Source organism: Scomber scombrus, chromosome 3, assembly GCF_963691925.1.
Source record: "Scomber scombrus chromosome 3, fScoSco1.1, whole genome shotgun sequence".
Lineage (NCBI taxonomy): Eukaryota > Metazoa > Chordata > Actinopteri > Scombriformes > Scombridae > Scomber > Scomber scombrus.
Window position 1 is genome coordinate 14,138,483 of NC_084972.1, and position 72,089 is coordinate 14,210,571.

General features: G+C 40.9%; 2 protein-coding genes across 4 annotated transcripts in view; both read right to left on the reverse strand.

Annotated features, from left to right (window-relative positions):
• Positions 1–8,266: 8,266 nt before the first annotated feature.
• On the reverse strand, positions 8,267–37,457 carry mdfi (MyoD family inhibitor). 3 transcript variants are annotated; one of them, XM_062416493.1, is made up of 5 exons: positions 37,023–37,457; positions 35,287–35,486; positions 24,273–24,401; positions 13,485–13,856; positions 8,267–12,237 (listed from the first exon to the last, which is right to left on the reverse strand). In XM_062416493.1, the coding sequence occupies exons 2-5, from the start codon at positions 35,435–35,437 to the stop codon at positions 11,984–11,986; spliced, it is 906 nt and encodes a 301-aa protein (XP_062272477.1). In that variant the 5' UTR covers positions 35,438–35,486; positions 37,023–37,457; the 3' UTR covers positions 8,267–11,983. The 3 variants fall into 3 exon arrangements, with proteins under 3 accessions (XP_062272477.1, XP_062272478.1, XP_062272479.1); XM_062416494.1 differs by lacking the exon at positions 37,023–37,457 and adding an exon at positions 36,867–36,926; XM_062416495.1 differs by lacking the exon at positions 24,273–24,401.
• A 19,221-nt stretch (positions 37,458–56,678) lies between these two features.
• The window catches only part of foxp4 (forkhead box P4), an 88,204-nt gene continuing 72,793 nt past the window's right edge, over positions 56,679–72,089 (reverse strand). Inside the window, exons 9-18 of the mRNA XM_062415566.1 lie at positions 71,522–71,620; positions 68,278–68,365; positions 66,980–67,063; positions 64,161–64,386; positions 63,522–63,598; positions 63,325–63,426; positions 59,727–59,848; positions 59,008–59,074; positions 57,561–57,733; positions 56,679–56,886 (exon numbers count right to left, since the gene is read on the reverse strand). Coding sequence (XP_062271550.1) covers positions 56,739–56,886; positions 57,561–57,733; positions 59,008–59,074; positions 59,727–59,848; positions 63,325–63,426; positions 63,522–63,598; positions 64,161–64,386; positions 66,980–67,063; positions 68,278–68,365; positions 71,522–71,620 — 1,186 coding nt within the window. The 3' untranslated portion in view covers positions 56,679–56,738. The remainder of the gene's footprint in view (positions 56,887–57,560; positions 57,734–59,007; positions 59,075–59,726; positions 59,849–63,324; positions 63,427–63,521; positions 63,599–64,160; positions 64,387–66,979; positions 67,064–68,277; positions 68,366–71,521; positions 71,621–72,089) is intronic.

Here is a 72,089-nt window from a genome sequence, read left to right on the forward strand (position 1 = left end):
ACCTTGTCCAGGTTGTCTATCTATGCCACCTTTGTTGTTCCAGGATGATGGCTGGATCACTGATCTCAATTGTTTTGTGCAGTGTGCTCAGGAGGACCACAATCTTGTTTCTCTTTGAGAGGCAAGAAACTAGAGTGAATTGAAATCATGAATCATGAACCTTGAACTGAATGACAGTGAAATCTTTAATGGAAAATCAATTGCTGATGAGTGTATCCATTGGGTTCTACCGGTTGTGGAATGCTCTTCTTGGCATACCTTCATTCACTTCACTTATCACCATAAAGTTGCTGTGGTTAAGGTATAGTCAGATACATTACATTGTTTTCCTTTTGTTGTAAAGGTCTTTTTTGCAATGATTTAACAAACTTCAAGGGATTCCTTAAGTATAAGAACCAAGATAAGGAAAAACCTTTATATAAATAAGTGAACATTTTAAGGAAAAGGGGTGTTTTGTGTAACCAATTTGATTTTTTTCTGTAAATATCAGTGAACTGTGTTTTATGGAGACCATTACATAAACTACTAAAAATTGCAGCAGTAAAATATATTAAGGGTTAGATATCACATTTCTTTTTTCACATTGAATAAAAAAACATATGAGAGGTTTGTGAGTTCAACAGTGATTGTGGTGTTTTTGATGGAGAGCTGTGATGTGCTGTAGTTTGACTGTGTTTGAAAGCCGTCTTCTCTCCAAGGTGGACATGTTGCAGCAGGTGGGCAGCTACACAAGAGCAACAGGCATTAAAAGGAAATGGGCTTTGAGGTTGTCATGGTAATGAGAGCGTTATGACCCAAATAGTCTCTGGGCTATTACCCCAACCCACGCTGCTGCCCGTCTCCTGACCCGTCCTCCCCTCACTCTGAGGTGTGGGTCTTTCATTGAGGTCAACTGGACCAGACTTTTTTTTTTTTTGCCATTTCACCCACCCACTGTGCTGTTACTGTATCCTTTTTTGCTTTTTAGTCACATACAGACACACACAAACACACAGACAATGGTCCAAGGTGCTCTATCTGACACAGGACAGGATATAAGTGTTTATATGGATGAGGCGCCCCTTCCTGTGCATTCCCGGAGGGCCACCAACCCCTCTAATCCAGTCTCTGTGTGTTTTCAGAATTTCACCGTCCCTCAAAAACACTAACTCTGGATATAATTCTTTCTGAAAGCTCTCTTTCTCTTCAGGCTTTTCTCACACTTGGTTTCCCTCATTCGCTGTCTTTTTTTTTTTTTAATTCTCACTGTGTCACTCCCTCCTTTTCTCTGCTTTTACTGGCTGTGGAAAACAATGGAGTTTTGTTAGTGGATTTTACCTTTTTGGGAACTTTTGCATTCGTTTTTTCTCCAGATGACCCAATAAATGTGTTCACATTGGGTCTTTCAACTGGCAGCACAGGGGTTCCAGTTCTGCAGTAGGTCATTGGTGAAGTAGACAGAACTGTGTGTATCAAAGCCAAACAGAGACTGAGCAGAAACGGGAGAGACTGTTTAGACCTGTGAGATGTTGACTTGTTACCTTTGCATTTTGTGTGTGTATGTGTGTGTGTGTGCGTGCGTGCGTGCGTGAGTGTACTGTAAGGACAAGGCTCTGGTCTGTGCTCCCTGTTTGCTTAAGGTGGCATGAGTCAGCTTGACTCAAAAACAGGAGCCTGTTTTCGTGTGGCCTGCCAACTGCCTGTCTGACATTTAGTTAGATTTCTCTCTCACACATTCATGCACACACACACACACACACACACACACACACACACACACACACACACACACACAAACACACACACAGACACACACCTAGCCACAAGTCAACATCACTTGAACTGCCCCTTGGCTCTCCATCGACCAAATGTTCGCTTTTTAGCTCTGTCATTTTCTGAGCTCATATTTCTACCAAAATTAATAACAAGTAAATAGATTCTGTTTGTGTTCACATTTTTCATATGGAACCAGGATTTTCAAGTACCAAAGTAAAGAGTATGGTCGAAATGAGATCCACTGTAGGTGTGGGATGTAAACATAGGTGGTTGGATGTTGGGCATATGGTGGGCAGTTGTGATGGTTAAAACTTGTGTTGAAGGCACATTTGGTGGCTCAGGCAGGATATGAGTGAGCTGAGAGAGCATGAGAGAGCATGGGCTGATGTTGAGGTCTAGGATAAGGGATGGGAGAATATGAATGGGTTAGTGGGCAAGCCTCCCTGTCTCCTCCTTCTCTCTGCCCCTCTGAGCCACGTTGCTGCAGTTATGAGCAGCCAAAAGGGTTTTGCTGAAAGCCAGAAGTTGCATAATCGTGCCCTTAAACCAGCGGGGTGCCGTGCCTCGCCTCCCCTCTCTGACTCTCTATTCTTTTTAGTTTTATCACCTCAGCTCTTAATCTCTTCCTGTTGGGGAATTTCTTGTACCAACAATTTCTTTTTATCTTTTATTTTGTCCATGGCAATCATACACACATCCCATTCATCTCGTGTCATGATGAAGCATCCTTGTTTCTCTATCAAGTGTTATTCTGAGAGGTTGGCTGATGTTGTTTTGTCAATAGACCAAAACCATCAAAGCACTGATTCTACTTACAGGGATTACCTGCATAGCCAAAGTCAAAGACTTTCACTATTCACAACTATTACAAATACATCACTGGTTTATCAGTCAGTTTCACATACACCTTCCTGCATTCTTCCATAAATACTCACTCACCAAATATGTTTGAATCCACAGCCGAAAATAGTCCCCACTATTTACTTTTGTCTCATATATTAAAACCTTCAGTGCCCAGCTATGAAAAAATGAGGCTATACATTTGTGACCACAGAGAAGTCAGACAATATTGGACAAACACATTGCTGTTTCTGGTGATTCATTGGTATTTGTTTAACCTTTTTAAAAAAAAAGGGGATAACGGCTGTTGAGTCGTAATGTTAAATGGTTGATATGTATGAGACACAACTGTTCTTTGTGATGATAAACAAATCCTTTAATTTGGGAACTGAACGGGTTCATAAATGAAAGCCCATTTCTCACTGAAATGTGTTAAAAAAGGTTTGTCTGAAGCACATAACCTCATGTTAGAAAACCAGCTGAAACAGACCAGTTGAAACTTTGGAAAAAAAATCTAAAATGTTTGTCCAAGATCACGGACGTGTATGTGGGAACAGAAAACACAGTTTTATGAACTTGGAGACAGCATTATTTTGTTTCTTCTTGTATAGCATTATTTTTTACCACACTCTTTTACGCCTTCCAGGATATGAGAATATGATAGTCCTCAGATGAGATGAGATCCTCTTGCTGATGCCATTTGGCTGTGGGCTATCAACAAGTTATTCCCTTGATTGTGAAAATAAGTTGAGCAAATTAGCACTGATTAATTATCCATTGTTAGAATAGATTATAATGTCAGTTGCATGAGTCCTCCTGTTTTTACAAGGCTTTGGGTGAGTCATCTGGTCAAAAATACAGGACTTACAGGAGGCGGCCAAACAGGAGGAATACTACTAGCTAACAGACAGCCAACATTTAGGCAGTGCTTTATTGTCATAGTGCCAGCATTAGGTATCTGGCATCTCCCACCCACACAGATGAAAGCCAACTCTTAAGTGGCAGTGTCTGCTCAGTATGCACCTCCCCTGTCTGACACAGGAGCTCTGAGAGAGAGAGAGAGCATAGAGAGAGCCAACACTGTGATGGAGCTGATGTGTGTGTGCATGTGTGTTTGCTAACATGGCATTCATTATGTATTCAGTTAGGAGCTATATCTCCCCCATCTTTCAATTTCTCTCTTTTTACTGTTCGGCTCTTTCTCCCTTTATGCTGAATTCACAAGCAGCTGGGATGGATAAAGCATTTTAATGATCCCTAACTGATTTCTGAATTTGCTTTAAACTCGCCTTCAAGTTGAGGCAAGGGTAATGTTACGGTTGTGGTTGAAATTTGCACGAGTGGTTGTGGCCAGTGGAATTGGAATAGATTTTTACCCCCAGATACTCCATTTCAGTTGTGTATATCGCTCCTTTCCTGCAGTCTCTTACATTCTATATGCCATGGCCTGGTTTCCCTAAACTCTGCAGTGATAAATACTTTTTTCCCCCAGCTGATGTAGATAGCTGTTACCCATTATAGTCAAAGATGCAGATAATCTCTCCTTTATTGGCTTTTATATTACTGTATGTGAGACACAGGAGCAAATGAACCTTGGACAGTCATAGCCTTAACTTCGGCAGGGAAATGACCAAACTGACCTGAGATCAGCATCTCAGATTGAGTAGGCAATGCCTGCTGCAGTGTAGAGTGACACAGGTATGCATAGCCATTAAAACCAAATGACTTTACTCTGTCTTAGAGTGAGATTGTTCAGGTGATTCATCAGTGATTCATTATCTAACGGATGCTCTGACAGCATAGGCAGCTACTGACTAGATTAATCTATCTGTCATTGTCTTATAAGGAAAATGTATGGTCATTGTTCAACAGAGCAGGGAGGAAGTAAGGGGGCGGGTTAGTATGAGCACTGGACATACAGATTTGTAATGAGAACATCACATATTGGGAGTGAGGGGCTATTGTGCTTCTGTCCTATGAGGAGATATTAAGCACAAATCCTCCCTTTTAGAGCAGCTTTAGCAGCTGCAGAAAGCTTTCCCTTGTCTCGACTCTCTCACACTGACTGACGTCAAAACACATATCAGATGGTATGGGATACTTTTTTAAGGCTCACACATGCAAATGGTAATCTATCCTCCGCCCAGGCTGTGTTCCACCCACTCTCACTGCTCAGGCCTACTGCTTTGCTGCTGCTGCTTCCGTGAGACTGAAGCAGAAACAAATGTCTGAATCCTGCCAATTCTGTGTGTGTTTGTGTGTGTGTTCATAAGTGTGTATTCCATGGGAGCCCACTGGGCTGTGGTTCCCTCAGTAGTCCTGCAGCGGCAGTAACTCGATACAGTACACTCACATTTTTGTTGCTGATCCAAGCTTGTCTGCTTGCCATGATTTTGGTTCAGTTCAAGTTGTTGTAAAACACTGCCGTGCGCTGTTAAAGAGGAGAACATGCAATCAGCGTCTAATGAACGCAATGTGCCATGTTGTGAAAGATGGTTGTTTGCCCTTTAATAAAGTTGATTTGTTGCTGTGGAGTAGTGTTTGATTGAACAATTTCTAGAAGCATTAAATCATATTGTTTCAGAAAAGTATAGTTGAAAATTGTATCGAAACACAAGTTAAACCCAATTCCAAAGACAATACATTGTGATGCCAAAGTAATGATTAACCCTCAGTTTTACCTTCTCTTTTTAGCTCATCCACCTCCCACATCATCTCTCACTCTCATGTACTCATGAGGGAAGAAAAGACGTTTCTTTGTAGGGACTCATTGGCTCAAGTCCTGCAGTGACTCACACAGTTGCCTCAAAAGAGCTCCACTCCCTCTGATTTACAGCCAGCAGTGTTCTTATAGATTTGCTGCAATTTGTGCAGAAATGTTTTTCACTGTTTTTAATTCTGACCTTAAAGACATGATTGACAGAATGTGACAGGATGTGCAATTACAAAATGATAGTGATGGCTTTCTCCAACCTTACCCTTAAAGAGTTAAGTTGATTTTATAGCCATGTTGTTTGACTGGACTTGAAAAACTGTTCTATGATAGCAGATATTCAATGCCTAGCAGGAGTTCTGGACCACAGCTCAGACGTTTTTGAATGTTTTAATGGCCAATTAAGTTATGGCCCACTGTCTAACCAAAGTCTTATTAAAATACCTGTGGTGAAGTCCACACACACATAAACATATGAGCTTAAAAGTTGATGGTAAATGTGATAATGAAGGTGCTGAGGCGTCACATGAATGCAAGTGTGACTTCCAGAAAACAAGCTTGATTGTGTTGCATTGTGTGTCTGGTGTGAATATAGCATGATAAATAATAACTCAAATATTGGCAAAATTGTGAGCAGACAGATGAACCACAGAAACAGGTAAAGTTAATGGTCTCTTTAAGAGAATAGATTGTGTTGTGTGATTTACATGGGATTCAATACAAAATTATCCGTGGAATTGTCCTTAAAATTTGAAGACTTTTTGTGTTCTTTCAACATTGCAGTTTGTTGTGTCTTATAAGCCTATATGCCTATTTGTGCAATTCATTTAATAATTAATGTATAGTGTAATTATGAGTGTATAAGTATATGATGAGTGAGAACTATGTTTTATTCTACTGTAGGTGGAAACATTCAAGTTTGCATGATTGTAATGTTCTTTTCTCTGTGCTTGGCAATGTCAAACTTTTTACACTATCATTTCCCAGACATTGCATGTGTACAACAATCGTCATACAGAATCATCACAAAATATGTCAAGTACCGATGAAAGGAGCAGAGTTGAATGGATTACAAAGGATGCAAAACAGCTGACACTGTAATAGAGGTCCCTCAAGAACACTTACAACAATAACCCCTATGGATGTATCCACACATGAAGGTTATGTGGTTGTCGACGTATACAATAGGCACATCAGAAAAGTATTAGGCATATTGGATGAGTTCTGTGTCTGTTGTGGTATTCCTTTGACCCAGTATTAATAATAAATCGAGTATTTCCTTCTCTAGGTGTCTTTCTGACTTTAGTGGAGGAGGGGAGAGCTGTGTTTGGTGGGAGCCAAGGGCGAGTGGCTTGTCATGTCAGGGGTATTAATTTATGATTTCCATCCCAGCTTCTGACCTCATCACCTCCATTAGAATGCAGCCTTTGTAATTTCATGGTTAATATTCAATAGCCACTTGTCCCCTGCGCCCGCTTTGTGCATGCGAAATTTCTAGAGGGGGTGTGTATCATTTTTGATTTGTTGTGTGTGTGTGTGTGTGCACGTGCACATGTGTGCACGTGTGTGCATGTGTGTGTTTGCATGGGATAGGAAATGAGGGTTGACTGCTGCATGGCTTCCTGCAAAACAGTTGCAGATGTCCAGCGATGTCCTCTGTGTCTCTACGCTCACTGAGGAGCTTGAATTGCCTCTCTGTGTGACCTGAGTCAGAATTGCCTCCCCCGTAAACACACATTTCTGTGCTCTCTTTCTCCACACGCACAAACACACACACACACACGCACACACGCACACCCACACCCACACACACACACACACACACACACACACACACACACACACACACACACAAAAATACAGTAGCTGACCCCTTTACAGGCACTTGTCTCAGGGCCAAGTTATTGGTCTCTTATCAGTGGACTCTACACACAGTCTACTAGAAACAGCGGGTGGCCAACATCTCACAACCAAGAGACAAACACTAAAGATGGGAATTTTTTCATGAGACATAAGTGTTGGCCACTTTCAAGACGCAACACAGAGACATAATGAAAAGAGAGGAAAGATTAAGGCAGAAGAAGAAGAAAATCTCCAACAGCAAAAGTCCCCAGCATTTCTCCACACATTGATGTATTGGCCTGAACACACATTCCTACTGAACGACTTTGGCAAACCTTTAAAAAAAACTTAAACATTAAAGGGCTCTGTTCTGCATGAGCCCAGTTGTTGCTCTGTTTTCTCCCTGTTTTTTTTTTCTCTGTTCCTTTCAGCTCATAGACAGTTAATCTGGTGGGGTTATGGGAAAAACCTTAGATGTTAAACAATGATTGTATATTAATGGAGAAATAATAAAAAACAACATGGAAACAGATGAGCCACAACACTGTTGAACATATGAGACAATAACCTTAAAAATATGACTTTAAGCACTATATCCTCATTCTATTGTGTGTTGTTCAGTTTGTTTTATATGGCAGTACAAGACAGAAAATGACACCATTGGTATGAAGAGTCGCCTTTGTATTTGATATGTTTGCCTTTTGACTGTTGCTGAAATCTCAATAACGACTTGAGGTGAATGGAATTTGCTTGCTATCAATTAAAAAATAAATTAATGTAGGTCAAGGAAAGGAGTGAGACTTTTATACAGTTAAAGTCATTTTAACCGACCTTAAATCAAGTGTGAAACAGTTGTCATGTATGGAGTTAAAGAGAGGACAAGTAAAGAGCAGTCATGAAAACTGAAAATCTCTTAATGCTTGCAATAAAAGTGAGATGACTTTGAAAAGCAAGAGACAATGGAGTGGCAGTCCTTCATTACACATTTCACATTAATTTTTGTATGTTGTGGATTGATTTTTAGCCTGTGCAGGTGGAAATTCCAAATGTTTGAATGCAGTTCAACATTTTTGTAATTCTACACTGTCCAGGCGATGAATTAGAAGTTCTTTGTTGCCATTAGATTCATTACATAGGGATCCTGGATGGACAGTTTGTTATGTATGTAAATACACTAGGGTACAACAGGAGCATCTATCTAAACATAATATAATAAGGCCAAAGTGTAAAGCTTAGCTTTGAAAGCTAGGAGCATTTGTGAAATTAAAGAAGTGAGTGATACATGTAGCCTGGAGTTCACATTGTTTATTCAGTATTAAACAAAGAGATTTTAATGTGACTTCCAGGACAGCAATTGAAATTGACATTAAATGGGGGTAGTGTAAACAAAATGACATTATAGTGGACTACAGTCAAGTAACAATTCAGCTGGGCTAGGATAAATTTAAGATTACTAATATAGGTGGCGAGCCCTTATAAATCAATATCTTAATTCCATCTCCACAAATCCACAAATATCAATGGTTAGACATTTCTGTGAACAAGCTAATCATAACAAAAACGCTGAAAATACTGAGAGTAAACTTTTGTTTTCTTCCAGTACTACTAACATCACTGAATACCAGGGGAAATATTTGGAAATGAGATATCAAATCCACATCTCCAAACCATTTCTAATTCCAGAGAATAATCCAAATGCATTCATCTCCACTTCCAGACAGCGTTTTCCATCTCCAGACCAACCAATCAGTCTTTGCCTCCAGATTGGCCCACTGCCTCCATTCTCCACGCATTGTGAAGCACTTTTCAGTATAGATGTAAAGTATTATTTAATGAAAATTATTCCATTAGCATTAAATTAAACTTAAATGATATGTTCACTGTTCACCCAGATCTTATTAAAATGTTTCACATAATTTATGTTGCATAGCACAACCTCAATGGTAGCTTTAGATTTGCCACTCTGCTGCACTCTCTCACTGCAACAGGGACATTTTTCTTTTCTTTTTTTTTTTTTTTTTTTTTTTACAGTACATCTGCAAAAACCCAGGGGAAGCAACTTTTTTGAAAACAGGAACCTCACAAGATGGTTAAACATAATTACTACTGCTACTCTATTGCTAAAATGAGGGTTGCAAAGCCATATGCTTTCTATCACAGGTACAGTAGGTTTTGTTGACTTAATTTCACTTAGCAGGAAATTGAACAAAATAAAATAAACATAGTTGAAAGAAATGTTGGAGCCATTTCTATTGATAAAACATAAAAAGGCCTGTCTATGAGCTTCCCATTTATCCTGGTTTTGAAGGCCTAAGAGACTGACTCTTTTTGGAATCCAGTGAGAACCTCAGCATCGTGGTGAGTCTTGAAAGCTGAGCTGAGTTTGCGGTTGTGCCATGTGTCATGAAGGAAACAACATGTCAGTTGAGCCTGGGCTAGCAAACAGTGGACCTGTTGTCTTAGCTTTAAAATGAGCCTGTAGGAGACCTAGGGTGCATTAATATTATTGCTTGCCCTAACCAAGTAGCTTGCAAGATACCAATTTGAATTGTCCTTGTTTTAACACTGCTGGCTAACAGGCACAGTAGCCTTGCCATTGTCAACAGTGGAGATGAGTCATGCTAACTTTGTAGCTCTGTAGCAGCAAGCTACAGTAACATTGCATGTTCATGGTGTAAAAACTGTATTCCAGTGGTACAAAGCTGTTTTTATTATTCTCAATATTTGATCGTTGTTGAAACCAGTGTTGTTAAGCAAGAGAGTTTTTTTTCTGTTTCATACTCATATTGGGTTTGTCATGCGCACCAGATATTTATAACTACTTCTTTTTGTGACATAGTAAGTCTGGTGATGAAAAAGAACATATTCTCAGGTGAAGCACTATTGATAGATTCTCAACTTGAAATATCTAGTAACCCCCCCCCCTCAAAAACATTGTATTCACTTCTGTACATAACATTTTATAATCCAGTTCTCCCTTCATAAATCTCTCCATACTGTGAAGAATTGCATTGTTTTCCAGGGCTCTCCAGGATTGGGTTTCAGTTGAATTTGAATATGTCCTAAAATATGAATAATGAAACATGCTCATTCTGAAATTAAGTGACAGTCATAATATCTTCTCAAGTTGCAATCCCCTAAAACTTGCATATTCTGCTTTGGTGTTATCATGTTGGTTACAGTCTTAGTGTATATTCATACTCAACAGTGTTAGAATTCACACTTTAAAATAGGATTTAACCAACCACGGCCACATAAGCATAGCAAAAACCCTTCTATGTACAAGTAACTATAGGTCTAGAAACTGGGGTCCAGTACGAGTAAACTCTTTGGTATTTCAGAGAAAAAAGGATTGCACAAACAGTATTTGATCAAAGAGAAGAGAGATTTGTATCGAGTCATTTTAAAATGCACAACAGATCTAGGTGACATCTAAAGAGGTATTGGGTTGGAGCAGGTATGCGTCTGATCATATGAGAGTGCGGGCCTGTTATCAAAAGCGTACCATTCATACTACAAGCATATGGATCTAACTTAGCATAATGGCGTTGAGATTTTCACTCAAGGAATTAAATTAGATGTTGAGCAATGTCTGCTTTACAGAGAGCCCAGCAAAACCTGATAACACAGAAATGTGATTTTCACATTACAGGAGAAATGCAAATATCTTAACTAAAATCTACAAAACAAGGATTAATAGAGATTTGGTAAAGGCGACTTGAAAATTCAGGCCTTAAGCTAAGCCAAGGCCATTTGTTCACATAGCAAAAACGACAAAGAAAAATGAAATGTATTAAAAAAGGAGATGATGCCTTCCAATCCCCTACCAGTCCTTTACCAGTTCTGACTGTTCAGATGAGGAAGAATTCATTGAATGCAGCCAAAGCCCCTCAAACAAAGAGACTTTTGATTAAGAACTCGCTCTCTTCACATGTGAAGTAGAGAATGTATCCATTGCAGATGCTGTCCTTTACTTACAGTGCTCATTTAATGGGACCCATCTCCAGGCTGATGCATGATGCTCCCATAATTCTTCTCAGCATAAGTCTGTTAAATGAGATGCTTATTAACAAAAGAAATTTGTCTAAAATATTGCCACAAGCCACCATTAATGTTTTCTCTATTTTGTACATATAGCAACAAAGACAGCAGTGGATTCAACGCACACACTTAGGCTGTGTGTGCCACAAATGCCACTGCATGCAATCAAACTGGAAGACTTTAACCTTGCCAAGGACAGGAGGACAGACAGAAGCATTTCTACTGAGATCTGAGCATCCATTTTTCCATTATGCTGCTACTCTTATCAACAGAAACGCTAAAATCCGGTTAAATGGAGCCATTTTCTCATTTGCCTTTAGAGGTCATTTTTCATGCTTGGTGAACTCCAGTCATTCAGACGGCACAAGGGGCTTCATTGTAATAATCCAGCAGCCCAGTCCGCACAGCCTGGCAGGCACTTGTGGACCACAGCTGAAACTCACTCTGCACTACACATCCAGCTGTGTAGCAATGGACCAACAACAAAGACAAGGCTGGAGAAGCTACTTTCCCATGGTTTGATCAATAAGGGAAGGAAGAATTCACCAGTGACTGCTCTCAGCATTAGGTCACATCTTTTGGTTGGCAAACCCTGTAAGAAATATTGGACATATTGTGGAGCCAATTAGGCCAGCCAATATAGTGTGACCCACAGAGCCCAGGCAAAGCTATGACAACAAAGACTGGGAGTAGCACTTTGTAGCTTTGATAAGTAGCTGGTCAAAGTTGTTGCGGGGCTTGTGGGAATATGAATTGGACATTTGCGCTGCCCCCTGTGCGGTGGCTGTGGCCTCAAGAGGAGAAGCAAAGGCTGCAGCACTCCATGCAGATCTCCAGGCAGTCCGCAGACTCACAGCAGGCGTCGATGATGCCACAGTCCATGTCACACGGCAGGTCACAGTCACCGCACTCCTCCGACACACAGCAGCAGCAGAAACATGAGTCATCACCCGCGCAGGAACCACAGGTGGCACAGTCCAGCACGATGTTACACAGAGTTAGGAACTCACAAAAGAGGCAGGCCAGAATACAGTGAACACAGCAGTCTGGAGAGGAACACAGACACAGTTAGTGAGGTGACTGAGTTTCTTTCATCTTCAATGTCCAATTCTTTGCTGAAATAACCAGTTTTTGTTTTAATAACCTTTGGGTGTTTTTTCTTTTTCTCCTTTTTCCAGTATTTTCTTTCTCTATGTGCAACGTAAGTGTCATGCAAATAAAGCAAAGTCAAATTAAAAAATAAAATTGCATCCCCCAGAAACAGCTGTGCACTGTATCAGAGTAAGTCATTTAGAAGATATGTTGGTGTGTACTTTAAGTACACTACTCCAGAAAAAGACGCTTTGTTCCCTATATGACAGTAACCTTGAGATGAAAATTATAAATACCATACTTTTACAGTTTGTCATTATGTTTCAAGTGTGGTGGATGTAGTCTGCTTACTTTCAAAGACATAAAAGTTGACACAACCACTGAATCCACAAAAATAAGTGGTGGAACGAACCAACATTTCAAAGCATGCAACAGAGGTTTTGCATCCAGAGCAATTAAAGGAATGACAAGGTTAATAAATTGAGAAATTATCCAGAGTGAAAAATGTCTCCTTTGCTTCTCATTGGTTAATACATGTGCAGTTGGCATTTGGAGTTTGGTAAGATCTACAAATGCAATTTATGCTAAACATTTTGAGTAGGTAAAAACAAAAGGTCAATGACATTTTTGAAGACTTTTTAAAATTCATTTTTCTGCTGCATATTAAAAACTGTTCAAACTAATTCATGGCAAAAACGTATAAATAATAAGGCAGCCATATCAGAGTTGTGTTATCGCTGATACAAAACCAAACATTTCCTGCTTTTGCCACTTCATATTAATGTCTATGTTTTTAATCTTTAAATAATGGCTTTTATTGTGAAGCATTTACAGGAAATTAAACATGTACCTCACCAAATTAGTATAGCTTCACTAACCTGAGTCCAAGAGAGTAGTAACTGAACCTGGCAGGCATTCTTTTTTTAATGTATGATCATGACCTGAACCCATTGCAGTTAATGTAAGCTGAAGCTTGAGTTTGTTTTATGCAATTGTTGCCTGTATACCCTGATTTATTCATTTTTACAGTATATATTTTCACTAAAAGGAACCATGTCAAGTAGGCTAGCCCAGCTGTCAAGACCGAACCAAATATAATTTCTAAATTTTTCTCCAAACCCAGCCTTCCGTCCGGTCCCATTGGGCTCAGGTCAGGTATCCACCCTTAAGCCCCAGTCCCCCATAAGTTTCTGTATCTCACCATCCTGTGCCTCTGTGGGAATCTGGGAGCTGTTGCTTTTGGAGCTGCTCTTGCTCCTCTTGCTGCTCTGGGAGGTGATGGAGGGGTTAGACTGCAACTTCTTTGTGTGTTTGGGTCCTGCTGACGAGGATGAAGAGGTGGATGAGCCACCTCTCGGGAGAGAGCCCAGCTTAGGATGCTCATTAGGGCCACCGTTCCTGACCCCGTTGGAGTGGAGTGCATGTGTGTGAGGCGTGTGCGTGCGATGCGGACAGTTCATGTGAGGGGAGTGTGTGTGTGAATTGTGCTTGGCTCCATTGCGTAGTTGACTGCTGGGCTGTGTCCGACATGGCTGGGTGTGGTGGATGGGCGTGGATCTGGCTGCTGGTTGAGCTGTGTAGAGACAAAAGTACATTTATTTACAATAGGCTGAAGACAATAAGAATTTGTAATTTAATCAGATTCAAATGAACTCAGTTCAGATCAGCTCAGTTGAGGTTAGGACAGTTCAGATCAATAGTGTTTCTTTCAGACTGTTTTGTTGATGTGTTCAGATCATACAAATACAAAAAAAAAGACAAGATCTCCCTCACCACAATTAAAGTAGGATTTATTGTGCTGAATTTCAGTATTTTGAATAGCTGTTCCTGATTATGATTATCACATGAATATGAGAAATGACTGAGACAGAATTCCAGCATAATCATTCTGACTGAGTCTTGTCATTATCAGTGAATTTATTGATTATTTGATGCAACAAATCCTTTCATCCGACAAAAAGTCCAAAACTCAAAGATATTCAATTGATAATACAAAACAGAGAAAAAGAACAGATCATCACATTTGAGTAGCTGAACCAGTAAATGTTTGACATTTGTGTCTCAATAAATGAAAAATTAGATTATAAAAGATAAATTGACGAGCTTCAATGATTAGTTAAATGGATTAGTTGATCAAAAGAAGATTAATCACCAACTATTTTGGTATTCAATTATTATTTTGATGAATTTTTTTATAAAAAATGCCAAACTTTTTGGACAATATTCTAATTTTCTGGTTTCTTTAGTCCTTTATAACAGTAAACTGAACACCTTTAGGTTGTGGTCTGTTGGTCGGGACAAAACAAGACATTCGAGGACTCATCTTGGGCGGGAAAAGGACATTTTCTTTTTTTTGCATTCCCTTATTAATTGATTATCAAAATTGTGATTGTTTGTCTACTTAATTGAACTGTATCTAGAAGTATTGCTATGTATGCAGCTGTTACTGTTCCTAGTAAAGGGGTCAAATTAATATCCCTGACACAGTATTAAAGCATTATTGTATTACACCTGATCAGTGTTTAGCTCTGAAGCAGGGCTGAGGCACCTCTCAGTGTGTGTGCAGACTTGTGCTGATGCAGCATCACGCAGAGGGAGGCTCTGGGAAACTGAGTCCAATTACACAGCCCACCCCCAGGGCAAGAACTCATGGGAAGAGCTATGTATTTACTGAAATGACCCCTGATCCTACTTGTCTAGACTCTTACACAACAAGAAAGAGACAGCAGAAAAAAAAGATAGGATAAATGGGAACAGTGTTAGGGAGAGGAAAATGGGGTTTTTTCTCTCTTGGAAAACCCATCTCTTCATTACCTGAGATTTTATTATAATCCGGTTTTTATACAATACATACTGTACAGGATCTACCATCACAAACACTTGTGCACATGCACATTATGTTAATCTTGGCTGAATATGCAACTTGGTAGGCCTATATTTTATCTCCAAGTGCTACCGAGCACTAAGTAGAGAGACGGAGGCAGAAAAAGCACACCTTTGTTGCCAAGCCAAACACACAGCCTGAAAAGAAGAATAAAATGGAAGCCTGGTTTTTATATATTATGGTAGTATTTAATACCATCCTATTGAGACCCTAAATATTTTCTTGACCTGAAAGCATATGGTGTCGAGAGGTGTGGTGAGGCTTAACAGGGCAGGGTAGAGTACAACAGACCTACAGAAAATCAAAGCACAAATAGCACCTCTCAGATACACACACAGTTAAACTGACAGTGTGGTCCTAAGCTCCAGCTATGAAACACGACTGGCAATAAAAGCGTCCCTTCGATAACCGCTCTGAGACAGATAACCCAACCAGGCCTGTTTTGATTGGCTGATGGCCCTGGTCACATAACCAATCCAGTGTTATTAAAGATTCTTTCATTCAGCGTTTTCTAACTTTGCTCCAGATGTTTGGCAGGCTGCAGGGCCAGTGTGTGCGCATGAGTGTGTAGGCGTGCATGCATGTGCAGAGGTAGTGAGAAGGAACCATACTTTCTCCTCCAAAGTATGTCAAAAGTCAATACCTGCTGTTCTCTTGTGTTATGTCTCTCTTTCTTCCTCTTTTCCTCCCTCACTTCATATCCTCCCTTTCTGTCCGTCTTTCGTGTTGTTCCCTTTTAGCGTTTTGCACAATACTGTATTTTAACACCCTGAGCTGGCCAGGATGTAGCTCGGTAAGAGAAGAAGGGGATTATAGAGAAGGGAGGAATGGTATGCACAATTTTTCAGTACTCTCTCTAGGTTTGTATTGTCCTCCAGGGACTATGAGTTGTTGAGAAATTCATACTTTGTGTGTGTGTGTGTGTGTGTGTGTGTGTGTGTGTGTGTGTGTGTGTGTGTGTGTGTTTGTGTGAGTGCATGAATATAGGCGGATCTGGCAGGCAGGCAGACAGACAGAAAGAGAACGAGAGTCAGGACTGTCTCCAAACAGAGCTTGAGGTTAGGCCCACTCGCACACACACAAATATACAGTATGCATGCAAGAACACGTGTGGACACACACACTCATGCACATGCACACACACAGACACAGCACAAGGTCCCTTTGTCTGAAATCAAGAAAGTAAATGAGAAAGAAAGAGAACAAAGTTGAATAAATGGGTTGCTGCCTGTGCATATTTGGACCAGGAGGATGCATGGGTGTGACTCATAAACACAATGATTCAGCAGTCGGAGCTGGTTAAAAATAACAGCAAATAAAGAGCCAAATGACTGTGGGATTAACATGATGAGTCTGGGAAACCACAGAGTGTGCGTGTGTCTTGCTAACACGGCAATGTTTTGCACTCAGGGTCATGTGACCTCTAGTACAATGTACATGTCATATCTGTGCAGATGTTTCTGGTAAGAGTGAACGAGTATAAATGAGTCACAAATGCAACAGCACTACCCCTATTCATACACCCTCCACCTCTTCCTCCTGGCGTCTCCCAGCTACCCTGTACTTACCCACCTCCCTCCCAGACCAGAGCACTGTTGTTCATCTCTCTCTACTTATCCTCTGCTGGAATGAGTCACCAGGATGACTGTGAACTCTGTCTGTCTCTGTTCCAGCTGCTTTATCCTACCGTCTCCACTGGTGCAGTTTGTCTGTATATGTAGGTTAATGTGTTGAATGCACTGAACTATAAACAAGAACATAAGAAATTGGGTTTTTCATCAGATATTTAGCTAATTATGAATACTGAATAAGAAATTCTTAGTGCAGCTAGAAGTATGATTTTTTTGTTAGTAAGCAACAATTTTTACCATTCGTATGGTTTGATCAGCACAAAAACAATTCAGTTTCATTGCACAACATTTCAAAATCCCCTCTGACTGTTTTGAATTGGCTCTAAAACATCTAAGTATTCATCCCAATCTCCCAGAAACATCTTACCCACTGAATGCCGTCTGGATTTCTCTTGCAAAGTTGCACTGTTTTTAACTGTGTCAAGCACTTAAACTTTGCAAATGGGAAAATTATATGTTGGTGCTGTGAAATGTTATTTAAAACAGTTTTCAATTAGATTACCACACATTTTTGGCTGCATACAGCTCTCCAGCCAACACTACAATGTTAATGAGGCTTGTTTAGTTGCACCCACTCAGTACATTGAAAAAGTCGTGTGAAAGAGGAGTTCTGTCAGATGTACAAGACTGCTGCTTTTAAATGGGGCGTGATTCATTCCTAAAATTAGGAATGAAATTAGGAGTTGTATGAAACTAAAGGCTTATTCTGGTTACTTGCATAAACCATTTGTTTAATCCACTTTACACACACAAATAGCAGCTTATAGTATCTGTATAGTATGATTCAAATGAAAAGTTTAAATCTCATCTGGTAAAATTTTTATCTCAACTTTTTCAAAGGTTGTACTTATAGAAAATACAACATGATGTGCACACAGTATTACAATAACCATATTTATGTAACAGACAAATGTAAAGGTAGAAATACAGTAGGCAGGTCCCATTTCATTGTGTGTTATTATATTCAATGTGCATGTGTCAATCGCTCTTTAGGTTCAGTTGCTGGAGCATGTTTTGGCCCCTGAGGGTGCACTAGAGAGCTGCACATCTAGCAAAATCTTAGTTCAGTACTTGAAGAAATTCTGGACCTAAACAATCATCATAATTGTTTGCGATTATGACAATTGATGATGAAAATAAAAGGAAGTATCCTTTGAATGGGAGACATAAGTAGCATTCTTGAAGGAAACAATAGTAAAACTCAGCCCTGAATTACAGTATTAGCTATTATGTATGAGGTGCTTCAAGATGGATAGACCCCACCACAAACAGTCTTGATATCATAATAGAATGGAGTTATCTTACTAATATGATTTAGCATGTGCTTCATTTGTTTCTGCTTAAAAACTGAAAAAAAACCCTGTCACAACTCATTAAGAATAAAGACAGTGTCCCATAAACCATGTATATTTAAATAATAATACATTTAATTAACAAATCAAATCGAGAATAATGCAAATTATTCATATCTTTTCAACTGCAGTAACTACACACAACAGCCTAAATTTGATAAAACTATCTGAGTGCTCCAAGGGTTGACTTTATTGCAAGTTGACTGATGTGTTCGTACCTGCACTTGTTTGCGGCACAGCCTTTTCTAAAATGGGAAAAACAGAGATGTGGATAGGCATTACTCTTCTGGATTTTGTTTTGTAATTTGCCAAGTACATTTCTTTGTTTTTTATGTTCGCATAAAAACATGAAATATGTACAACAGCTTGCCCAATACCCATAAGTTCTGGAAAGACTTTCCGGGTTTTTTTTTTGACATTCAAAACTCCTATTCATTTCAACTGACAATTGAATTGAAACTGTGTAAAAATATTTAAAGAATAAGATTAGGCCTCTATTTGCATAAAAAGAGTAAAAGACACCATACATACAATAACAACATGACATTCAACATTATCCCTGGCCTGAGACATTAACCAACCAGACGTGACCCCCACCCATGGCATCACTACCCACACAGCTGGACTTTCCAACTCCCAGCTCTGTGTCACTGTTATCTAATTGACAGTAAATATGAAGGATGTGGTTATTTGTTTATGTGTGAGCAACAAAGAGATAGCTAATTCAGAGAAACTGAGAGAAAAGGATGGAGAGAATTAAGGCAGAAGATCAGAGATGGAAAACAGTTCCTGCACAATGACTGGTCTCTAATTAAAGGCAGTGTCAGAGTCCTGTTTGATTTCCCATCAACAAAAGTACACTCTTCCCCTTTCATGGCAAAATAATAACAAACAGCACAACTTACACACACTTTCCTGTACTCATACACACATTCTTAAAAAAAGGACTTATCCTTTTATATTTACTTTTAAATTGTCATTTTTAGTATTTAAAATTGAGAAAAAATATCAAAGTGGAAATGACATATGTGATAAATGCTGCTGTGGTCATTTCAGTGATAAAATACACATGTCACTGTTTCCTGGTGAGACCAAAAGAGTGCAAGCAGTTTAACATCTGTGAACATATGTATCCCGCTGTGACTGTGACGTCAAAGGCAGCAGAGTATTCATGACATCACTGACAAGGAGCGTGTCTATGTGTGTGTGTTCGGTTCTGGCAGTAATACACACTCACATATGTTAACAGCTCTCTCTGCACATTGTTCTCAGACAGCTTGTCATAGGCCCAGGGCCAGACACATACTACTGCTCTGATGTCATAACTGCGAGACAGAACATACGGGCTGAGGAATTTTCTGTTTTTGCTTCTGTTTCTTCACCCTCTCATTCACAAACATGCGCTTGCTCACAGATGTCACGCAGCCATGACCTCACCACAGGCCTGAGTCACTCCTATTTTATAATGTCTTCACAATCATTATAAAGCCAGAGAAACTGATGATGATTGAATCATCAGCTGCAGATGACATAACGTGCTGATAGTGGCTTAGGTGACTCTCAGAAGATACACAAACCAGCTCACAAAGACAAAAGGTAGAATAGACAGGACAATTAAAGTGACAAACATATAATTACGCAGACAAGCAAGTATAAACTGTCTGTGTTCACTTCAGAAAGTGATAATATTTAAAGCTTAGCACTGTTTGGTTTGTGGTTCAAATCCATTAAACACGTGTGATTGTGCAAGTTATAGAGGGTAAAACCTATGATTGAAAAAGGGAGGCACATGAATGCAATTGGGAAGGCAGTAAGGACTGGTGTGCATGGCAGTACATTTTGTCCAAGCCTACTGTAGTTGCATAACCCTCCCTGCGAAACATATGGAGCTGGTGGGTTTCATAGTTTTTATTGGGATGTAAAATGAAGCACAGAGAGAGAGCGAGACAGAGAGGCTGAAAGAAAATTTAGACTCAAACTACTTTGTCGTCCAGCATGGGCCTGAAAATAGACACACAGCAGACAGGACAGGTCGAGGCACAAACATACCCCATTCACCTACTTATCCATTTCCTGACTGAACTTCTGGTTATTCAGTTACCACAAACTTGCTATTATGGTAGGGCAGGTTTGTGTGTTTATGCATATCATCCATGGCTGGCCCTCGATTCCAGGAAAAATGCTCCTATTTGTTTTACACATGCTCATACTGTATGTCAGCTTATTAAACCTTCTTCTCATCTCTTTATTCCTCCTTTCATTCATGACTCATTCACTGATCCCATCCAAGGAGGGTTGAATTTAGGGCAACTGGACTCTTTGGTTGTAGATACTTGAAGACCTTTCACCTCTCATCCAAGAGGCTTCTTCAATTTTAACTGACTGTTGGAAAGTCATCGTATTTAACCACTAGGGGGTCATTATCAAGGTCATTGATGCCCCTAGTTTGTTAGTGTTTTTGGCTGGTGTAACAACAGTTGTTACCATTGTTAGAGTCACCCGAGGCCAAGTGTAAATGACAGTAATTGGAGTTGTCACATGAGGCCAAATGTGAATGGTTCTTAAGTCTCTACTTTGATGTAGATAGCCTGCTTCACTCCTCCTCCAAACTATCTGTCCTCCCTATCCAAGATATGTATGTGTATGGTTTTTTTTTCCTCAAAGTGTTGAGCCATGTGTTTGTTTAAAGGTTGTTTAGTTTCCCTGATATATAAATATGTGCATTCCTCCCTGCACTGGACTGCATACACTAGGTTGTTTTGCTTGTGTTTGGGTGTGCGGTATTTCAGGTGGACCAGTTTCAGTCTTAATGTGTTGCTGGGTTTGAAAAATACAGGAAAACACAGTGTTTGTCAAAAATCCTCCTGAGTTTCTCAGATACTCCAGACACGTATGAAATAACAATGATGTTGTGTTTATTCTTCTTTTGTTCACCACCCACAGTGTTGGTGCTCTTCCTGGATCTTGTGGCTGTTTCGCAAAGGTCCAGTTAAGGTATTCACAAGTTTTAAGTGCCTGCTTCAGGTTTTTGTGCTCCTTCTCCTGGGCCTGGGAACTTGGTGGTAGATAATCACAGTCTATAAAGGCCAAGCTGTTGTTCCTGACATCCTCTCATGTGAACTTGCTCTGATGTTACAACCTGAGCTGTTCTGAGTCCGTTTCTGTTGTTTTTCCTTATGTTTGATTATGTTGCTATGATGAGATCAACTATTGGTAAATGCTGTGTTGTGATGACAAAGTTTAATCCTTTAGCTTAGACATCATGCTCTGATTGGGTAAGATTGGGTAAATCCATCTGTCGTATGTTTCATCCAGTGTGGAATTATCTTTCATTTTCCTCTTGGTAAACTGTTCTGCTTTCGTAGAGTTGCTGGCTTGTGACTGTAGGTTTTGTAATTCCTGTATATGTCTTTCCTTGCTTTTGGCATGTCGAGATAGTTGTGCAGTGACCTTCTCCAACACTGCACTGGGCAGATGACTGGGCACACTAAGACTGAACTGGTCCACCTGAAAGTTCGCACACCCTTACACACGAAAAGCAACCGAGTATATGCAATTCAGTGCAGTGAGGAATGCACAGACTTGTATATTGGGGAAACCAAGCAACCATTAAACACACACATGGCTCAAAACAGGAGGGCCAAGTCCTCAGGTCAAGACTCAGCAGATTATCCACACCTGAAAGGTAAGGGATGTTCTTTCAGGGACAACAATGTACATATTTTGGATAGGGAGGACAGATGATTTGAAATAGTGAAACAGGCCATCTATGTCAATGTAGAGAAACCATCTCTCAACAGAGGAGAAGGTCTATGACACCACTTATCCCTAACCACAATGCTGTCCTTTCATTTCTTCCCAGGAGACTTAACCATTCACATTTGGTCAACAGACTCTTTTGATTGGTTTGCTTGCTCTACATGAAAGTGTCTTATCTCAGATGGACGTAACTCTTGTCCCTGCAATATCACTGCTTTTTCCTGAAATGTTACTAGGTCTTGAGGTGGGAAATTGGTGGTACAGATCTTCCTGAATCTCGATCCCTGCTCCCATTCACACATGACCCCATGCAGGAAATGTTCCTGAACATTTCAGGAATGGGCTGGATGTGTGAAAGGGGCTTTGGATGAGAGGTAAAACGTCTTCAAGTAACTACAGCCAAGTCCAGTTGCCCTCGATTCAACCCTCTTTGGATAACCATGACCTGGATGACTGAGAATCTTGGACAGATTTAGACCAATGTTTTAAATGTTTACGTGGCATTACAGGTAAGTGGCAAAGCATCAAGGCAACTAGAGATTTATGGGTGTTATTATTGTGCAGCTCGGTCTTCTAAGTGAATAAATGACTAGTTTAAAAATTAGGTTGAGATTCTACTTATTTAAAGCTTGAGCAAAAGTAAGAAAAATATATGTGGTGGGGTAATGACATAGCATACTTGCGTAACCTTTAGCTTTGAAACAGAGAGTTGGAGTGACTGAGACCTCGTCTGCACATCAAGGAGAGTAAAAAGGAGTCTCTCTCTGGCTGAGACGTAATCTTTGGACTCATAACATTAAGGAGGGAAATGGGTAGTGGTGGTTGGTGATATAACTCTTGAAGGAGGACCTCCAGGTGTTGTGGCCATCCACAGCAGGAAATTGAGGTGGAGAAGTGTTGATACACCCAGTGTGGAGTGCAATAATTGGACAGCTGGAGATTTTTGGGAAGTAGTTTAGACTTGGAGAGCTGAGTGTAAATAAAGCACACACAATATGAGACACTTTTCATGCTCCTGTGCCACTGCCAACAGGCTATTATATGTTACAGCAATGTGGACCAATATTGTGTTGGATCAGTCAAAAACTAGTTTCACACATGAAATAAACAGTGACATCAAACAGAAAGCTGAATCTGGAACCTCTAGGTCCTGTTACAGAAGAAAGAAAACTGCTTTCAAAATCACATCTGCATTTGTAATAACTCAAATTACCAAAAGTCCACCGTATGTTGTGTGTTTCACTACATTTGTCTAGATAGGGTTGGTAAGTTTTTACAAAATGATGTAATGATGTTGTTTATTTAATAAAAAAACAAAAAACAAATAAGTGGCCTTCAACAAACACCATTTCCACAAGTCCAAGACCATCTCAGATTAAAAGCTTTAACTATAAATGTTTTGGGTGTTTTTGTTTTAATTTTTCAGGCATTTTTGCCTTTATATTTATTTATAGTCGACAATAGAAAGGAAAGGAGAGGTGAACCAGGGATATTGTGATTACATGGTCGCTAAGACATATTTTTAAACAGCAGGGAGATTTAAGCTAAAATGTTGGAACAATGATATTAGTGACATTAGTGGGGGAGGATAACAAACAAACAAACAAACAGTTAGGATGACATATAATAAGCGCCTTACTGTGCTGGAAAAAATAATGGAAGCTGGAGATTTTATGAAAGCAAACAAGTTCAGTTATTTTGCTTTGTTAAAAATACAAAATCATAATTTCCAGTACAGTGTTAGACACTCATTTACTTAATCTTGGATGCTTAACCCCAGAAGCACATTTTCAGGTAAACTGATCAATGAGATTGCATTGAGTTTCAGAGACTTGTGGAAGTGTAGCTCTCCTGGATGTGCCATCGGGACTTTGGCTCCCTATTGATCAAATCTAAGATTTAATTAGGATTTATTTTGCCATGATGTCCCATGAATCCTAGATAATTACAGGCAACTTACAGATGGAGGCAAAAACCACAGTACCAGTCACACTCACCTAGCGTTGTCATGGTAGTACCCCAACAATCCCAGGTTCAACAAAGCAGACAGACAGAAAATAAAATGTAGAGAAGCAGAATGAACTGGAAGAGGTGTTTCATTTCAAATGTGGAGATTTGGGTGCAGACCTTCTTGTGTTCAGAAATCAGAAACTTAACCTATTTAGCTGACAATGTAGATATTTCTGTCTGTGTGTTTGATTACCTGACCTATTTCTTCAGGGTGTGTAAATGTATTTGTTAAAGGTCAGGACAATGTGACTCATCAGACCACTGATCGGTAATGGAAATAAACTCTCACCAGTTTCTGTTCATTTGTGTCTCTGTGTGTAAACTTTGTATGCAAAACTGTGGTATTTACTCACATGTGATACTCTTGCTGGCCGCCGTTTGCGTAAGGCTGCTTTTGCAATTGTCTCCGTCATCGCCTCGCAACCTTTCTGGGGTGACATTTGACCTCAATATGAGGGGCTCAGTATAGGTGTTGGCCACATCTAAAAAGCAAACACACACAAATACAAACACAAATAAAAAAAAAAAATCATTATCTGTAAGGCAACACAATTGTGTGTTAAGTGCATTCACACATGATTCACATTTCCTGCATGAGTAGCAGCTTTTCATGAGGGTATTATCCGGTATCAGCAGCAAGCCATTTTCCCACTTGTAGTAAACATGTCTATCCCCATGTCATTTCCCATCCACAAGCACTTAATTAATTTAAACAGAGTAGTTTTGCTGACTTCAACAAAGCAGAAGATTTTGTCTGTGTGTGTCTATGTGTTGGTGTGTGCTCTGTACTGAACTTGCATCTGGAAGCAGTTAAATCACACCCCTTGGGACTGTTTAGGGGTCTATGTGCACGCTTGTGAAACCTGAAATCTGTGTGGGTGTATGTGTGCGTGGGTGTCCATTTGTGTTTGAGAGTGGACGTATGTGTGCGTTTATATGTGTGTGTTTTAACTTGAACATATGAGAGGACATACACATCATACACATACAATATAAAAGTCTGGGTGTTTTATGTGTTCACTGGTACAATGCAGTCTTCTAATGAAGCTGTTATTATGCACACTTTCACACAAAAACACACTACACAGAGGCATTCAAAGCAGGGCAGGCTTGGGCCTCTGAGAGGTGCAGACTCATTCCTGGGCAAATGGGAGCCAGCTGGGTTTGATAAACACACACATACACACATGCACACACACACACGTCCTGTGCGTGGACTCAACACTTCCCGGCTATGTTTATTTACTCTGTTCACTCCAGCTAACTTCTCTATCTGTTCTCTCGTTCCTGTCCCCTGCCTCTCACACTCTTCGTCTCCAATTCAAGCTCTCTCTTTGCTCTTACAAATGAAATCCTTCACATATTTGGCATAACTCTATAGATTTATTCCCACTTTAACATATACGGTCCATGCTAAGATGTTTCAGCCGTAGAGTAGAGCTACAACAGCAAACGTTATTTTGCTCAAAGCAAAAGAAATGCAAAGTAAGGCAGATATTTTCTTTCAATGATAAAATGAAAACAAAAATGTGATTCTAAGAATGAGTGGAATAGTTGATAGAATATAAATATCTGGTTCTGATATTGTGTTTTTCCAAATACAACTACTGTGCTGATAGAACAGGCCAAAATCTGCACAGTAGTGGGAGAAAGGTTTTGCATTATTCATTAAAGCATGCGGAGAAGCACAAATGGTACATATCAAGGAACACAAATTCTCTACCACCATTAATCATCAGCTGATAATGATAGGCTAAGCACCAAATAAATATGAAAACACAAATCCATTAACATGACAGTCTTCTGTTTATACTTTTTTAAATAAAACTGACAATTTTGTATTGTGCTTAGGGTAAACCCTATATAATCTTAGATTATCTACAATAGAGAGGGTCAATTTAATTTGCATTTACTGCATTGTCTTCAGTATTATTCATTATTGCCTCTTCCTATAATCAAGACAAAATTATCATATTAAGATATTATGACAATAACCAATCTTTTAAAATTTGAGGGAAAAAAACATTTATTACTAACACATATTTTTTACTTTTACCTCACACAAAAGGCATTTGACTCCGTATGATGAGCATGGGTTTTATTTATAACACACTGATAGATGGACTATAATTATTGTAATATTTTTTTCCATATTACTTAAAATGACTAAATAACTTCACAAAAATAACCATCATGATACACTCAGTCATGTTTGTTGAAGTTAAAGCTAAAAATATTGATACAGTGAATTTGTTATTAAATTCATTCAACAAATCAACAAATTCAATGCTGTTAATGTTGTTGATGTTTTTTTGAAATATTTGTTATGTTCTGTATTGCTGAAACAGTGAAGCCAGATTCCAACCCTGCTGTTTTATGAGCATCCTTACCCTGCCTGAAGGAATACTATCTTTATTTCTTTGAAAATAAAGTAAATCAAAGCTACTGGTCTGAATTACTTTATTATGTAAGGTGTTCCAACCTTGATGAAGAGGTACAGTGTATTGAGTAGAGGATCAGTGTTTACCTAAGCTTCCATGTGTGTGTGAATTTGCAGGCATTTTTTTGTGTAGTGGGATTTCTGTGTGTGTGAAGTTTGAGGAGACGTAAACAGGACCTGAGGGAATGGGAAGTGCTTCCTACTCTTCTGTTCTATTAGACAGTGGCACACAAACACACACACACAAATACAACACATGTAATTCATACTCCAGTGGTACTCTCCTACATCAGCTACCAGCTCTATCCATACACTATGTTTTTGTCTTCTGCATGTGGAAGCCATTTTTAAGGTCTTGTCTTACATGTTGTATCCATTAGTCTCAATCAGCCTGCTTCAGATATGAAAGCCACTTGTGAGAACTGTTGCCCTCAACACTGGCAAATGTCTATTTTGGAGATACATAGTGTATAAAAGGCAATGTATGTCACTTTCATGGAGTGTATATCTCTATCGTCACATCTATCCTTATTTCAATTTCTTGTATTTTACTTTTTTGACTACTTGACACCTCACACTCTGCGTAAGGTTTCAGAGCACATTTCAGGAAAAAGAAAATACGTCTAAATCCAACCATACATGCAGTCATGTATTTGTAATAATCCATTTCAATTTGATGTATAATATTCCTAGTTAATCAGTTATCAACTATCTCATCAACATCAGTCTGTTCCTATAATCCATTGTTCTATGCAGCTGTTATCCATTTCATCAAGATGTCAATGACAGTTCATTAAAAATATATATTTCATATATGTGCTGGTGAGTAGCAATTTACTTTAATGGCTTTAGGCATGTGGCAGGTTTTTGAGAATATTGAGATTTGAATATGATTTCCACAAAGAGCGCTTAACCACCTTAAGCGCTCAATGTCTTTCTTATGTTGTTTTGTTCTCATTCTTTCTAGGCTGCTTTCAGGGGGGCGAGAATGTCATTAGCAAAGCCACACAAAAGCCCTGCGTAAGCAAATTTCGGGAATCAAAAGGAGTAGTTTTCTTCAGTGCAACATACCATGATTCCACAACAATCATTTCAAGAAGAATTTCCACATCTGAGAAATACAGATTTAGCTGAACTAGCAAGACAAGGGTTGTGCAAACTCCTTGGAAGTGTGACAAGTCATAGGGTGCATCTCTGCCCATCTTGGAAAAATTAATGTCAACGATATGCAATAAACACACACACCGGGAATCTGAATATCTGTATAACACGAGCACATGCCTACTAAGTATGAGTTCAATCACATGGTCAGCTGAACCAGTGTATGCATCAACACAGTAGTCTCATTCAGACTCCTGATGCCAGCAGAGCACTATGGGTTAAAAATGTGTAGGTCTTGTGACTCAGTCAAAGCTTTCCCTCTGTAAACGTTCTTAACCACGATTGTTGGAGCTAAACACATCCCAACCAAAACCCCTAGTGCCATCCAAGCAGGCCTTCAACCAATTGTGTGCTGGCATCAGCATCAAACCACCAAACCGCCTGACCTCAGAGCCATTTCTGTGATCTGAGAGAGATGAGCCTCTAATTCAAATCAGACCAGAGCAATCAAGAGCCGCCTCAGAGATCTGGCAGTGTGTTTACCCGTGTGGGTGAGTATGTGTATTTGTTTGTGCATCCTTGACTGTGTATGTGTGTTTTCACGTATGTGTGTGTGTGCATGTGTGTTTGAAGTTTGGTCTATGTACACGTGTCAGTGGCCCTGAAGGGGCGATCCAGAGGAATTTCAGTCTTCTAGTAAACACAACCTTAACTATTAAAGCAAAAACATATGTATCACATAGGGTAATGATTATTATGAACACAACACAACACACAAACACAGTTGAAAAGGAAACTTCAGTGACATATCCTCAATCACCAGAAAGGGAGCGCAGCCTGCTGTTCCTCTGGGTATGATCTCTGAGGGGGAGTCACAGAGAACAGAGTGCTGAGCTGAGTTTACCTGCTGCCTTTCAAACCACCTCCACCTTGTTCCTACAGTTTCTCTAATACTTTGTTAGTAGCACAGACTTCTAATGTGTGTACAAAAGAGGTCTCTGAGGTGTGTACATCCCTTTGGCAAAGACATACAGTACATACGCTTTCACCCGCCACCCACAGACAGGAACAAACAGGCATCCAAAAAGCACCGGATGAGTTAATGAAGTGAAACTCATACACAGACGAAATGTTCACTGCACCTCTCTTTAATATTGTCAAAAGTTTGATTACACAAGTGGGGCTGAAATAATGAACAGTTGATTAATTAAACCTTGATTGACAAAAATTTGGTGATTTACTAGTTTTAGCTTCAGATTTTTTTTAATAATTAGCAGCATTTTGCAAAAAACTTTTAGAGTATTAGTCTTCATTTTAGGTTTTGTACTGGAAAACAAATAATTTGAAGACATTCCTGGGCTTACAAGAAATCCACCATTTTCTGACTAAATGATTAACTGATTAATCAGTAATAATTCCCGTTACACTCCTACTTTAAAGTTCATGATTTTCACATTCACACCCTGCTGACTCATCTCTTACAGCATAAAGATAGAGATAAGAATTGAGAGAATTGGAAAGAAAGCAAAATGAGATGAGGCTGAGAGCAACCAAGCAGAATAATGTTCAGCAGAGTGCAGTTAGTGGAGACGACGCAGTAGTAGCTCTCTGGCCAACAGTAATGACTGGAACTGATTGAAACCACACAGCAACACTGGAGTTCTGACCGGAACGAAGAATAATACAAAGAAAAGAGCACACAACTACAGCAATGGTGTGGTTTTTATTTGTCTCCCGCAGCAAACACACACACCCATACATGCACACACACACACACACACACACACACACACACACACACACACACACACACACACACACACACACACACACACACACACACACACACACACACACACACACACACACACACACACACACACACACACACACACACACACACACACAGTGAAAAGGAAAGGAGAAGCAATTGTTTTTGCTACCATCCAGCCAAAAGCCAAAATACACACACACACACACATACACGCACGCACGCACGCACGCACGCACGCACGCACGCACGCACGCACGCACACACACACTGTGCAGAGGGGCTATAAGAGTGCATCACTGGAATATGTCCAAAATCAGAGATTATAGCTGCTGAGAGAATGAGGCAGTGTAAGCTCATTAAAGACAAAAACTGTCTGCTGTTGAACAGGCTTAAGGGGAATTTAATTGTGTTACTTTGTCTCTGAGATTCCTCTGGTTCCTGGGAAAATACAGCTGCTTTACTAAATGAATGTTATTGTTAGTATGTATTTTCTGCTGACTATAGTCCAGCGGCTCCTTCACGTCTGGAGGCTGTCTGACAAACCTGTTAAAGAATGACCAGAATAACTTTTATGACCTTACCAAGAATATCCTATTCTACCCAAGATGGGCATTGTACTATATTTGAGCAACTGTGTCGAAGGTATAAATATTAGGATTCTTTAGACAGTCTTTGTCTTTGTCTGATGCATGACGGCGAGAACCGAGCTCGTATTAAATCATGCATTAAGCTGAACTCCTGATCTGACTCATCATTGCCACAGTTTTCGCACTATCAGTTATAGTGCTGTATCCAACACAAGGGCTCTGAGAAGTCAAATTGCTTAATATGGACACCATCACACACACACACACACACATGCTGTACTGTACAACATATGAACGTAATGACCAACAGTCTCACAGTCATAAACAGTCAAAGGTAAACAGAAATCACCAGGATTTCACAGTCAGGAAGAGACCACCTGAATGAACAAACACATAGAAACAAACATCTTGACTTGTAATCTCAACCAATGGGAAATGTATACAATGCTGTAATGTATGGTGTCCAACAAGGGCAAATGTGATGCAACTTAAGAAAACACATGCAGATTGACAAAACACAAGCAAATTAAGAAAACTTTATATATTTACAACACATGTACAGCATTGTGCTGTGACCACCACAACACAATACATTACAGACACTACAGCACAGGTGTTTCCATAGGACACTTAAGAGTGATGAACATATCAATAACTCAAAAGCAAAAAGTTGTTAAAACACAAACAAGGCCTCTTTCCTACCATGGTAGGGTACACAAAAAGCTACAACATCATTTTCAGCTGTACTAATAACATTGTTCTCTATGCACAGCTGGCTGTGAGAAGAGTGTGCAAGGACTGTCTAAAAAGTGCAACGCTATAAAGAGACAATATTCAATAACCCCTAACCATTTTTTCCAAACTAAGTATTGTAATATAACCAACAGCGGACCACTGATGTGTCAAATGATTCTGGGGACATTGCACGCTATAAGAATGAAGTTACTGAATATAATTGACAGCCACTGTACTAATGCACACATCAGCAGCCTAATATTGGGTTATCACAAATACAGTATACTAGCATTGAGATTTTCCTAAACTCTGGAATAGTGAGAGTAGGTATTGCAGGCACCCCTGATTTCCAAAGTCCCATTTATTTTCCCCATAGACAATGTTACATAACTCACAGTAAAAACATCAGGTAATGCATTACATTAAGAAACATCCAAACACAGCCTTAAATTATTTTTCATGAGCAGATGAAAGGTCAATAATCTGCAGCAACAATATTTCATTCCCAACTGCTGCAACAAACTGTGAATTGAATTGAACAACAGCTCTGTTTTGTGCCTTTGTTTAACTTCCTTTCTATAGCAAGGGCAGCTAAGGATCTCGGGTACTGTAGCATTTAGAGACGTCTACCTTGCTGAACAAAATGTTAAAGTTATGTCTTTTTGTAATATATTTGGTATCTCAACCACTTTTCAACCTGGAGGAAACAACAAGTGCACACACGAAGGAGTTACCACCATCTCATTCACTTTGGCAGTAAATGTGAAGTAACTGGCCTCTGCCTCAAGTGTCTTAACACAACAGACAGACAACTTGCTTGCTGATCGACTGTCACATCATGATGACACAATCTGTCAAGAGTTTAAGACAGGGGTTGTGAGGATTTAAGAGACTGACTCGAGTAAAGAATTGGTGGAAGTTAGCGAGAGAGAGAGAGAGGGCAGGACACCGGAGCAACGGCAGCAACAGCCTCCTCAAAGTTTGCGAGGTTGTGAAAGGAAGAAAAGAAAAAAAACACGCTCATCAATTCAAATATGCTGTAAAATGCCTGAAATGACTTCAAGTTTATTTCAATCTCTGTGAGAAACCAAATTAGACACAAGCCTCAACAAACCTCAGGGACTAAAAAGGAACAAGGAGGCAAATAGCTGCATTACTAAACATTGGAATGAAGAGAGAGAGAGAGAGATAAAAATAAATGTAGTTTGGAGTGTACCATAAAAAGAGTAATAATTTCACATACGAGAGCATGAACAGGATGGACACACAAATGTTATACAGGCTACAGATGGAGTAGGGATGAACAATTTATGGAAATTTGGAAAAATAAATAAATATGGCGTTATAGGCAACACAACTTAATAAGGACAAACATCTGACATCACACATGCTAAGGTAGCTAACCAAAAGACAAATGACACCGGTGACCAGTTTCAACTGCATGTTTAGAGGCAGACAAGACAAACTGCATCCTATGCCCGAATCCTGGAAGTCCCCATTCAGAGCCTTTTAGGTGCTAAGTTCAAAATAATGATACATCATGATGTGCTGCGAAGTTTTAACCAGGAAATCTTTGTCAGCTGTTTGTCATTTACACTTGATCACTAACAAGGTAACTGCAAGCTACGTGTCTCTGTTTTCAGACATCAAAATGATACAGATTGGTGTTTCTTTTTTTGACCAAAAATTCTTTGAGTGAGGGTAAATAGTGTAATCACAGGCATGCAGAGAGCATATTGACCAGAAACCAGCCACGATTTTCATTGAGACTTGCCAGCTTGCAGAATTAAACTTAATTAGCTACAGCTGAGTGAAATTTCCAGCAACAGTAGGTGTCAAAAGCAATAGTTGCAAAATAAAACATTCCCCTCCTACAGCTACATAGTTATTGTTAAGATCACGTCTCTTGTAATTTGAAAACTGGACTTTCAAATTTACATTTTTGATATAAAAACAAATGAGAGTCACAGAAAGCAAGATAAACAGACACAATCACAGAGAAGTGGGTAAAAAGGAGATGAAGAGAAAAATAGAGTGAAAAAGATGCCAGTGGTGAAGAAAAATGAGAGAGTTTAGCATGTGGAGATAAAAGGTTCTTATACAAACAGACAGCCTCATTGCATCTTCATGCCTGAGTGAGAACAACACTCACAACAGCGAGAGGCACATATCTGTCAGCACACACCACCATTCAGTGGCCTTGTAATGACTGAGCAGGGCTTTATTCACCTACAGAAGAAAAGACTGCTATCCCACTATGGAGTGACAAGAGGGCTAAAAGCTCTCTCTAGGCTTATCTTGTGCATTAAATTAAACCATGGCCTAAAAAGTGCTACAGGAATGAATCAATAACCCTTTGACATGGTCTGAGCCAAACTGAAGAAAAAAAGCCATTATGTGTTGCAGGGCTTGTTGCATCAGATCAAGTTCAATTGCAGTGGTACTGTGTCCATGCTATATGTGATGATCAACACGCAGCAGGCAAACACCAACCATCAAGTATTGTGGCAAAAGCTGCTAAATTGTCCCAGTGGCCAAACATGGTACTGCAATTTAAAAATCTGAAGAAGAAGGCATTTTGCCCACAGAACACCATTATAAAAGAAACTGTACAGCACACTTTAAACTACTTACAAGGTCAATGCTTTGTATTGCATTTGTCATTTTAAACCACAAACATTTAATATGTGTAAAACCCTGCATTTCTGAGCAGCACATCATTGAGGAATTTTAAAAGAGACATAAATTCACGTGTCATGAGCTGCACAATGTAGAGGCAGACCAGGTAGAGAAAAAATTCCTTGGGTGAGAAAATCTCATTAGAATGAAGGAGGGCATCTTGAAAAACGTTATCCATTTCTGATTATATTTTCACGGCTGAGATTTGTCCTCAGTTCGATCTTTTTATGTGCCTTTGTGTTGTGTGTGTGTGTTCTCAGCTGTGTGTTGTCAATGTAGTTGTGTCTGTTGTGTTGCCCTCTCACTCTGCAGGCAGAGGAATGGGTGGTGGAGGGTGGATCTGAGCGCTGAAAGCAGGGCCTTGTTGCCCTCAGTGGTAGACTGACCAATCTCCTCCTCCCCACCCTTGCCCACCAACCTACCCTCAGCCTACACACACACACACACACACACACACACACACACACACACACACACACACACACACACACACACACACACACAAACACACACACACACACACACACACACACACACACACACACACACACACACACACACACACACACACACACATACTAGACCAGTCGGCCAGACAAGCAGTCTAACTTTAGTGGGAGAAGCCACAGTGTACTTTGTGATGGCTTCCTGAGGAGTGAGCACAGGTAAAGTCAGCACAGCCACAAGAACATGTTTGGGCACAAATTTGCTGTTTAATGACTCTAAAACTCTTCACCACATTATTAAAATTATTAAATCAGATGCTGTACTCACACTCATCATGGTAAACCACAATGTAGCAGAGAGCAGAGATGTGCGTGTGTGGATTCTGTGTTTTTTAATTCAACACAGCGATCATAAAAACTGGGTTGAGACTTGCCTTTAAACAGCAAAACAAAAAAGAATACAAACTAAAAAAACTTAATTGACCAACCAAGATTTTGTGGCAGGTTACCATGGCAACAAGCCACTTTAATGTCTGTGCACCTCCCTAACTGTTAACCACACCTACCCTAATTACCCCATAGACCAACACGCCAATCTACAGTCAGTGCTGTTGTTTTCTCAGTGAAGCATATTCAGCTGATCCTCGATGAGTCATTCACGCATACTGTTGCTCTGAGTTGGTCCTCTTGTCCATTCCCCACTGTCAGTCAACTCTTACCATGACCAATCACATAAAGGGGAAGGGTCATGGGATCATTCACTAATTCCCAAGAGTCTCATTGCTGATTCTGAATGTTCCACAACGCTGAATTGGTACTGACCCCTCAGATCATCCAAGATGTCAGCCCACCTCCTCCTCCCCACGGACCAATCCCAGATCAACTCAATACACAACAGTTGTGTCTGTCACCAGTTAGGCCTCTGACCTAATGAATCACTATGACAGCCACCAAAGCACACAATGGTTTTTCTGGGATTAAGTTGGAGTCACTAAAAGGGACTTCTAATTATCACTAAATGTTATCCTAAATGTTTGCACACAACAGTGACACGAGACCATTCCACATCAACCAGTTTCACAATGGTGAGTACATCAGTCTATTCTTGTTTTACGGTAAGAAGGTCTCCTATGGCTTGTAAAGAAAGGAAAATGTGTCGCATACAGCTATAGACTCACACACATAGCGGCCAACTTTCTGCCATAATGAGGTTCACATGCATGAGAGAGAATGGAGAATGGATGTCTTCTTTCTCAGCAGTAATCCACTAGCTCCTCTTTCTCATAATAAATGGCTTAATCACGCTATAACTTCTTTCTGTCTCACTTTTCTTTGAGCCAGCCACACTCATGTGTATACAGACACACACAAACCACTAAACAGCAAAGGAGTTTTAATACAACTTGTGTTAGTTGTTATATTCAAGGCATGTTTGGACCCATCGCATAACTCATAACCCATTGAGTGTTCTTTCTCTAACACATATACAGTACCAGTCAAAAGACTGACAAAAAAAACAACATTTGACTGGTACTGTACACAAACAGATGGAGAGCATTATTTTAATGTTTTGTCACTTTTTTTCTGCTGCAATAACTTTCTTACCCGTACTGGGACATGGCTTTGGGTTCAGGCAGCTGTTTGCGCTCTCTGGGGCAGAGTTTGCATGTGAACTGGGTTGTGGAGTTGGTGGACTGGGGTCCCCATCATCAGGTGGCTCTGGGCATATGGCAGGGGCATTCCTCTCCTCATCCATTGGCGTAGGCCTGGCTCTTATGGGAGGAGGTGGGGGCCAAGGAGTGAGCCTGAGAGAGGAAATAGCCCAAAATATTACTACAGAAATTACCACATGGGTCAGATGAAAGTCTTCTCATTGTCTGTGCTGAGAGGTGTTGTCAGGCACAGCTTGAAGCAGCATGAATCCTTTCCCAGCTATTCTAAAACTACTGATGAAATGGGCAGACTTGTTTGCATGAAACAGTGGTAACCCAACAGAAATGCCTTATCATTGCTAACTTTTAATCCGTTGTTTTTAATATCTTGTCTATTCATATACAACATTTTTAAGTACCAAGGTGCTATCGTTGGCTCACATCAACACTAAAACATGGGGAAAAAAGAGCAACACAAGAAGATGGGAACAAAGTTCTATAACAAAACAAACTGTATTAACAAATGTTATGTAAATGTATTTTATAAAATTATTAAAACACACATACAAACTGGAGTAGTAAAACAAAAGCTAACTAAACATTGTTCACATTCACAGAACTTTAATTCATAATTCCAATCAATAGATCCCAAGTATCCAGTATACAATACATGTCATACTGAGCCTACAAGGACATGTGCATAAAGTGCATTAAAACTGAAATCTTCAATTTAGTCATGAAACTGATTCATTAAAGATCCTGAACAAGCAGATAAATTATGTCCAAGCACGATTAAAAAAAAAAGTTTTATGAAACTTTTAAACTAGCCTGCTTGATGACCAATTTAAGGCTGCTGTAGAATATTACCCAGGTAGTTGGACGAAAGCATAAGAACAAGAATGTAAAATACTTAAATAATAATAGACTAAAAGTTATTTTTGGACCAAGACTACACCTTTGGTTCTTACCAAATGGTTACAAAGTATGACTTTTAGTTAGTCCATTCTTCAACCTTCTTACATGTGTTTTGTCTGATATTTTAGAGAAGTTAGCTCATTCCACTGCTTCACCTATTAATAAGACACTACAAGCTGAGTATGTGTCACGTGCCAACGTGTGTTTGGCGCGCGCCTACTCTGCCAAAGCAACTGGACAGCTGTTTGCGCGCCCCCGAGATGGAGTCACTGCCCTAAAACTTTCGCCTATAGCCTACCTTCCCAGGTTTTTGTGAAAAAGCTTGATGAAGCAAAGTTTACCGAGTTCGAATAAAAAACTATGTCACCATAAAATAACAGCAAATTGCCTAGTTTATGTTTTTTTTAAACAGTAAAACGTTCTGAGAAGTTTTGGGAAAAGAGGTTGACATCCCACCGCACACTCAAAAACAGTGCCAAACTTCTAGCTTTAATATGTACACCCACGTCTTCATTAACAAACGATTTTCACACTGAATTTGAGATCATATTCATACTAAATGTGACTAACCCTAACCCTAACCCTAACCCTGACTAATAACGGGCGAATTGTGTTTACCTTTATTGCATGTCTGCGCTCTGCTTTCCCAAAACGAGTCCCTGCATGCTCAGACCGAGCTCAACTCAGTGTGGGGATCCTTTATCTGCCTGCATTCACTACTGCACGACAACTAACTTTGAGCTCCAACAGCAGCAAAGGAAAACAACTTCTTACCTTCTCTCTGGCTGGGACACGGTGCAGCCGAGCCTGGACTAATTCATTCTCTGACCGCACCAGGTGGACTTCTCGCCCTCCGAGACCTTTCCCCTCCTCTTTCCCTCCAGTCTTGTCACTTTAACACGACCACGAATTTTCTCCCCAGCTCATGTAGGTGACCTTAACTTCCAATTCAATGCATTTTTCTCCAGCGGAGATAGTTTTTCTCTCCGCCTCCCAACTTTCTCTCTCCGGCTCGCCCCGTCCTCCAGCAGACCAGATGTTGGGAAGCTTGTGTGTCTCTGCAGACAGCTCTCTGAATACTCTTTGTCTGGACTGCAGGTTTCTCACCTCACACGTTCAACTGCAAACAAAATCACCGCATTTCCAAACTTGTTCAAACTCTTATAACTAGCAGTATCCGTCCTGTGCACTCCGTCTCTCTTCTCTCTGTACTCCTACTATACGTGCCTCAGAGTTATGTGCTGCAACTATTGGACAGGAAACTACAGTCAGCAGTGATTGTGCTTCCTCCAGGCTTGAAACTAGTTGGGCTGAACTATACTGTCATATAATTACCCCTTAACCTGAACCAGACACAGCAGCACTAGGCTAGCTTTCATGAGGAATTATGAGCCCAGGGACCATATGTTTTCTCATTAATGATAGACTCTGTGGAGATGGCAATAATGCAGGTAACAACAAGATCACTTAAAAGCATGATCACTATTTAAGATATGGTATCTGTAATTTAATCTAGTATAGCAAATTAACATACCATATTTCCTTCTATATGGAGTCATTGCTGCTGTACAGTATTTGTATCCTTTTAATTAGCCAGATTTTGTTTTTAAATTCATCATTTAATTGATTAGAACCTCAGCTAACTACAATATCTATGTTTGAAGAACCACATGTAGTTATAGTGTATATCATTCAGTAAAATGTTGTTTACATCTGCAAAGCAGTTTCTTTTGTTTGTGATGATGCCAGATGTATTGTGCTCTGGCGTGACAAGGGCCAACCAAACTTTAGTTTTTCTCATGTACTGTAGGGTCAGCTTTGTTAGATTTATAAGGTTGTGATTTGTTGTGGGAATTTTCCTCACTCACTCTGGCGTGTATGGGACCAACTGCAATGGCTTTGGGCACTAATGAGTCATGATTCATCAGCAACACTACTGTATGTGCACTCCCACCTTATAAAATCAGCTCATGTATGTTGACATAAGCTGATTTTTTTTTAACTGACAACAACATGTGTCTTTATGTAGCATAATATTATTCAACTTATACTGTAGTTAATAATAATCACCAACATATCATCAGTAAGTGAGGATTTTTACTGACTAAACAAATAACACTGAAATGTAATTTTGCACTCTGTAATTGGATTGAAAATCCAATTACAGGTAGTAGCCCTCCCTGAGCTACTACCTTATCGTGGTGGAGGGGTTTGAGTGTCCCAATGACCCCAGGAGCTCCGTTGTCGGGGGCTTTATGCCCCTGGTAGGGTCACCCAAGGCAAACAGGTCCGGGGGGAGGGACCAGACAAAGCGTAGCTCACAAACACCCCTTATGATGATTAATTTAAATGGAACCTCGTTTCCCCTGCCCGGACGCGGGTCACCGGGGCCCCCCCCTGGAGCCAGGCCTGGGGAGGGGGCTCGATGGCGAGCGCCTGGTGGCCGGGCCTGCACCCATGGGGCCCGGCCGGGCACAGCCCGAAGAGGCAACGTGGGACCCCCTTCCCGTGGGCTCACCACCCGTAGGAGGGGCCAAAGGGGTCGGGTGCAGTGTGAGCTGGGCAGCAGCCGAAGGCGGGGACCTTGGCGGTCCGATCCTCGGCTGCAGAAGCTAGCTCTAGGGACGTGGAATGTCACCTCTCTGGCGGGGAAGGAGCCTGAGCTGGTGCACGAGGTTGAGAAGTTCCAACTAGACATAGTCGGCCTCACCTCGACGCATAGCAAGGGCTCTGGAACCAGTCTTCTCGAGAGGGGTTGGACTCTCGTCCACTCTGGAGTTGCCATTGGTGAAAGGCGCCGGGCAGGGGTGGCAATACTTATTGCCCCTCGGCTTGGCGCCTGTATGTTGGAGTTTACCCCAGTGGATGAAAGGGTAGCCTCCCTCCGCCTACGGGTGGGGGGACGGATCCTGACTGTTGTTTGTGCCTATGGCCCAAACAGCAGTTCAGAGTATCCACCCTTTCTGGACTCCTTGGAGGGGGTGCTGGAAAGTGCTCCCTCTGGGGATTCCATCATTCTGCTGGGGGACTTCAACGCTCACGTTGGCAGCGACAGTGAGACCTGGAAGGGTGTGATTGGGAGGAACGGCCCCCCCAATCTGAACCCGAGCGGTGTTTTGTTATTGGACTTCTGTGCTCGTCACAGATTGTCCATAACAAACACCATGTTCAAGCATAAGGGTGTCCATATGTGCACTTGGCACCAGGACACCCTAGGCCGCAGTTCGATGATTGACTTTGTAGTCGTGTCGTCGGACTTGCGGCCGCATGTCTTGGACACTCGGGCAAAGAGAGGGGCGGAGCTGTCAACTGATCACCACCTGGTGGTGAGTTGGCTCCGATGGTGGGGGAGGATGCCGGTCAGACCTGGCAGACCTAAACGCATTGTGAGGGTCTGCTGGGAACGTCTGGCAGAGTCTCCTGTCAGAGAGAGCTTCAATTCCCACCTCCGGGAGAACTTTGACCATGTACCGGGGGAGGCGAGGGACATTGAGTCCGAGTGGGCCATGTTCCGCGCCTCCATTGTCAAGGCGGCCGACCGGTCTTGTGGCCGCAAGGTGGTCGGTGCCTGTCGTGGCGGCAATACCCGAACCCGCTGGTGGACACCGGCGGTGAGGGATGCCGTCACGCTGAAGAAGGAGTCCTATAGGGCCTTTTTGGCCTGTGGGACTCCGGAGGCAGCAGGCAGGTACCGGCAGGCCAAGCGGGGGGCGGCTGCGGCGGTCGCTGAGGCAAAAACCCGGACATGGGAGGAGTTCGGTGAGGCCATGGAGAACGACTTCCGGACGGCTTCGAAGAGGTTCTGGACCACCATCCGGCGTCTCAGGAGGGGGAAGCAGTGCACCGTCAATACTGTGTATGGGGGTGACGGTGCCCTGCTGACCTCGACTCGGGACGTCGTGGATCGGTGGAAGGAATACTTCGAAGACCTCCTCAATCCCACCGACACGCCTTCCGGTAAGGAAGCAGGGCCTGGGGACCCGGGTGTGGGCTCTCCTATCTCTGGGGCTGAGGTCGCCGAGGTGGTCAAGAAGCTCCTCGGTGGCAAGGCCCCGGGGGTGGATGAGATCCGCCCGGAGTTCCTCAAGGCCCTGGATGTTGTGGGGCTGTCATGGTTGACACGACTCTGCAACATCGCGTGGACATCGGGGGCAGTGCCTCTGGATTGGCAAACTGGGGTGGTGGTCCCTCTTTTTAAGAAGGGGGACCGGAGGGTGTGTTCCAACTATAGGGGGATCACACTCCTCAGCCTCCCTGGTAAGGTCTATTCGGGGGTACTGGAGAGGAGGGTCCGTCGGATAGTCGAACCTCGGATTCAGGAGGAGCAATGTGGTTTTCGTCCGGGTCGTGGAACTGTGGACCAGCTCTACACCCTCTGCAGGATCCTTGAGGGTGCATGGGAGTTTGCCCAACCAGTCCACATGTGCTTTGTGGACTTGGAAAAGGCATTCGACCGTGTCCCTCGGGGGGTCCTGTGGGGGGTTCTCCGGGAGTACGGGGTATCGGACCCCCTGATACAGGCTGTCCGTTCCCTGTACAACCGGTGTCAGAGCTTGGTCCGCATAGCTGGTAGTAAGTCGGACTCGTTTCCGGTGGGGGTTGGACTCCGCCAGGGCTGCCCTTTGTCACCGATCCTGTTCATAATTTTTATGGACAGGATTTCTAGGCGCAGCCAGGGCGTTGAGGGGTTCCGGTTTGGTGACCTCAGGATTGGGTCACTGCTTTTTGCAGATGATGTGGTCCTGTTGGCTTCATCAGACCGTGACCTCCAACTCTCACTGGATCGGTTCGCCGCCGAGTGTGAAGCGGCCGGGATGAGAATCAGCACCTCCAAATCCGAGTCCATGGTCCTCAGCCGGAAAAGGGTGGAGTGCACCCTTCGGGTCGGGGATGAGATCCTGCCCCAAGTGGAGGAGTTCAAGTACCTCGGGATCTTGTTCACGAGTGAGGGAAGGATGGAGCGGGAGATCGACAGGCGGATCGGTGCGGCGTCTGCAGTAATGCGGGCTCTGCACAGATCCGTCGTGGTGAAGAGAGAGCTGAGCCGAAAGGCGAAGCTCTCGATTTACCAGTCGATCTTCGTTCCTACCCTCACCTATGGTCATGAGCTTTGGGTAGTGACCGAAAGAACGAGATCGCGGGTACAAGCGGCCGAAATGAGCTTCCTCCGTAGGGTGGCTGGGCTCTCCCTTAGAGATAGGGTGAGAAGCTCGGCCATCCGGGAGGAGCTCGGAGTAGACCCGCTGCTCCTCCGCGTTGAGAAGAGCCAGATGAGGTGGCTCGGGCATCTAGTTAGGATGCCTCCCGGATGCCTCCCGGGTGAGGTGTTCAGGGCACGTCCCACCGGTAGGAGACCCCGGGGAAGACCCAGGACACGCTGGAGAGACTATGTCTCTCGGCTGGCCTGGGAACGCCTCGGGATCCCCCGGGAAGAGCTGGACGAAGTGGCTGGGGAGAGGGAAGTCTGGGTTTCCCTGCTTAGGCTGCTGCCCCCGCGACCCGACCCCGGATAAGCGGAAAGAAGATGGATGGATGGATGGAATTGATTCAAAAAAAGTTATTTTTCTTTCTCTTAGATTTCATCAATACATGATGAATGTGTCATAACTGCCATCGGTAGTGGATAATCTGCTTCACAAACACGCAAATTATGTTTAGTTAAAATACAAATTAACTACAGAGCCTAGATAACATATGTTATATGCATTTGCATTTACACTCATTCAATAAGGATTTACAAGAGACAACTGTGGAGTGATTCATAAAGGGAAACCTCTGTAAATCTTTTAGTGGCTGTCAAACCAGTGATTTAGTGCTACTTACATGGTAAATATATTGACCTTTGACAGCCTTCTTCACTCACTAATTTCTCAACTAGTTTTTCCTCTTTTCATCGTGTCTCTCTTGGTTTTTCATTCAATGACACTTAATGATGGCGGTAGGTGCAGCCATCACAGGACAACACAGGTAATACCACAGGTACTACCACAGGTAACCCAGTGATGATAAATGTTTTGAAACAGATAAGGAGACTAAAGGATAGGCTAAATATCAAATGGAAAACACTCTATGTTATGCAGTTTACTTTACTTAGAACACAAGCAGTGTTTCATGACAAGAATCCAACAAAATGATCCTTAAGGCAAGTCTGTCCACCAAAAAAACAACAACAAAACAAAATCTTTAGCAATAACTTGCCAATAAACCACAATTGAGCTCCAGCGTTGTTGAGGGCAACACTGAGAATTGTTTTACTATTCCAAACAACATAGTTTGTTGAAATGTTGATTGTGTTCAGTTTCAGGCTTACATAAGAAATAAAATAAATGACCAAAATATGAAAAAAAAAATCTTGGGTCACACATGATACAGAAAAATACTGCAGGCCTTGTCTGCTCATGCCATGTTGACATCTGGAGGTAGCAGCTGATGATTTTCTGTGATTGATGTTTGAAGGCGTGGCATGGGCGTGGGGTAATTCACAGCAGCAAATCTTCTGAGGCTTTTGAGACAGGCTTCATTTTTACTAACAACTTGATAACCACGTTTTCAATTTGTGTGCACAATCACTCATCTGAACCACTGAGGCTTTGTCACTGAAGCGTTTGTAGGATTCGTGCTCTGTGGGGGCTCAGAATCCGTCTGGGCATGAGGGTCAGAGTTTGTGTGGGCAATGGTAGCATTAGGTCTATCTCCAGCAGGAATCTTTTGTTTGTTTTTCAGTTTGTAAAAGGAATCCAGGCATGCTGTGTTTTACTGAGGACAGTTTATCTGACCAGACTCACTTTATGAACTGAATATTTTTGTTACACATGAATTGAAATTGACTGTAGAAACACTGCCCAGAAAATGAATTCCACCAATGGAGGGTTTTAATCAAAATGACCAAATACATTAACAACCACGAGCAGCATTTCAAGTTTCTTGGAGCTAATTCATATTAACACATAGCAAACAGTTGCTCCCCTTGCTGCTTTACATGCATAACTTAACAATTTGTCATGCACTGCAGGGGATTTTTTTAACAGGATTGGACAAAGCACTCTCAATTTATATTAAATTCAAATTCAGGGTTCATTTCAGTTCATTCACAGGATCACAACACTTTAAAGGTGTTAATGAAGAAATGCTCGTCTTTCACCTCATATCATCTCATCAGCCAGAAATGATACTGTGCAATCATGGTGTAATAAAAAAAGGGAAGTCACATAAATAAACCAAATGCAAACTTCAAAAGAACTCTAAAGATTGTTGACTTTACACTTTGGCTCCATTAAAGTCTTGAATGTTTGTATAAGACTCACCCTCCCACCCATCTATTCCACCATGAACAATGAGAGAGGAGACATTTTCTTGTCATCAGTTTCCTGAAAAGCTTATGCTCTTTATCCTCTTACTTCCATTCATGACTCACATCCAACAGCACCATTCACCGCACCCACCAGGCTCTCTTCAGTTAGGTGTGATAGCTTTCATTTCTATTGCTTACTATTTACATAATTATTTTAATGCTGGTGATTCACAAGTACTCAATGGTAATTCAGTCAAACCTTATTTTATGGTTATTTAATGGTATTTAAACACATCTGTCACAGAGTAGGTGATGAGTGCTATACACAGCTTGTAGATTTGCAGGTTGCCTTTGTTCTGGTTCTGGCTGCTTAGCAAAGAGGTAAACAGGGACATTTGGACCGTCCAAGGTCTAGTGCACCAAGCAGACAAATATGGCAGCGTCCTTCCACATTCCTCACCTCCAACAGTGCTATTAAATCAGCTTCCAATTATTAAACAGAGCTGCTGCTCACGCAACACTTACAGTAAGGATTTTAGTGTGTGCACAGGAACAAAACAGCCGATTATGCATGTCCACAGTCCTCAACAATAACTGTCTCTTAAAGGAAGAGTCAGGCATTGACATTCGGACACTAAATATGAAACTGGAGGCCGCAATTAGTTCACTTAGATTAGCATAAATCTTGGAAACAGCTAGCCGGACTTTCAAAACTCCTGCCTAAAGCTTATTAATCAACATATTCTATCTATGTTTGTTTAACCTGAACAAACTGTTATGTAAACATGACAATTTTGCCATCTTAACAGGAAGTTCTGTAATGTATTATTTTTGGCTAGTAGGCATTTGGACGAAGTTAGTTGTTGTCAGTCTTTATGCTAACCAGTTGCTGGCTTTATGTAGTTTTATATTTACCATACAGACATAAAAGTAATGTCGATTTTCTCATCCAACTCTTGGCAAGAAGCACATAACCGTATTTCACAAAAAACTATTGTTTAAGTGAACATGAATAATTGTCTTGACTTTGAGTCCTTGCAACTTAATATCTTGTACTTTGCAAGTCAGTATCACCCAGCCTTTATACAATGAAGTGACCAAGTACCAAGGCATGAAGACAAGTTCCAATACATACACTACCAAGGGCAAGTTTTCCTCACAAAGGCAGTCATGCCAGGATCAGTATGTTTAAAGCAATTCTCCCTTTCTCACAGACCTGTTCCTTAGGCCTCTGAGGCTTTAGAGCATTTCCACTCCGCTGAGAGGCAGCGGAGAAAGAACAGGTTGCCTCCGCTGCCAATGTTAGCCATCGCCTGAGCACTGAGGTGAGAGCTGCTCCACTGCACGAGCACCTATGACCAGACTCCATGAGATGCCACATCCAGATCGAGGCCGGCATCAGATGAGCAGACAGCAGGCTGGGAGGGGCAGACGTGAAGAAATGTAGAGACTGGAAGAGGGAGAGAGTCCAGACAGAGTGTATGTGAGTACAGTGTGTGTTTGTGTGTTCACAGAGAAGTGAAACTGGAGACACACGCACACGCAGAGAGTACATGCTGAGACTGTCTCAGAGTATTATTCTAAACTTTTGACGTGGATTGTTTCAGTGGTCTGGTGTGAGAGAGAGAGAGAGAGAGAAAGAGAGAGAGAGAGAGAGAGAGAGAGAGAGAGAGAGAGAGAGAGAGAGAGAGAGGAGGTTGAAAATGTGGTTCCAATCACTCACAAAGATGCTTTTGTTCTGTAGCTGGGGCCCTCTCTCTCTCTCTCTCTCTCTCTCTCTCTCTCTCTCTCTCTCTCCCTCTCTCTCTCTCTCTCTCTCTCTCTCTCTCTCTCTCTCTCTCTCTCTCTCTCTCTCTCTCTCTCTCTCTCTCTCTCTATCTCTCTCCCCCTCTCTCTCTTTCTCTCTACCACACATGGAGTGCTGGAGTTTCATCCGCTTTCTCATCAGACTCATTGCTTCTCAGGGGAGGGTTCTTGAGAAGAAAAATATATCTGTGAGACACTAACAATCGGAGGCCTCGTATTTAAAAGCCAAGACAACAATCCAGTATTTGTGTAAGTTGCACATATCTGATGGTTCTTAAATACTGTAATATCCCATGGCCTCAATATCATACATTACTTCAGTGGTGAAATGGAGAAGTAGGGGAGACTAGGGACAGTTGCAATACTTTTTACATTACTCTCAGTTACTCAGAGACTATTTGGACTAGGCCCACCAAACCTTTACATATTAAACTTACACATGTCTGCTAATTACCCATACCATTTAAAGATAGTTACATATAACATATCAATCACAATATTGATTTTAATAGAAAAATTCAGATGTTGCAACTGACCCCAAACATGGGGACAGTTGCAACACGGATCAGGGACGGTTGCAACATATTAAAAACACATTAAATTTAACTAATTAATTATTATTTATTTAGTAATATTTATCATAGGCCTACCTTGTGTCAATGTGCAGATGTTACTGAAGCTATTAAAACTCAATATTTCAGTGTGAGACAAGAAGAATGGAGTAATTTGCTTGGTCTTCTGAGAATACTTCTTTGCTGGTCCAGTACCCTGCAAGCGGTATCTTATTTGATGTCCTGCTAGCAAGTCTCTCTCTTTTTTTGTGGAACCTGAATAATGTGGTATGGCATATGTCGAAGGCCTTGGCTACTGCCCTGACTGATTTGCCCTCATCTCTTACAATATCTGAGGCTCGTTCCAAAATATTGAGGGGAACCCTTTTGTTAGTGACTCGCTTCCTCACTCTTGGCATACTGAAAACAAACAGAATACAATTTCTACTTTTAGATGATTTATTCACTATAGGGCAACACATAAATTGACCTTTCTCCTGTTTTCACAGGAAAATGTATGTGGCTAATTTGTCCCATAGCACAACAGATAGAACAATAATTTCTCATTTTTGCTCAACTAGATATTTGGGGAATTATTTTGTTTATCAATAGCATTAGTCTCTCATTGTCTTATAATTGCCAGTTCTGTTCAGCATGAGCAAAGGCACAATAGAATACATGAATTGTGCCTATTTTGAACTTAAAATCTTCAAAAATACTGTTTTGTGGTCTGTTTTGATATGACTAGCCAACTTAGAATGGTATCAGTCATGACAAAACATCATGTGCTAGCTAGCCACACTGACATTGACACAACCATGTCACTGAAAAGTCAACAAAACAATGATTCAAACTAGGTAAGTTTGGATTCACTCATACAAAAGGTCAGGACAGTATGACACAAATACAGCTCATGAAAAAAGCTACTTTCATACCTCCAAAACAACTTTTCTTGATAAAAGATGCTCAATATGGCTTCTCTTTTTTGGTGGGCAGAGGGTCTGCACTGAGCATGTGCAGTGTGAGTGTCATCAATTTAGCATGCTTCTGATTGGAGAAATAAGACTTGTTGCAACCGTCCCCTGTTGCAACTGTCCCCAGTCTCCCCTACTCATATCTTTTAAAAAAAAAGATAAAAAAGAAGCAATACTACAGAACACTGTAGCAATACTCTATAACAAGTAAAACCCTGCATGTACAATGGTTACAGTAGCATATAACTTTAAATATTAAACCGAATGCCACCTGAACACAAGCCATGACATGATCAACCCAGGGCTGGGTTGCCGGGGTGACAGTGTCTGATGTTGAAAGACCCAAAACACCTGATGACCCCAGGTTACATCACTGATATTGTGTTCAGATGCACCAGAAGATGTATTTTAAGAACTATTGTATGATGATTACTGGCATATTAAGATGAAAGCAACATTTTAATGTCACAGCTAATTAAGATATAGCTCATTTTAATTGCTTCATATGCAGAACTGTTAAATATTTAAATGTATAATAATACATCATATTTTGTAAATAAATCATATGTTTTGTATGTAAATACTCTATCTTGAGAGTAAGTAGTATCTATAGCTGTTAGAAAAATGTAGTGGAATAAAAGACTTAGGACTTATAAGTATAACGTAGCAAACAATGGAAATTCTAAAGTAAAGAACAAGTACCTCAATTTTTTCATTGACAAGTTAGTCACTTTCCACCATTATTAGACTTTGGACTTGGGGAACTATTGTAAAGCTCTTGTGTTACTGTATGTGTTTTCTTCTTTATTTGTGAAATGCCTGTAAATTGACCAGAAAAAACATGACTGCATTTCAGGAAAATGTTGTTTTATCATTTCTATTAATTCAAGTGCTTGTACTTACTACTATTCCTCTTGCAACAGATCAATAATGTAATCATTTATGGTTGATCATATTGAATATATTTCATGTATTTCAAAAAGGTTTAAACACAAGCAGATTTTCACCAATGTTGCAGTTCTTGATATCAAACATGAACAACAAAGTGATTGAATCCAATTATATATTCTGTCAAACCAAAATACTGTTTATTTGCAGTGCATTAATACTACTAGTGTTAAAACAATTAAAAAAACTGAAATGAAAGACAATTTGAATTATCAGTGAATAATTTAAGAAATTTAACAAGTTTAAATGCACAACATTCACACTTTCGGGCTTGTCGGAAGTGGGAATTTGTCTTTTTTTCTCTTTTGGACTTTTGGTCAGTGAAAACAAGCAATTTGCAGATTCAAACATTGGTCTTGGTTATTGGTTATCAGCCCATATCGAATCAGCTTAATTAATTCCTATCTTTCCCATAATTATGCTTCAGTGGAGGCAAACTGTGCCTACTGTATGATGGCCAGACAGTGCATGTTATCAATTCGTATTCTTGATAAAAAGTAAAGAAATCCAGATCCATTTCCTTCATTGGATGCACGAAGTGGGTGTTGAATATTAATATTGTAATAAATGTACAAGATTTAAAAACAATGTGATACTGTTATTTTACCTCCTCAACAGTGTCTTTAAAATAATTTTAAAATGTTTTTTCCTTCTGGGCATTGTTCATATTGCTGTTATCATTTGTTTAATAGGTGGAATGTACAGTGGGCCCACAGTGAATTAGGTCAAACTGTGTGCATCCTGCAGCTCCAGGGTTTACTTGGATGTAGTATAGAACAGAAAATCTCCAGCTTCAATTCTTCTACTAACAGAAGAGATTGATTGAGTGTGTGTGAAAGAGAGAGAGAGAGAGACAGACAGTGAGAGAGACAGTGAGAGAGACAAAAAGAGTCTCAGCTCATTAAACAGAGTAAGCAGATCCATGTGGATGCATGCAGCAGCAGATACACAGTATGTTGTGTTGTTTTTAGTGAGTCAATATACTATTTGGAGGACAGCCCACTCCTTCAGCCACAGACACGGAGGGGAAGAGGAGAGAGGGAGGATGACAGAGTGAGTGAACGGGGCGAAAGACAGAGAGAGATGTCAGCATGGCTCTCAGTACATTTGTTTTGTGACTCACAGGGTCTGCCTGGACCTCAGTGCTCTCCATGCTGCTGGAACTAACGGCCCTCAACACCCATCTACACACTCAATCACACACAGACACACACATACATATTGTTTTGGCTTTGCAAGTTCATTTACATGCACAGGTAAGCAGATATAAGCATGTTTACAAATCTTTCTCCACATACACAGACAGGACTACGAACGTATTGACACACACTCCTATGCATGCTCCTAATGCTTACTCTGTCCAGATGAGAATTAAGAAATATTCAGAGCTTCAGAATCAAGTTTATGCCAAACACTACTGCAGTGTGCCAAGAATAACCTCTTTGTGTGTTGCTCTGCACCCTGGCTCACCTTGTACAAGTATATGTTACTAGGTTTCTGCTTAGTATTCAAGATGTGCGCGCATGTGTGTGTGCATACGTGCACGCATGCATGTATGCTCGTGTGTCTGTAACAGGCTTAGGATGGGGTCTCTCCCAAGACCAAATGTCACTGGGATTTAAGCGTGAATTTCTTCCCAGCTGACTAACAGAAGTTTGCTAAAAGCACAAAATTAAACAAACGTTTCAACTTTCCAACAGACATCCAGCCATTTTCCATTTTTTCTCCCTGTGGCAACACATCCACGATGCACTGCAGCACTGAGGTTTAAAGATAAGCTGTAGGGCATGTGCCAAACCTGTAAAGGGAGTGGAAGACAGATAAAGAAGGAGAAGAAGAAATGGAAACAGGTGGGTGAAAAAAGGAGGCCTACAAAGGTCATAAAACTAGTTGTTTTTCTTTTACCATAAACAGCTAATGTGCATCAACCTTAGTAAATTTCAGCCACTTGTATCAATATTACACTCAGTCCATCACATACAGTCCAGGTAGTTCATTCTGTGCTTTTTTCAGTTCTGCACTCTCTGGCCCACCCTGTTGGTTGGACCATGTCAGTGGACCACAGTGGTGTTTGTTGCTGGGTTTGTGTTTATGAGATGCTGCTTGTGTTGTCTGGTTTGTTTACTCCTCCTTGTGGCCACTCTGTGTATCACAACAGATGCTGACCTCTGTGGGCCTGCATGAGTGAGACAGTCTGAACTTCTACAGTAACTTGAAGAAATAAAACCAGCTGAGCAGCATAAGCTGTCATCTAATGAGGTTTTTATGTCTGCTTGGATTGACTAAACTAATATACAGTGATAGCACTAAAAGAATGATTTGATAAATTATTTAAAGGTTATTGCAGAATGAATTTATCTATATCAATGTTGTAATCTAAAAGAAGTAATGTTTTGGTATGAAGAGCTCAGGACCATAGCTTTTAAAACTGCTATTTGCAAAAGATCAGCGAGTATTCACACAACACTCGTCTTTAAAGGAATAATGATAATAATAATAAACCCTGTGCTGGAACTGGCAGACAATATAGGACAGTGGTTTGGGATGAAATCTTTAAATCTTTATACATACATACAATAAAAAAAAAAAAAAACTTTTTTTTTTTTTTACATGATAAATCCCCATTTTATTGATTTTGATGTGTAATATACTATTTTTGTGTCAGCTGAAAGGCTTAAATATGTTTCAGGTGAACATGATTTTAACATGGGCACTTGATACAGCACATTTTTGTGACTTTTAGTGGAAACTGAGTCAATTTATTGTAGTTTTTGTGGAGTATGACTCAAAATACACAACAATTCTCCAAAAACATTTAGCCAACTTCCGTTTGACTGCAGGAGTAGAGCATTTATACGAAAATAAATCTGATCGACATGGAAAATGTCACAGTTCCTGCATTTATTACTGTGTATTTCTTGTAACTGTGTTTGTGTGAGATATGTTCTCCTAATATTTCATAGCAAATATACAGCGTGTGGACCAGGGTTATTATAGTTAACTAAAACTAAGACTAAAACTAAAACTAGCAGTGAAAAAATAATTTGGTTAACTGAAATAAAAATAACAAAGAGTTTTGTAAAAAACGAAAACTAAATAAAAAGTACAATGAACAATGCAAAACTAACTAAAACTAATGATTATATCATGTAAATATAACAAATATATTTCACAATTATAGCTTCATTTAGAGAGTTAGAGGAGGTTAAACTTGTATACTTGTACTTGACTTTATATTTCAAGATAATTGTAGAAGTTCAGACAAATTCCTTCTCAGGCACTGCACTGTAAAAATGACTAATTGTGAAGTGGTTACTAGTTTCAAGTGGGTTTTTGTGTATGTATGCCTTTTAGAAAGTACTGCAGAAGAAACAAGGACACAGTGTGGGACAGTGTAATAAGTATTTTATTGCATTTTATAATGCCATTGTCAATAATTAGTACAGATTACATGCAACTAGACCTACTGTACAGTTTTTTATTGTCTGCATGGACAGACACAAGAAGATTCAGGTTACAAATACACAGATATATGTGTGTGTTTTTATACAGCATGAAGGAAAGGGCAGTGACTGGCATTACATGGCTACCCGGGGGTGGAGGGTCAGAGGGCTGGGCTCCACTGTCTGTCTAAAGCCACCACCCAGTCCCTGTTCCCGCCTCTTACTCGGGTCACACTTTCAAATATCAAGAAACAGAACAAAAAAAACAAAACAAAACAAAAACAAAGGATAAAGAGAGGTAAACAGGTAAACTGAAACTAAGAAACAATACAGAGAGTCACTGCTGAAAATGTACACACATTCCTAAGGTTTAACCAGAGGAGAGCTGAAGTGGTAGTTCCATCGGATTCTGGCTGTCTACTCAATATAATACCGTCAGGCAATGCTCCACTTTGAGAGTCCCTTCCCCCCTCACATGACACCCCAGAACTGTCCAATCACACTCCAGGATTTGGGTTCCCTTTGCCCATTGAGTCAGTCACCAGCCAATAAGATACAGGCTGGTCTTTCAACACCATTACGTGAATTTACGAATGAGAGATAACAGCTATCAGCAAAGATGATCAGTGAAGTCGATGGAGAGTTTTGGAAGTAGCTTGGTTTTTGTTTGGTTAAGGTTGTGGCATTGGTTTGGTTACAGTTTGGTTACAGTTCAGGAGTTTGGACTAAGCAATGTTTGCTTGCAATGCCTTTGGTAGTCAGAGGATGAGCTGCATCTCTGAGAGCCATTCCACAATTTGGTATTGAGACTACATGACAGGAGGAGTATCAAAAATGCAACAGAGTCAGTCTTTTATCTGTCTCTCTGGGACTGGGAGATGGGGTTTGTGACTGGTCACCATCAGCCAGGTGTGTGACTCAGTGACATCCCCATGGCGCCTGCAGATGATTGACAGCTCTGCGGGTCGGAGTTCAGCACAGGAATGACAGGGGTTAGGGGTCAGAGGGAGGGGTCACAGGGAGCTGGGACACAATATTGGCACCTGAAAGGACCAACAGCAATACCTTTCTAGAGCTCTGCATTTTTTAAAGCAAGAGAGGGGCTACATATTCTTACATTTTTTCTCTTTTTCTTTTCGGAGGTTTTGGTCCTGTCTTTGAGAAAAAAGTCCTTCTGAGGTATCAATACATAATGAAGTAACTTTTTAGTTTGTTTTCCATTTGTTTTTTTTCTTTCCTTAAAAATGCATAAATGCAGTACAGAGACAAAAAAGTATCAAAATAGACCTAGCTAAGATAAATATACAAACAGGTGTTACCTAAACCACTGATCTAACTTTAATTCTTTTAATTTTTTTTTCTCGAGATAATACACTTAAAAAATCAGCGTCCCAGACGTTTTATGAAGAACTGAAAAAATGGAAACAAACAAAAACAAAACTATTAAACCAAGATACCTGCAGCACTTAATATGATAAATACATATACTTCAGCATTAGCAGTACAGTATAGGAATCAGAGCTGAAAGCTTTACAATAGCTAAACAGGTGCAGAAAAAAAGAGCCCAGAAAAAGAAGGGAAAATCAAAGGACAAAAATGGGAAAGAATGCCCTGGAGAGATAAGTCAAGCATTAATATACAAGAATACATCATGTTATGCCAAGCTGGAAAAAGAACAGAAGTGTTACATGGCGACCTGTGAACAATCTACATCTTTATAAAACAGCTTTGTTTACAGGTGTACCTTAAAGCACAAGTCAGAGATCATCTATGTACTGTATGCAGCAGTTCCTCTTGGTTTGGATAGTAGTAGTGATGAGTTTCATTAAGTGTGTGTTAGTCCTCTCAGCGTCTCTGTGAGTGTTTTGGTGAATGGGTGCTGCTCTATGCGGGTCTTTGGATATTTGAATGGTCACAGCCTTTGTTTGCACTAACCCATAGCCCTGCTTCTATGCTTCTGTAATACCCCTGTGTGTGTGTCTGTATGTGCTTCTGTGTCCTGATAGCACTGATATTTTCTGCCCATCATTACCCCTGACAACCAGCTCCCTGTAACATCACACAGCCATCAAGGACCAGTTTCTCATTGGCTGAGAGCAGAGCCCGATCATGAATATGCACACATACAATCAAAGCACACAGTCGAGAGGCTCTTCACATAGCTCAGTGTTGATCAGGTGCAGAAATATGGTCAGTTTTACACAGCTGTTAGAAAACTTTTTTTATATATAGCGAGCACTTCACAACACACTTTGAGACATAGAGAGTGCTTTAGATGTGGTTTAAGGAGAGGTAGTCTTTTTAAATTCCATGGAAAGTGAAACGTCTCTGTGTTTTTGGGCTCAAGCAGATGCGTTAGGGAGTTCAGATCACCAAATAGTTTTTTTTTTTGTCAGTCATACAGTAAGTGAAACAACAATTTTGGCATTCATTATTATTATCGAGGAAGAATGGAGAAAAAAAAACATATTTCAGTCTCCCATTGGCTATGTATTGAACCGTTTTAAAAGGAGGTAGTGTTATTTTTGGTTTTTATCTCGTTTCAAGATGTCTGTCTGCCACTTTGTACTTGGTTAGAAATCAGTCTCTAATGTGACAGGAAACAGTCCTGTTTGAACACAAAGTCATCAGAAAGGTTCTTTCGTTAAACAAGAAAATTGTCTGAAGTGCAAGAGATAGTTTGACAAAAAAGTATGAAAATATGAACCCAACTTTTAATTACATGATGTCCCTTGGTTGTTTTCCTCTTACATTGGTATATTTTCATTAGTTTTACTTGTTCCCTCTTTGTTGTAATATTCATAAGATACATACATTTGGAATAACTCCTCAATGTCCAAAAGATGTGACTTTTGGAACCACATTACAGTACGTTTCCTCTTCCTGCTAAGATACAGATCAAGAGGTCATGTTTGTGTTTAAAGAGCATTTTTCCTAGAAAAGTATCCTGTAAAGCCAGGTGTTTCGACAGAGCCAAATATGTTCTTTCTGTATTTAAAATCTCTTTTTATTGGCATCTCAGGTTGTGTTCAAAATGCCTCATGAGTGCCTTATTTTAGGCCTGCTTATACAGTAGTAGGGCCAGTCCTGGGATTGTGTTTGGAACACAGTTTAGCCTGAGCTTGGGAGAGACAGGGTTTCACCTCTAAGTGCTTTTTTCTTTTCTCTTTTGTTTTTCGGAGGAACTGTGCGAGGTTTGTTATTACTAGTTTTTGGCCTCATACCTAATGTGAGTAATTCGTAACTGCTTTTCATGTAAAAGCTTTGATGTCTCCAAATTCTAGTTTGCTTTACACACTTTGGTTTTCGGAATGATCAGCACTGTAAATTCATGTATAATTTTAAAACAATACTTATATGAATACAATAGTAAGAATTCAAACTCCTGGTTTGTTGTCTTTTGGCCAGTTCTTTAAGAAGAAAAAAGGGAACTTAAACAAGGGCAAAATAAACTACAGGGTTTTTGGTTTTCTACATATTTCTTTGGTTACCTGTAACAAAAATAAAAACGGGAATAAGCAGATAATAGATTAAAGTAAATGTTAAATTTGGTATGGCACTGTAGAGAAAAGTAATGCTTTTTATGCTTACGGAAAAACAAACAAAAAATAAATCTCACGTGCTATTCCTTTAACACAAACTCACACAGTGAATTGCAGATAGCTTCTACACAGTAACTATTACAACCATAGAGCTTTGAATCGAAGCTGAGCAGAGTCGCCACATTTGATGTCCCACAGAAAGAATCCCCCCTTATTTCTTCATCAATTTGGACACAGTTTCAGGCAGAACCTTTGTGGGATGAGGTATTCTCTGACTGCAGTAATAATATATATATATATTTTTTTAAAGCATTACTGTTATTTCTCAACTAAATAAACAACCAAAAACAAGTGAATGTAAGAGAATTAAACAAAAAGAATTCAGCTGTTAAATAATATGTCTGGATAATGGCAACTTTAAGTGCTATTTCCAAATTTCTTGCCTGCTACACTTGGGACTGAAAGGGAGAGGGGCAGGAGTCGGGGTTGGGTATTACAAGTTGGGACAATACTGCGCTTTCTTTTTTTCTTTTTTTTTTTGCCAATACTCATTTGGAATGGTGTGAACAACCAGAGTAAATCAAACAAATTACAATACAAAAATAAAAACAGCATCCTTAGAAAAGGTACGTCGAAACAGAACGCCACCGTGGAAATATTGATCCTCAAAAATAAACAATGATAACAACATCAAATAAAAAAAGGAAATGAAAAAGCTACCACACGTTTTTTTTTTCTTGTTATATTCCATAATCAACAGTTTTCTTTTTTAAGTCACAATATTTCTGTAGACAATTCCTCCCTCATTTCTCTCTGCTTCATCTCTTTTCTTTTCTTTCTCAAAGTGTTCCAAGCTCATCACTCCATCCATAGACAGAAGAGAGGAGAAGGACAGCACCAAATGGTCCTTTTCCTGCAGTCTTTTTGGGGAAGGGGATGGGAAGGGATGGAGGCGGGAAGGAAAACGTCTTCTTTTTATCTCACTTAGAAGCAAAGAGTTTTAAAAGATGTCCGTCACTAAGTGTCTTGCTGGGGGCAGAAGTTTGGGCAGGGACCAGGGTCACGCCTTCGTCCGGTTAGCCTCACTGTGAGCTCACACACAGACGTGTAGACAAGAGCCTGCTCTGCAGAAGTGTTTGGAGCACTGTTGGAGGTATTCTTTGAAAGCACTCTTCCTCCCTTCCTTCATTCCCCATCTTAAAGCCTGACAGTTTCATTTCAATCAAATCAAAGAAAATGAAAAAGCAAGTGATTGACTCAAAGGGGGGAGAAGAAGGAGAGGTATACTGCACAGTCCCAAGTGACTGCTCCAAATCTATATACTGTACACATGATCTTGTGTGTGTGTCTTTTTCTTTGTGACACACACTGCCGTGTGTCTTCTCAACTGACGTAGAGATAAACGGCTTGCCAGGCAGCCCGAGACAACAGTGAGGGGGGTGTATGCAGAGTGGCGGAGCGAGGAGGAGAGAGTGTGTGTCCGAACCTCTGGGGGTCTCTACATAGAGTCTGATGTGACCAGAGTTTAAGAGGATGATGAGTTTGACAAGTGAATGAGCGTGTGCCAGTGTGTGTGCGTGTGTGTGCGTGTTTGTGTGAGTGTGTATGCGTTGAGTGGTGTTTCACCTCTGAGCCAAGTGTTGGAAAAGAAACACGTGGAGGTAAAGCATTGCTCCAGTGCTCTTGTTTTTGCGTCTGAAAGTAACGGAGGTCATCTAACCCTGTTTGGAGTTTCTCAATGTTGTCCTTGGTTGCTTGCATTTTCATAAAAACAAAACAAAAAGCCCCCCCAAAAAAATCAACAAAAACTAAAACAAAAAACATTCTCTTTTTTCTCTTCTCTCTTTTTCATGTAGCTATCGTTTCCTCTTCACACTGACGAGAGGGCTGGGGATTGAGCTCGCTATGTCCCGCCCCTCTGATTAAGGATCCATCCTACTCCAGCTCCTCAGTGGGAAGATCCTCCTCAAGGTCGCGATCGTCGCTCGGCAATGGCAGGCTGTGTGTGACGCCAGCCAGGAGGGATATTGGCCGACCATCCTCCTCCAACTCAGTGGGTTCCTCCTTCACGTGCACGTGGTGGCTGTAGGAGAGAGAAAACAGTTGATAATGAGGCAAATGACTATGACATAATTTATTGTATTAATGACACTGATCCCAAATATCTTCTGGAGACATTTAAAGAGTTAATTAATAAAAAAACACTTAAATTTATATTTCTTCGTATGTGGAGCACTATCTATTGATCCAGGCACTTTTGTTGTTTTGGAAATATGTGTCTGTGAGTGCAGTTAAAGATTACTGCAGACCTCAAACAAAGAACAAAAGAGATACTATAAACACACATTATTGTATAATAGTATTGTATCTATATAACTGTCATTATTTCTGGAAAGTGGCAATGTAAAATTTAGTATTTTCAAAAATAAAGGCAAAACTAACAATCTTTATTATAAGAATACATTACTTTTCTTAATTGGGCTCAATTGAACGTTTTACAGTTTTGAAATATAAGCAGTAGTTGTAACTGTAACTGTTTTAGACAGTTCAGTTTATAATTATATAATAATAAGTAACGCTTTAAGGAAATAACAATAATAAAACATAATGCAATAAGTGTGTTATACTGGCCTATATGAACACTGTAAATGTGTGAAATGAAAAAGTGAAAATGGCATATGTTGAAGCAATTCTGTGTTGTCAGTTTGCACCTTTGTGTGTGTTTATTCATGAGTATGTTTGTGTGTTTCCATGTACCTGTACTGTTGAGGGCTGAGTGTTGGGCTGCAGCTGCCGTTGCTGTTGACCTGCTCCACAGTAGAGCTGACATCATCGTGGCCCACATGCAGCATGTTGAGGCTGGCTGCAGATGGAGGGGTCACCAGGGCAGCGTTGTTCAGCAGGGACAGACTGCTCTCGGCCAGAGCCGCCTACACACACACACAGAGTTGTACAGTCACTTTAAATGTAGTTTATAAATATAATATATCAATTAGAGAAGCTACGTGATTATGGAAAGATTGTGTGTGATATAATAAAAATGTTGTCTTGAAATTAATGTCCACATGAATCAGATTTGTTGAAACATAACTCTACTTGACTTTGATATATTTAAAATGTAATGTTCAAAATGTGTTTGTGAGGTGAATTGATGTATACTGTAAGTGGTAGGTTCACAGCAATAAAGGATGACGGAGAGTTTTTTCTTTATGTTCTGATGAGAGCTCTTCATATGGCGCACATTTGGATTCACTAACTTGCTAGTGTACTTAAAAAACCACTAGGGGGCACTTATATACAGTACAGTACTTCCCTCATCATGGCTTGTACATTTAAGTCCCTGTCAAAAGTCTGTCTGTGTGTGTTCACATGAGAGTCTCAACAGGGATGTTAAGCGAGACTGAGCCGCAACCTCAACTTGAACACACAAACATGCCAAACATCAATGTCTGCATGAGGGAAAACAAGTGAACCAACAGGGGCAGCGTCTGTCACTGCTCCAAACACTCACATCCAGCTGTTTGTAGATGAGACAGGTTGGACGCTGGCTGAGCCAACAGAGACTCACCCTGCCTCCCCTCTTACACAGGAATAAAAACTAAAAAAAAACTAAAGATGGGGGAATTCTCACTGGCTCAGAGATGGATTTTCTGGGACAGGCGATAATTTTATGCGGTAACCTTAATTGACAACTACTTGACGCTATAAATCATCTCAGTCACAAAATTGCATGTGTGTGTGGGTTTGGTGTGTATGTCTGTGCAGGAGTGAAGCGATGGGTCTAGTGTGTGTGTGTGTGTGTGTGTGTGTGTGTGTGTGTGTGTGTGTGTGTGTGTGTGTGTGTGTGTGTGTGTGTGTGTGTGTGTGAGGAGGTGGGGGTGGCACATGTGAAAGTGAGGTGGGAGGTGAGAGTGTGTGTTGGTGTGGGAGGAGGAGCGAGGTAGTGCGAAAGTCGTTAGGGAATCTGCTAATTATAAGAGGGAATTGATATTAGTGCCCTTGATTGTGATTGGCTGCCCGGTGTGTGTGTGTGTGTGTGTGTGTGTGTGTGTGTGTGTGTGTGTGTGTGTGTGTGTGTGTGTGAGAGAGAGAGAGAGAGAGAGAGAGAGAGAGAGAGAGAGAGAGAGAGAGAGAGAGAGAGAGAGAGAGAGAGAGAGAGAGAGAGAGAGAGAGAGAGAGTAGGGGAGTAGGGGGCATTCCTTACCTGGTAGCTGGCATTTAGGGATCCAAAGCCGAGGCCTGAAATCATGTTTTTCACCAGAGTGGGACTTCTACACACACACACACACACACAGATAGAGAGAAAGAGAGAGAGAGGGGTAAGAATCACAGATTGAGCACACATGTGAAAAGATGTCACCTCAGCCAAAGCACTCCGACAAATCTCACAAATGTGTTTGTTACGAGTAGAAACACACGCAGACTGTAAACAGATGCTTAAACACACACATATAAAAGTGTTTCTAATATCTGGCGTGCAGGTGTGTATGTGTGTGTAATTATCCCCGCTTTCTCTGGCAGTTGGAGGGAACATCTGTTTACACACGCTAACAAGGTTTTTTCCTCTCCTGCATCTCACACAGCTGCTTACTAATGGTGTCGACAAACAAGGAAAAACACACATGCATACAGTGTGCACACGATAAGCCAGTAGCCCTCCCTTTTTTTTATTTTTAAAAGGACTGCAGAGTTGGCCCCTTGGTAATAATAGAGGGTCCATTTAGGCAATCATAGTGCCAGCACCCATAAGCCAGCACTCACATCAACTTCAGTATGCACCAAGAAAACAAATGTGTGTGTGTGCGTGCGTGTGTGCGTGTGCGTGTGTGTGTGTGTGTGTGTGTGTGTGTGTGTGTGTGTGTGTGTGTGTGTGTGTAAATGCATATGACTGTATGTACAGCGTGTGTGTGTGTCTGCTCTTACCCGGTCATCTTTGGTGGTCTCCTCTTTTGGTATTCAACTTCATCCACAGTCCACACGGCCCCCTTCACGTTCTCAACACGAACAAAACACTTGTGCAGACTCAGGTTGTGGCGCACGGCATTCTAGGAAGATAGAGAGAGAGAAAAAGAGAAGAGAGATGAGTTAAAGAATATTTAAAACCAATCATCAATTTCCTCTGCATGATAACTTCATTTCATTTTCATTATTTTCTTATTTTGTACACGTTTTAATGTTTTTTTCAATTATGTCAATTTTTCATTACAAAAGTTAAAAGTTCAAAAGGACTTGAGTCTGGCTGGTAAAAAAAAACCCATCTAAAGCAAGAAATGTATGAAACAATTGTTAAAGACATTCTGGATTTTTCCCTCATAAGTGACATTTATTGAAGTCCCTACTGCCTGTTGTCTCCTGATAATTTCATAAATTGTATGACTTTGTCTGAGAAACACCTCTTAAATTGTCATGCTATTCCATAAAATCCATGATTTTCCTCATTGGAGTGTTTTAAAAGGTAACGTAACAACAGCGCATATTGTTATTTTATCCTGTATTGAAGGTCTTACCTACTTGGAGGTAAAAACACTCACTTAGGATGTGTTCAATACAAACAATGCTTTCTAGTTTGGTGTTAAGTTACTTTTTTAAGCAGTGTGACCTGGATAATAATCATCTTTTTAACCCGTTATTTTTTATACGCACACATACTATACACACAGATAGTATAGCCGCATGAACAGTGCAGGGCTAATACGATGCAGCCGTTCTCTAGTAGTGTTATTTTATCTCAGAATTTTTCTAATCAGTCATCATCAGCACACACACACACACACACACACACACACACACACACACACACACACACACACACACACACACACATCCACAGGCACTCAGACAGGCAAGCAGGCAGGCACGCCGCTATCTTCGTCTCACCCCCCCCAGGGACAGGCCTCCCTTTTCATCTGCTATTTGTAGTTTGTTCATGCCCAATTTCATTACCAATTTTAATTCGTCTATAATTAAATCCTGCATATTCTCTCTGACACGCTGTTCTAAGCCGAGAGGGAGGGACAGGCCAGGCATGCATCACTCCTCGTCGTAATTACACACGCAGATACACACACGCGCACACGCACACACAAACACACACGTAATTACACAAGCCATAATCAGCGGAGGAACCCTTTCTCCCCCGCATCCCCTCAACCCCCGAGCCGTGATGCTAAGTTTTGTAAATGAGTCTGACCCCAATCTCCGCCCGCCACCCTGACAGTGCAAACACACACACGTATACACACACACACACACACACACACACACACACACACACACACACACACACACACACACACACACACACACACACACACACACACACACACACACACACACACACCAGACACCAGTGCTATTGCAGTGCTATTTGCATTTGTCTCCGTGATGAAAGCCTAATTCTCCCAGTTAAAACATTAGCAGTCATTTACAGTGGGTCACAGCACACATGCCACTCATCTCCTCTCCCTCCGGCTGAGAGGGGCGAGAGCTGGAGGCAGGAATTTCAGGAAAAATATTGGATTGTGTAACAATGAAAAATAAATAAATAAAAAGTCAGACTGTCAAATTTTCTCTCAAGATCACAGGTGTGACTGGAAATTTGATTGTCTTTTTACTGAATTGTGATTGATCCAGTTGGTTCCCGTATCCTGACAAATATGGGTGAGGATAGGCTACTCTTCCACCCCGACTAGGAATTTATGTAAGCAAGTATGGTGATGAATAAATGAATAAATGAACATAATTTGTCTTAAAACCTGAAATTTCAAAAAGGAGAAAACCTTAGCTAAAGACAAAGTGGAGCATCTTACAGAGTTTTAGTAGCATTTTCTATACTTATTCTATTTATTCTGTGCAGCTGAAAAAAAAGCATTGAAAAACAAATGGGATACTGATTTTCCGGTAAGTTAAACATGAAATAAAACCTCCAACTCATCATGCAGCACCTTGAAATAACACTCAACACTCATTCTTTCTTCTCACTCCATCATCCCTTTCCTTTCCCCTCTCTCTTGTCTCCTCCTCATTCTCTGTCCCTCTGTTGCTCTGATCAATGACTTCCACTCACTGACACCGCTGCTCTCCTCATGAAATATAACAGCTTATTAAAGGACATACATCTCTACGGCCCTATTTGACTCACTGAGCTGGTATATAAATACATAAGGCCATGCCGAGCTATATTTAAAGGTCTGCGAGGCCAACGGCACAGGAAGCAGACACCAGACATTAATAGTTAAAATTCATAAAAGTCAGATGAGGAGGTAAAGATATTCCTGGCTGTTCAGTGTCTTTACCCTCTCCGCACCCCTCCCTCCATTCCTCCATCATCCCCTCCTTTCCTCTCTCCTCAGTTCAGGGCTATTAGAGGAAGGCCGGAGTCTCTCCACACCCCTCGTCCCCTATGTCTCTTTCACTCCTTTGCTCATTCTCTCACTTTCCCTCTCTCTGGAGGAGCTGACACTCAAATTAGTGTGAGGTTTCTGCAGAAATGGGTCAGCACCTACAATGGTGGGATCAGGCCAGGTGTGTGTGTGTTAGAAATGAGGATGGAGAGAGGGAATTCAATGTGTGTGATCATGGACAGTGTGTGTGTGTCAGCTTTGTATGTGCCTCTCTGTAATGAGGCTGTATAACGGCTAGATGTGGCTCGACTGGCTAAATGGGGCTGACTCTCCATGTGCCATGTTGGAGGTGAGAGAATTGTTTAGGACTGAGAGGGAGAGAGCTAGAGCATGACAAGAAAAAGGAAGAAAAAAAGAAAAGAGCAGCAAATTACCTCATAAAGGATTCAAACAGCCAAATCAGTCATATCTTAAGGAGCTTAGCAAAGTCTTAAAATTTGGGTGCAAGGGTCTGTGCTATTGTACTTGTATCATTCAGAGTACAAGTGTTAAATTTAGACCTTCAAAGTGACTCCATTTTCTGCAAAGTTAGATCATTTTGGTAAATCCTCATTGTTTGAAATAGCACTGCAAACCTACCCCACTCATTGTGGTCTGACAGGACTCCACTGGCATCTGTTTGGGTTAGGGGCTTCTTCGGTGGGCACTGACCACAATTACTTTGCAGTCAATTATACCAGCTTTTATCCAGTCAAGAGTTATACACTACATTTTAGTTGTCAAATCATTTTGTTCTGAGTAAATCACTCAGAGACCACAGTCCAAACTTTCATTTTCTAAACATGGTACCACTCATTTTTGCCATAATCTAAACAGCTCCAAACTAGTTTGCTAATTAGTTTGGTTTCTATGCTCCATCAGTTGATTCTCTGTTCTACAAATGTTATATCTTTTACCAAAAACTGAGCTTAGGATATTTACAGTAAGCTGGGTAGGCTGTAGTTGTACTCTAATGGTTAGAGAACTGCACATGTTGTGATGAAAGCAGTGAGGATTAAAGTTAAAGTAAGGGACTGAGTTTACATTCAGAGCTTGTATTTGGTTAGATAAACAGACTCATAGATACCCTGAGCAGGATAAAGAAGCAGGTAGAGAGTGTGCATCTGGTGTGTGTTTACCTTCCATGTGGCTGTGTTTCTCCTGAAATAGGCAAACTTTCGTGTAAACCAGTTGTAGATCTCATTGAGAGTCAATTGTCTGTCTGGGGACTCCAGAATGGCCTGAGGATGGGAAAAGACAGTACAAAATTTAGAAGAGGAGAACACAGACAGAGAGAAGAAGAGGAGGTGGAGAGATGGTCAGTGGGGACACTTACATGACGTATAAGAGAGGCATAGGTAAAGGGAGGCCTGACATCAGCGTTCTTGTAGAACTCACAGTTCTGAGCCAGCTCTGAAAAATAAAGAATGACAGTGTTGAATTAGCTGATGTGAATTTTTATAGTGTAACACTTCCAAATGTTAATGTAACGAACATTTAAATAAATCAGGAAATTGTCTCAGTTGCATTTAAAAAAATAAAAATATATACAGAAATTAATGAAAAGTGTAAAATTAATCTTCAATTAGTTTATTGCATTATCTATCTTATATCTTAGTGTTTATGCAGTAGCCGGATATCACTCTTAATACCAGGTATTTGACAATAAATGCTCTGTGCTGCCCACTCTTATAAAGACGCTACGTATTTATTGATATTTCTCTTTAGAAGCCTATCACAATTTCTAACATCTAAGGACTAATTTGAATGAATAGGACTTCATTCAAAGCCACATACTTTAAAATACCAGCAATTTCATCTTTCTATGAATCATGAATGAAAAAAGCACATGAAAACAGCAAGTACTGTAAGAGAAACTTAGGACACTCATAAACACTGGGTTACAAAACACAAATTGAGTCCATTGTAAATTAATAAATCAATTGTATGATTCAAGATGTATGTCACAGTCTACCTGAGGCGATAGGGGTGCAGTATTTGTCGGAATTGCGCCTACGTATGGGCCCAACACCATGTGTATGGGAGTGGGAGTGTGTGTGCAGGCTGGATGAGCTGATGACCGAGGGTCCCTGGCGCAGTGGGGTGATGGGGGTGGCAGCTGAGGTGGGGGGGTGGGGAAGACCCTCTGGGTACATATCGCTGTCCCGCTTTAACAGGGCGCCACTGGAAGCCAGGTTCAACTAGAGAGAAACAGGCGCACACACACAGGTATAAATTATTTCAGTTTATGACAAGGAAAGGATGTGCAAAAGTCTACTTCAGATTGGTCTAAATATATGCCTGTTAAATCAATTGAAAACATTCAGAGTGCATTTTGAATAGCTTTTTTCACCCAAATACATACAAAATGTACATTCCAAAACACAATTTATGTTTCATTCATTAAAAACTAAACAAAACAACAACTATATTGTACAGGGTTATACTATAATAGGTTATACTATAATAATAATTAAAGTGAAATTCATTGTGTCAATTTACATTATGGAAGTTGATGTCAGCCTGAAACTTATTTAGCAAATAAAAGAGAAAATAAACTGAGTTTGGGTAGGATTATCTGTCATTTACATATATATTTTTAAAAATACAATAATTTCTGCAATAAGGAGTGGAGATACTTTTTAGTGCAGGGGCATCAAATGGGTTTATATATGACTAATGCTTTCCTCATGTTTACTTTAAATGCTTCACCATCTGCTGAGCACTGCTGCTGTTTACAGAGAAGCATCATCTACACAAGATAAGATCAGGGTCAGGTGATAGCAAAGCATCAGACAATGCTATTGTATCATGTACACAACAAAACGACGAGTTACTTGTGTAAGAATAGGAATACGTTTGAGTGTCATGACTCAGAAGTCAACAGTCCTGTTATATTATCCACTCATGGCTTCCTCTGCTCTGCCATACAAAAAGAGAGAGAGCAAGAGAAGCCTACTACTTTTATGATGACTGAAAATACTACATTATTCCACCAAGCAATAGGGCGCTTTATCCAGGAGGGACTACTAATGTTAAAGCCATCACATCAAAAAAAGAGTTAAACATTTTGACAGTTAGCACAATTTGTATCAATGATGTACAGAGAAACAGGTAATGCCAGTTATCAGGCATCCAGCATGTCCCTATGATTTGAGTGCACTACACAGTACATCTCTTGTTATTACAAAAACTAGGAATGAAACTGTGTTATCAGTTTATAATACCATAAAAAGGCATATCTTAAATACTGAAATACTGTTTTCAACTATTTCAATCTATGCAAAATGAAACTGCATATATACTGTAGGTAAATTACTTTTTAAATGAATAAGTTGGAAGTTTAAAACTTCTTCTAAACTGCTTCTAATGAAAATTCCCAATTGTGTTCAAAAGTGCAATGCAGTCACAGTCACAGTTACATTTTTCTGGGGGAGTACCCCAACACTCACTACTTGCTAACAAAAAAAATGCAACCTTTAGTCTTCCACAGAACGGCAAACACACTGAACATTCACATACACACAGCGCTGGCTGCAATTAACCCTAAGCTTACAAAAACAAAACCACACGACAGCATGTTTGTACGGAGGGAACACACACATGCACTTTGTGGTGGCAAAGTCTTCACGGACCAATACGGCCCAATTAGGCAGAGCCTTGCACACACACACACGTACACACAGAACCAGTACTCCCAGTCTCACTGGGACAGCCGTTGTAGGGCTGCTATTTAGGACTAATTAAAACCAGTATGTGTGTGTGTGTGTGTGAGAGAGTGTGTGTGTGTGTGTGTGTGTGTGTGTGTGTGTTGTCTAGATGTATGTGAAATGTGTGAATTGCCTTCTCTTTACTCTGCCCCCTCTCTGTACCATTTAAACTGACTGGAGGGGGCGGGCTGTTTAACAGGTACTTCATTAACGCTGCAACCCTGCCAAATCACCACGGCAACAGTCGAACCCTGTTAATTGAGGCCAAGCTTTGTTTCCATTCCTGACGCTCCTCCCCTGCCCCTCCTCCTCCAATCCCTGACCCTAAGGCTCGTCTCCAGTGGTGACAGAACACGCCTCTTCCTGATTTCCCATTAGATGTTAATGGCAGCTGATCCCCCTGCGATCAACACATCATCCAGACACAAAAGTGCACAAAAACACACACACACACACACACACACACACGCACGCACGCACGCACGCACGCACACACACACACACACACACACACACGTTGCCACTCGGCTGCACCCATTTATATCCCCTCAAATTAAGACACTCTAACCTCTAATTGACAATTAATTTCAACATCTTCATATTTTAATAAGACTCCTCGTCAATCTGAATAATGAAATATTCATTAGATACCTAATAACAACCTCACCAACCAATGTGGACACACACACACAGACAAGTACGCACACATCACATCACATTTCTACCCTTTCTGTCACTACACACTAAAAATACTGGCTGCTTTGGCTCTTGTCTCTCTGACCAGCTGAGAAATTGCAGTTGCATTCAACAACAAAACAAAACTGAACTAAGACACAGTTTGAGTGTGTGATTAGCTGGAATTCATAAATAACACATAACCCTCACTGGTCAATAGAGGGCGCAGATACCAAGCTAGACAGTAACAGAGGAACATGAAATCCCAAGATGGTTTAGGAATAAAGAAACTGATAAATAAAAAAGAAGAGTTAGTAGTTGAATAAGAGGTAATATCAAAGATTTGGGGTAAGAGGATAAAGGAAAAAGGTGATGTATTTTGGGATGTGGGGCACCAGTCTATACTTACAGGTTGGTTAAAAGGCTTTGGCTCTGAGGGGCGCATGTGCAGGTGGGTCATCATGGCTTGGAGTCGTTCGCTCTCTTTCGCCAGCTGGGAAACACACAATGGCGGTTATCACCATGAAATACAATTCATCTCATTTTATTATGGTTAGATTGATATAATGTAGTATTGACACAGAATTACAATTACAATTACACCTCAGGCAGAGAGACGGATATGAGAGTGAGCCGCCTCAGCACACGGAGCTCTCTCAAACACTCACACTAGCCTGCAGACACACTCGTCCCCGTTTGACATTGTTAACTGCCGTTTAATGGGTGCTGCTACAGCCTGTGGAAATGCTGCATCCTGTGTGTGTTTGTGCATGAGTACAAGCGTACACATGTGTAGCCTCCAGAAACAACAGATCTACACGAAGACCGATAGCACCATTAACATACTCACACACTGCTGAGAAGTGTGGATGTGTGGAAATGATATAAATTTAAACACAGTGTCGGTGCTGCTCTGTGTGTGTGCGTGTATGCGTGCTGTTAGAGGGTAGAGTGGTGGGCTGCCCCTGGACTGCTGAGGGATGAAGTGGCATGTCAGGGAGAGAGAGACGGCCATCCTGATGTGATGTGACACCAGCTGCCTCTCTGTCACTTTGTGTTCCCTGGTGGTGGCTTCAGGGGCTCAGCTAAACGCTGTTTACCACCACCAAACACAACACTAACCCTAATACTGGACAGCCCACACACACATACATCGTGCTGTGAACAGGGTATTCAGGACTGTTTTGGAAACTATGACAAGATGTGCATGAAGAGACAGGCTTTGTGTTTTCACTGTTTTAAAAAAAAGTTTTTCTCATGTACTGCTTGAGTACTTCACTTTCTACTGAGTGTTGGTGGTTTGCCTTTGCTGGAGCAATCAGATGTTTCAAGAGTGTTTTGCGAGCACTTTGAGAAGAAGAGAGGCCACGCAGCCTGGTCCTTTGCTTTCTAGCTCACGTCTCTCTCTTTTCTCTTCTCTCTCTCCCTCCTCCCCTCTCAGCCTCGCTCCCTTGCTTGTGACCAGAGCAGCTTTATAATTGGAGCAGCTTCCCTGCCGACTGCTCCTTTTAAATTACAAGCTCCACTGCTCTTCATAAACTCTGCCCTTCCTCAGACAAGTTACTGCCATTGACTGGCTGAAACAGTCTTCATGCCTTTGTTTGTGCGCAGATGAAAATTAAGTGTGTGTGTTCGTGTGTGTGTGTGTGTGTGCGTGTGTGGTGGTGGTGGTGGTGGTGGTGGTGGTGGGGAGGGGGGCTGACTCACCTGTATCTCCAGTTGCTGAACCACTTGCATCTGAACTCTGCACTGAGCAGTGCTGCGGTCATCTAGGGCGTGTTCATTGTTCAAGTGCCTAGAGGAAAGGGGAAATGGAAGAGAGTCAGCATTCAATAATTTTTCAGACATAAGATGAGAGATAAAAAAGACAAGTAAAAAGCAGATCAAAGCACTGTTAGAGTTTTCAGAGTCACACTGGAGTCTGTAGAATCAATTCACAGGTCTTGAATGGTGAAGTAACAAACTCAGCTCTTTCACTTTTATTTAGCTATGAGTTTATTGAGTTACGAACTGTTTCAGCACTATAAAAATAAATCATAATCTTGGAAGTTTATTTTGTCTAGTGACGGACACAGCAGCTGTGTTTTGTGTGTGTATACTTCATTGGTGCTCAGTGAGCCATGATCCAAGACAACCACCTGGATATGAGCTCATGTGTTATCGCACAAAACCTTATCTTAAGACATTCTGTTAGCTAAACTCCACTTATTAACACTGGTGCGTGCATGCTTTTGTGTGTGTGCGTGCACGTATACACAGACATGTGTATGGTGGCGCTGTTTGTTTCCACGAATGTGGGAGGACCCGAGACCTTCTGATCTTTCCCAGTGCACCCCTCCCTGTCTCCCTTCCTCCATCCCTCTCTCTCCACTCTGTCATCGCCAAGGTTATTCACAGGTTGCTCAGTGTGTGTATGTGTGTTTATGAGTGTGTGTGTGCAAATGCATATCACAAGTGTGTGTGTGTAACTACGTGTGCCAGTATTACAGAGTGAGTTTTAGGATATCCTGTGGTATAATCTGTGTAACTTTTATAAAGCCGCTTTTATGACTTGTTTATTGTGAAAATGTATGCAACACAAGAAAATGTGTGTGTGCATGTACTGTATGACTGTGTGTGTGTCTTTAAGAAAGTAGAAAGTTAGGCAATATCAGGCGAAGACTAGAAATGAAACAAAAACAATGATGTCATGGCATGGCTAATCCAGGCAGATAGACGGCTCAACACAAGTGCACGATAATAATAACAAAAACATGATCTCACCCCCCCCTCTTTCTCTTTCTATTTCACTCTCTGCCAAGCTCTCTCTCCCTCTCCCTCACTTGTACTTCTGTCCACTCACCCCTTCCCACTTCTCTTCCCCCGCAACTCCCCAAATGCCTATGATTCACACTCATTCCAACCAAATCTGCCCCCAAAACCCTCCCCTCTCTCTATAGCTGGGCCATAAACAGTAGCAGGTTTTTTTTTCGATGTGTCCCGACAATGAGGCTCTGTTTACTCCTCTGAGTGCTGGCAGACAAGGCTTTAACCCACATTACACCCAGCTCCACCGACCACAGCCAGAGTATTATACCAGAGGACAGGGAGGGGGAGGGAGGGGAGGTGGGCAGAGAGAAGAGAAGAAAGCCTGAAATAGTGGAGTGTCTCCCTCCTCTGTTCTTCTGCTCTACCCTTTTCCCTCCTGGGGCGATGACTAAGGCTGGCTGGAAGGGAGCGCACTGTTGGACTGACGGCATTATCTGTCACTGGCTCTTTTTTTTTTCATCTCCCTCCCTCTTACACACACACACGCACGCGCGCACACACACACGCACACACACACACACACACACACAAACACGAACTCTCTTTCACTCTCTCTCTCTCCTTCCATCTGCCCTGGGGCTACGTGAAATGAGACACCAAACAACAGCTTTCCTCTCCAAACTTTCCCAGCCTGCCTGCAAGCTTTGATCTAACTGTCCGATGCCATCACAATCACTACGCACACTTCTGTGATTATGTGTGTGTACGTGAGTACGTATTTCATCACCTCGGCTTATTAATATCTCCATTGTTCAAATAGCTAAGAGTTCTGCATAGATAATGAGAGTGTGAGTTTGTTTAGGGCGACATTAAAAGCTTGTGAAGCCATCGTTAGCAGGCATAGTGCCATGGGAAGTTCATTGAACTTGGTGTGTGATAGAGGAGGAGGTAACAGGATGTCAAGGCTAGACACTGTAGTGCATCAGCATCCCCCCAAAACTTGAAACAGGCAAATAACAACAAAGACAGACTTGCAGAGGGAGGAGAGGAAGAAAGTAGGAAGGAGATGGACGCAGAGTGGGAGACAGTGAGGAGGAGGATGTTTGACTAATGTTTTACTACTGAGGTGGACTTAAAAGATGTGCTTGTGGATGAGCTGATTAAGAATACTTAAGCAAAGCATACATATAGTTATATTTATCCAAATATTTCAATGTTAAAGTACACATGCTGATAAAGTAATAGACAGAAGCTAAAGGACATAAAGGAGAATTTACACACATGGTGAGTGTATATAGTATGTGTACTTCTGTGTATGTGTATGTATGTGTGTGTGTGTGTGTGTGTGTGTGTGTGTGTGTGTGTGTGTGTGTGTGTGTGTGTGTGTGTGTGTGTGTGCATGCATGTGCCTCAAAGCGAATGTGATGTAACAGATGGCAATTGATGTATTAGTGTGGTAATGCACAACACCAGTGATGTACGTGGCTGACACTCCACATTTACCTCATACTGTAGTTTCACTTTGCTTTGCTTTATCTTTTGTTCCCACAGGTAATCTCAATCAGAGGTTTCTTTTTCATACAGCGCAACTAGAGGCTTGCGATAGCGAGGCTTGGCAATGTGACCAATTTGTGAAGAAATTGAAGGATGTTTTAATGTGGTCTTAAACCAAGTTTGTGGTGCATGCAGGATTTTAGGATTGGAGCCAAGAAGACTGCACTTTCAAAAACAATGCTGATGGTACTGAAATGCAAGAATGAGTCTACAAGGAGATCTGAGTGATCCAAATTCATCTATGTGATGTCTTCAAAATAAAGAATTTGGACAAAAGATTATAAGGAGAAATTTGAAAACTTTGTCCTTGTGACTCCTCCAAGGAAACTATAGACACATCAAAGAGCTGTAAAAGGGTGTGTAATTGAAAAATGGCCTCTTTCAAGGAGGACTGCTCAACACAGAACATCGAAGAATTATATTGTTGTCTTTCTCCATCAACATTAAATAAATGCTATGTCGTGAGCATTCATGGCATATTTCTAAATAAATATATATATTCAACGTTAAAGCAGCCATCACAATCAAGCAATAATAAAGAGTTTTCATTATGTTGATCATTATCAATGTAAATGTAGTCTGACACTTCACAAAGGTTATATTATACCCCCAAATTATGCATCGTGTATCACATTTTTGGATAACTTACTTGATGAACTGTCCCATGTCCTCACACAGTGCTTCACAGCCAGGCCATTTACACTCTCCATGCCCATAAAGGGGATGGGAGCCAGCATGCTCCTCATGACTGGGACAAGACAGAGACACATAAAAAGAGACATCAGTGAGACAGTAAAACTGTTGTTATATTATTCATAATGTTTTGTTATGTACATAAAATATACAACAAATAAAGTCAGATACCTAGAATAAAAAGACAACAGTTAATATGCCGCAAACTTACATGCAAACACACACATGTAAAGCTAACTGTAGCAGCAGCAGCATCAATACAGCCATCTGAGTCTGGTTAGCAGTCATTAGTTTGTACAGTTCACGGAGCCAAGTGCGTAGAGAGGAGGATAGAGCACAGTGGGGTCAGTTACAGAAGCCAGGCAAATAGCGGAATTGGTCCAACAACCTCAGAGGCACATTCTTAAGTCCATGACCTGTCTTTTTGTCCTTGGTGGTGTGTGTGTTGTGCCTTGTGTGTGTGTGTTAATGTTGGTATGTGTTCTTATGTTTCAGGAGTTGACACAGAGTCGGCACAGGACCAA

Excerpts from the sequence above, each read along its gene's own strand:
- mdfi (XM_062416493.1), bottom strand. The coding sequence starts at position 35,437 with ATGGATGAGGAGAGGAATGCCCCTGCCATATGCCCAGAGCCACCTGAT. Across the intron at positions 13,857-24,272 it reads GGCCAGCAAGAGTATCACAT|CTCAACCAGCAGCCAGATCC; the intron begins GTGAGTAAATAC and ends GTCTCTACACAG. Across the intron at positions 12,238-13,484 it reads TCCCACAGAGGCACAGGATG|ACTGCTGTGTTCACTGTATT; the intron begins GTGAGATACAGA and ends GTTCCTCTCCAG.